This window comes from Notechis scutatus, unplaced genomic scaffold (genome assembly GCF_049901735.1).
Source record: "Notechis scutatus isolate UNSWTSFEM ecotype Mainland unplaced genomic scaffold, rNotScu1.2 NSCUCTG87, whole genome shotgun sequence".
Lineage (NCBI taxonomy): Eukaryota > Metazoa > Chordata > Lepidosauria > Squamata > Elapidae > Notechis > Notechis scutatus.
In genome coordinates, this window is record NW_028263131.1 from 1 (window position 1) to 72,089 (window position 72,089).

At 40.2% G+C, this 72,089-nt stretch overlaps 2 protein-coding genes and 1 pseudogene across 2 annotated transcripts; all 3 read left to right on the forward strand.

Moving 5' to 3' along the window:
- Positions 1–9,191: 9,191 nt before the first annotated feature.
- On the forward strand, positions 9,192–18,714 carry LOC113428876 (vomeronasal type-2 receptor 26-like; annotated as a pseudogene).
- A 27,498-nt stretch (positions 18,715–46,212) lies between these two features.
- Positions 46,213–51,754, forward strand: LOC113428124 (extracellular calcium-sensing receptor-like). The gene is made up of 4 exons (XM_026690680.2): positions 46,213–46,427; positions 48,146–48,437; positions 48,565–49,377; positions 51,488–51,754. Exons 1-4 carry the CDS (start codon positions 46,213–46,215, stop codon positions 51,752–51,754), a joined length of 1,587 nt encoding a protein of 528 aa, XP_026546465.2.
- A 6,147-nt stretch (positions 51,755–57,901) lies between these two features.
- On the forward strand, positions 57,902–65,125 carry LOC148128622 (vomeronasal type-2 receptor 26-like). Its single transcript, XM_087948709.1, has 3 exons — positions 57,902–57,985; positions 60,015–60,141; positions 64,230–65,125. The coding sequence occupies exons 1-3, from the start codon at positions 57,902–57,904 to the stop codon at positions 65,123–65,125; spliced, it is 1,107 nt and encodes a 368-aa protein (XP_087804835.1).
- The last annotated feature ends 6,964 nt before the right edge of the window (positions 65,126–72,089 follow it).

Genomic DNA, 72,089 nt, shown 5'->3' on the forward strand with positions numbered 1-72,089 from the left:
CAAGTATTTGTAAGAGTTTCTCCAAAGTCAAGCAATGGATCATGGCCAAGATCATTTAACAGTATTTCCTTATTTGGTTTTGCTCTTCGTACCACAGATAACAACATTTTGATCTAATGGATCAGGTTTTATAGAAAGAGTGCATATTGTTGTAAAAGCAATGGATCATGCCCAATATTTCTAAAACCATCTACTATCTATTGGACCAGATGGAATATGTGCACCAATCTAAAACCATCTGTATCTATTGGACCGGATGGAAAAAGCTATCCACTGCCATAGCCAAACCTCTAAGCATAATCTTTGAAAAATCTTTCAGGACCAGCTCCTTGCCTAACCTATGGTAACAAGCCACAGTCATCCCCATCTTCAAAAAGGGAGACACCAAGCCTAGTTGAAAATTACAGACCAATCTCCTTATGCTGTCGTCACCTGTAAAGTCATGGAATCAATTATTAACCAATCCATCATCCTCCACTTAGAGACAAACAACCTACTCTCAATAAACAATTTGGTTTCAGAAAAACTATCCTGTAATCTGCAACTCTTACACTGTAAAAACATATGGACTGACACAACTTGACCAGGGCAAAGCAATAGACGCAATCTACATAGACTTCTGTAAAGCCTTTGATTCAGTGGTACACGACAAACTACTCCTAAAAATAAAATCCTATGGTATCTCTGGACAACTGAATAACTGGATAGAAGCATTCCTGGCAAACAGACAACAAATGGTCAAAATCGGGAGCGTCCTATCAAATTCTGTACCTGTCAATAGTGGTGTCCCCCAAGGCAGTGTTCTAGGACCAACTCTCTTCATACTCTACATAAATGACCTCTGTGATCATATTAAGAGCAATTGCGTTCTTTTAGCTGATGATGTAAAGCTGTTCAATACCACAGACAATACTGCTACTCTACAAAAAGATCTTGACTATGTATCAGAATGGTCAAACAAATGGCAACTACAAATCTCAACAAATAAATGCTCTGTCTTACATATTGGCAAAAAAAAATCAGAAAATAAAATACAAGCTGAATAGTCAAGATCTTGTTGATGACCCAAGCTCTATAAAGGACCTTGGAATACTCACCTCTAATGATCTAAGTGCTAGAGCCCACTGCAACTACATAGCCAAAAAGGCATTAAGAGTTGTTAACCTAATCCTACGTAGCTTTTTCTCTGGTAATATCACACTACTAACCAGAGCATACAAAACATTTGCTAGACCAATACTCGAATACAGTTCATCAGTCTGGAACCCACATTACGTATCTGATATTAGCACAATTGAGAAAGTCCAGAAATATTTCACAAGAAGAGTTCTCCACTCCTCTACTCGTTGTAGAATACCTTATGCCACCAGACTTGAAATTCTAGAACTAGAAAACCTTGAATTACGCCGTCTTCGGTCTGATTTAAGCATGGTATATAAAATCATACATTGCAATGTCCTACCTGTCAATGAATACTTCAGCTTCAACCATAACAACACAAGAGCACACAATAGATACAAACTCAAAGTTAACCGCACCAAACTTGATTGCAGGAAATACGACTTCAGCAATAGAGTGGTCAATGTCTGGAATACTCTACCCGACTCTGTAGTTTCTTCCCCAAACTCCAAAAACTTTAGACTGTCTACTATTGACCTCACCCCTTTCCTAAGGGGTCTGTAGGGGGCGTGCATAAGCGCACCAACGTGCCTACCGTCCCTGTCCTATTGTTTCTCTTATTCTTCTTTTATTTTTCTTATATGTACCCATTTCATGTATTCACAACTATGTATACACTTATACTTATTATCTTGTAAACAATTGGCAAATCAAATAAATAAATAAATAAATAAATAAATAAAATAAATATGGAGAGACTGGATGAAAATTGTCCAGGATGGTAGGTCAAGTAATGGATTCTTGATGAGTGCCCCTTTAAAACAGGATGGGGACATCCCCTTCAGCAAGGATAAAGTTATCAACGCTTGGACACACCACTTGCCACCTTCTGGGTGGCCTTTAGCAACCAGGATGGACATGGATCTCACTCACAAATGGTGGCATCTGTTATGCCTCACTCGTATCCACAGGTGAGCAATCACAATTCTGAAGTTCCAAAAACATAAGCAGGCAAAAAACAAACCCCAAACAAGATAACTGTTGAAGTTTTTTCAGTCCTCAGCAGTAAATCCATTATCTGTTTGGCAAACCTGAAGTGCCTATAAATCACAATGCCTCAGAGAATCTTCACAAGACTTTCGCTCTAAAAAGACACTTTGCTTCTGGCAAATTTCTCAAACCAATCCGTTTCCTTTTATCCCCTAAGGGGGCGTGTTAGTCTCATCAATTAATCATCGGCTCGACACCTCCTTCCCAATTGAGATTGACGTCTCAATCTCCGTCTATTTTTCACATCAAGCCAGGATCTCTCAAATCCCTCCTCCTCTCCTGAAACCTCTCGCCCATTTTCCCTATTATCTGCCATCGGTTGCTGCATAATTAGAGAGGGAGAATTGGAGGAGATAGAAGACTCTGAGAGCTCTAATAAATTAGGTTCGTCTCTCATAGCCAAGTCCACTTCCTCATCCTGGTTATCCTCAAAGTCACTCAGCAATGCAGGCTCAAATTCCACTGCCAGATTCTCTTCACTCGAGCTCACATCTGCCAACGGAACAGATTCAAATCCCGGAGTCACAACAGGCATCTATATTCCAGAATACCATTCATTTGCAATGAACACACTGCAAAGTCTCTATATTGTCCTGTTATAGGGTGTCCTGTAAATACTACCCAAGAATGAAGAAAACCAACAGTCCAGTCCTACTTCACACTCCTCATATTAGAGGAGCATTGATTGATTAATTAATTGATTGATATGATCCCTTATAGACCAGTGGTGGTATTCAAACATTTTTATTACCAGTTCTGTGGGCGTAGCTTGGTGGGCGTGACAGGGGAAGGATACTGTAAAATCTCCATTCCCTCTAACTCCATTCCCTCTAACACCCCACTAACCTGCTTTCCAGCTCCGTTCTCCTCTGCGGGGCAACAAAAGAAGACTCAGCTGATCAGCTGGGATTCTGATCAGCTGGGACTCGGGAGGCAACGAATAGATGGAGGCAGGGCCAACTAGAGGTGGTATTGACCAGTTCTCCAAACTACTCAAAATTTTCGCTACCGGTTCCCCAGAACCTGTCAGAACTGGTTGAATACCACCTCTATGTCAACTCATAAAATATTTATATGGTCTTTTTAGAGTTGCCAACAGAAAGGGAGGGTGGAGCAGTGCATCCATTTACAAACCAAAACTGCATTCCATAAATGTTGTCGAAGATAGTAACTAGGTGACCAAAGTTTCTGCCGTGCAAAATTCTAACTGGAGAGCATGATTGGTGATTCTGGGCTCTGGATATGTTCCATTGGAGAATATGAATTATGATACACCCAGGGGTGGGGTGGAAACCAGGGTCAAGGGCAACAATGAATTTGTCAGCTATGGAATTCATCGCTGCCACATAATTGGAGAAAGTGGGAGGGTGGTGATGTTAATTGAGTAGCTATTAGTAGACAAAATATATTATTTTGATAGTTCAAGGTTACAGAATGTGGTGCAGAAAGAATTAGAACTTACTTTGGGATTGGTTCATGTGATGTGGTGATGAGGAAAAAGGGGTGGTTTGTAGGTTGGGACTTTGTGGAGAAGCCGGGAAGATTTAATTCTGGATTTCCACAGTATGTGCCAGGTGCTATTCTAATAAAAGTACTTTGAGATGACGTGTGTCTTGGAGTTACTGATAGGAATGGATTTTCCCTGGAACGCTGACAGAATTGTGTGTCTCAGAGTCAGCTACACCCAGACAGTGCCGGACATTTTAACTCCCAATAAATCCTTTTGAACTGTTGTGAGTTTGGCTGAAGACTCATGATTTAAATGGGGGTAGCTGCTGGAATCCTGACACTCTGTTATAGACTACTCAGTTTCATGGTCCCATGGTGATTTTCATTAAAAAAAGAAAGAAAGAAGTGGAGAATAAATCCTTCATAACCTTTTGTCCAAAATTTGCAAGTTACACAACTATGAGAAAGGTTGGAGTATGTTTAAAAATCCTTTAAACCACCCAAGGATGCAAAAACAAAAGGTAACAGTAAAAGGAAAAAGGGACTTGAAAAGTATGTTGAAAAGGAGGTATAACTTGGATATACAGTCAGGAGGAAACCTTAAAAACAAAATGGCTGCAACAACACAGAGAGAACTAAAGATAAAGGACTCAGCAGCCACTGAGATGGTGCAATGCAAGAAGTTTTATGTGGCCTCAGAGGTGGGGAGGGGCTTTGCATTCCATCTCTCCCACATTTTTTTGGGGGGGGGGGAATAAAAAATATGTCAAGAAAAGATAGTCTGGAAATTCCTGGGCTTCAGGCTATATATCATATTAAACAGTGGTTTGTTAAACCATGTTTGTTCAATATGGCCACAATCAATCAAATTTAGATCTCCCATTTAGTCACAAGGCAAGGCTGAGTTCAAATAATGCTTTCAACTGAAATCAATTTGCCCTTCTTCAAATCATAGTGATTTACGTGTCCTCTTGCGCCAAAAATCTCCAGAGATTTTTCTGTACCCTTTTAGAAGATTTGAGAGCAAGATGTCAACAATATGTATTCATCTCAATAACAATACACTAAAAAGCTTTGTTGACTGCGCTTGTGGCATTGGAAAGACACGGTGCATAAATGGGTCTGGAGAAAGAGAGAGCTGGCGGGGTGGCTCTTTTAGAGCACTCAGGAGCTGCAGTTAGTCCCTTCTCTTTGAGATGTAAAACATGGCTGGACTACGTTTGTGTTAAAAGTTCTGTCTCGGAAAAAGCCTTTGTTTTCTTCCACCTCTTCCTCTAGACTGTCATTCAAGGCGAGCACAGTGGAGGAAGCTCAGTCAGGAATACAAATCATGTTACTGCTTTTGCTCCTCCTTGTGCTGCTTTTTTGGCCCCAGGTCGTCTGTGGGACACTCAAAATCCAATGTCTCCCAACTCAGTTTGTCGGCCGCCGCGAGCGGCAGGATTTGCGAACTGCGCGCGATCCCGCCCGCTAGCTGCGTTTTGGGGCTCCACCCACACGGGTACGGGAGCTAAAGCTGCCCTGCAGGGGCAGCTGAAGGTAGGTGGGGGATCCGGAGAAGGGACTGGGGTGTTGCAGACCCTCCCTGGCCGGCAGAACCCCTTTTCCCAGGAGCGGTGCAGCGGCGGTCCGTAATGGCCGCCACAAAGAAGCTGGCAGCCGGGTAAGAATGCGCAGGAGGAAGTGGAGAAAGTGATTGAGAGGAGAAAGTTTTTCTTGGCTCCTAGGACTCTAAGACATATTTAATAAAATTCTGAAAAGTATGACTTTCTGAATAATACCTGCTGCTTGAAGGTGCTGAAAGGATAGCTTTCCTCTTTTCCTACGGAATAAATAACTGGATATTAAGAAACCTATTTTTTAGGTGGAAATTGGTTTTAAGCGATGAGTGGAAGAGAGAGGATTAAAAAGAAAATATTTGTATGCTAAGATTTTGTTGGAGCAGATGCCTTAAGGATTTGAAGACTAGAATATATTGTAATAAGATTTTAAACAGATTTGGACTTTCTTTCTCTTTGATTGATATTACCCCAGAAGGAGAAAGTGAGAACTCTGCCTTGGTTTGGACTGATTGATAACTTTGGGACTGTTTTATCTTTTTTTATTTTCTTTTGAATATTCTGGTTGTTGTAAGAAGAAAGAAGGAGAAAAGAAAAGAAAAGATTTATAATGGCTCTTTCTGTTGAGGAACTAAGAAAAGAATATGAACAAGCAAAAAAAATGGTAAAGATGGTGTGGAAGAAGCTTTCCTTTTCTTAGAAATGGCGCTTACTAATTATCAACAAAAATTACAACAGATGAAGACAGCAGAGGAACAAGAAAGAAAGGAAGGAGCCATCTTTAATGAATCTCAGAATTTGATCCAGAAAAAGGAAGAGAGAAAGAAAAGAAAAGAAGAGAAAAGAAGAAAACTAAAGGACTTAAGGACTTAAGATCTAAAAAAACATTTAAGAAAGGGAAAAATAAAGTGCAAAACCAATATGATGATTGTAAACAAAGGGGAAAAGAAATACGACAGAGAAGGGAAGCCGGTAAGGCAGAGGCTAGAAGAAGGGGGTAGAAAGGTTTGTTGGGGGAAGAAAGAAAGGGAAAAGGTGGAGAAAAGCTACAATGTTTTGAAATTAAATGGAAAAAAGGAATTTTTATGGATAATGGATAAAGTATAATTTTTTTTAAAAAAAAAGATTTTGCAAGGTACATAAGATGAGATGGTAGTATTGCAATGGTTTAAGAGTTGATAAGAGATTAAAATGTTAAAATGTTTAAAAATGATTGGCTTTAAACTTAATAATAGGAGAGGTTTAGAATATTGTTTTAATTAAAGAGTTTAATAAAATTATGGTATTGATGTTATTATAAAATTTTTATTATAGTATTTCTTTTAATATTTGGATTTATTGTCTAATTATGCACTTAATTGTGTTGGATGTATTAGTTAGATAGAATGTACCAAGCAAAATCTGATTGGGTATTAGATATTATTTTAAAGATTAATTTGATTAACTTAGGGGGAGATAGAAAGGCATCATACTCTGATTAATGATTTCAGGAGAAACTGATTTTCTTTTTTTTCATAAGGGATGAGACAAAGGGATGATAAAAAATGGACAAAAGATACAAATATAATGATTTAAACTAAGATGATTAATTAAGGTAGAATTAAGAAGTGTGAAATATGTGGAGAAGTTAATATAGAAGGCTTAGAATGGTAAATAAAATAAGTAATGATATGTAAGATGAGCATGAATATAATTGAAGTCCATGAAGAGAGAGACACCTGGGTCCAAGTTACTTTCCAAAAGATTTTTTTATGTTTTGTGTGTTGTGTGTATATGTCTTTTGGGGGAGAATTGGTAAAAACTTGTAGAAATATAGAATGAGAATAATGGTAACTAAGTCAGAAAGAATCAGATGAAATAATAATAATGATATTGAATAAGAGTAAAGAGAAGTAAAGAGAAATTGAATAAGAGGTTTTGGTATATTATATGGAAATGGTTTAAAACAGAATCATAATTTATCTGACTTGTTAAATTTACAATGGAAAAAGGTTTAAACATGTAATGAATAATGATAATTTGTGTGTTTTAAAAATTAATAAAACTTGTTTTAAAAAAAAATAAAAAAAAAAAAATCCAATGTCTCCCAACTCAGTATCAGGATGGGATGAACCCACCCAACCATAACAGTCCAGGAGAGTTTTTTATCGGCAGCATAATCTCTGCAACCAGGGCTAAGTTTCCACCATTAAGCTTCAACACGACTCCTTCAACTCAGCCATTCCAGTGAGTGAGGTTTTCAGCACTGCATTTCAGCTGCTGACATTGGCTATATTTTGTTTGCATCTCAATTTCCTTAACATTCTGGAATCCACACTGTATAACTGACATTAATACAATTGAACGAGCCCAGAGGTATTTCATGAGAAGAGCACTCCACTCCTCTGCTTGCAATAGAATATCTTATGCTACCAGACTTGAAATTTTGGACCTAGATAACTTAGAACCATGCTGCCTATGGATTGATCTAAGCATAGTACATAAAATTGTCTGCTACAACATCCTACCTGTCAACAACTTCTTCAACTTCAACCACAATAACACACAGGCAAACAATAGATACAAACTCAACATAAACCGCTCCAAACTCAACTGCAGAAAATACGACTTCAGCAACAGAGTGGGGGCATGCATAAGCACACCAGCGTGCCTACCGCCCCTGTCCTACTGTTCCCATTTATTCATACTCATTTATTATGTATGTACTTATACCTGTTTATACTTTATACTTATCCTCTGAACAGAGCTAGATTGTGGATGAGAAAAAGAAGGAGGTAGCTCTTTCCTGCTCCTGCAGGACTGATGCATTTTTCCTCTATATTGAAAATAATTCTTTTTCAGGACCCAAATCCACTATAATATGAAGGGATTGCACAGAGGAATTTGTTTAGTCACTGAATTTCTATATGTTTCTCAGTCCCATTTTGAATTGATGGCAGTTATCATAATCTTGAGAGCCAGTTTGCAATAGTGGTAAGCAAGGCATCAGATAGAAGTCAGGAGACAGTGATTCTACCCTATCTTACCACTAGCAATAGCACCTTAGGCTTATATACCATTTCACATTGCTTTACAGCCCTCTGTAAGCAGTTTACAGAGTCAGCCTATTGTCCCCAACAATCTGGGTCCTCATTTTACCAACCTCGGAAAGATAGAAGGCTGATTCCACCTTGAGTCAGTCTGGGTTGAACTCTTGACAATGGGCAGAGTTAGCCTGAAATACTGCATTCTAACCACTGTGCTACCAACTCCTCTAGGTAGAAAGCTAGCTAGATGACATTGGGCAAATCACTTTCACTTAACCTAACGAAGGAGATAAGGGGAAATAACTCTTGAAAAACTGGACACAATTGAACAGAAGAGAAAAACTCTTATAATGATTTTAATGTAAGCTAAATCTCCACTCAGGAGACTTCAAATGTAAATACAACAGACACGGATAATATACTGTATGGGGTTTGCTACAGTGGTGGGATTCAATTTTTTTTACTACCGGTTCTGTGGGCATGGCTTGGTGGATGTGGCAGGGGAAGAATACTGAAAAATCTCCAGTCTCAGAGGTGGTATTTGCTGGTTCTCCAGAACTACTCAAATGTCCACTACCAGTTCTCCAGAACTGATCAGAACCTGCTGAATACTACCTCTGGTTTGTTCATTGTATGTTACATTTGTATATACAGCATGTTAGTGAACTTGGTGGTATGAGTGACTCTTTCCAACTTTATGATTTAATGATTTTGTCTTTAATATAAAATAATAGTCAAATCTCTAAATATTAAGAACTTCAGAAAGTAGTTTTTGCCATAAACTGGAGCTATGTGCCTTGAAACTGATCTAAAAATATTTACTGGTGTAGTCTATTGTTTTTGCTTTGTTTTATTTTAATATTTTTAAATGTGACAATCCATTCAGAAGATCACTTGAGCCTAGCTGGATTAGAAGTATTTTTGTAAATAAGAGGTTAAATAAAATATTATTTAAATTGATTGCATTCTAATATATTTATATTTCTAGGAAAGCAAACCCAGAATACTGGGAAGTGTTGTCATATCTTTTGCCATCCAGGAGATCAACCAGGATTCTCACCTCTTACCCAACATCACTCTGGGTTACAATGTTTATGAAAATTATTTCACTCCACGAATGACTTTAGATGCTTTGCTGGACCTGCTTTCAGATGGGGAGGCCAATGTCCCCAACTACAGCTGTGGGAGTCGGAGAAACACAGTGGCTGTTCTGGAAGGATCTGAGACTGGCGTCTCCATCCAGATATCTACCATGTTGAGTGCATACAAAATCCCACAGGTCTGCCAGTGAGAAAAGTTGTAGTTATGCACATTTCAGAGGTCTTCTAAATGAAGAACGAAGTTTGATCATGCACATGCTAGTCCTTAAAAATGAAAATTCAGTAGTAGCAATTTATTGTCACTGCACCTCATACAACAATTTTTTCAAAGACAGGAACTGGGTGACTGAAGTTTCTATCATGCAAATATCTAACTAAAGAACATGACTGACGACTCTTGGCTATGGATTTGTCCCATTGGAGAATATGAATTACGATACACCCAGGGGATGTGAGGGAAACCAGGGTCAAGGGTGACAATGAATGATGTGTCTCAGAGTTGGCTACACCCAGGCAGTGCCGGACATGTTAACTCCCAATAAATCCTTTTGAAGCTTTGGAAGTTTGGCTCGAGACTCATGATTTACCACTCAGTATCAGGATGGGATGAACCCACCCAACCATAACAGTCCAGGAGAGTTTTTTATCGGCAGCATAATCTCTGCAACCAGGGCTAAGTTTCCACCATTAAGCTTCAACACGACTCCTTCAACTCAGCCATTCCAGTGAGTGAGGTTTTCAGCACTGCATTTCAGCTGCTGACATTGGCTATATTTTGTTTGCATCTCAATTTCCTTAACATTCTGGAATCCACACTGTATAACGGACATTAATACAATTGAACGAGCCCAGAGGTATTTCATGAGAAGAGTACTCCACTCCTCTGCTTGCAATAGAATATCTTATGCTACCAGACTTGAAATTTTGGACCTAGATAACTTAGAACCATGCTGCCTATGGATTGATCTAAGCATAGTACATAAAATTGTCTGCTACAACATCCTACCTGTCAACAACTTCTTCAACTTCAACCACAATAACACACAGGCAAACAATAGATACAAACTCAACATAAACCGCTCCAAACTCAACTGCAGAAAATACGACTTCAGCAACAGAGTGGGGGCATGCATAAGCACACCAGCGTGCCTACCGCCCCTGTCCTACTGTTCCCATTTATTCATACTCATTTATTATGTATGTACTTATACCTGTTTATACTTTATACTTATCCTCTGAACAGAGCTAGATTGTGGATGAGAAAAAAGAAGGAGGTAGCTCTTTCCTGCTCCTGCAGGACTGATGCATTTTTCCTCTATATTGAAAATAATTCTTTTTTTCAGGACCCAAATCCACTATAATATGAAGGGATTGCACAGAGGAATTTGTTTAGTCACTGAATTTCTATATGTTTCTCAGTCCCATTTTGAATTGATGGCAGTTATCATAATCTTGAGAGCCAGTTTGCAATAGTGGTAAGCAAGGCATCAGATAGAAGTCAGGAGACAGTGATTCTACTCCTATCTTACCACTAGCAATAGCACCTTAGGCTTATATACCATTTCACATTGCTTTACAGCCCTCTGTAAGCAGTTTACAGAGTCAGCCTATTGTCCCCAACAATCTGGGTCCTCATTTTACCAACCTCGGAAAGATAGAAGGCTGATTCCACCTTGAGTCAGTCTGGGTTGAACTCTTGACAATGGGCAGAGTTAGCCTGAAATACTGCATTCTAACCACTGTGCTACCACACCTCTAGGTAGAAAGCTAGCTAGATGACATTGGGCAAATCACTTTCACTTAGCCTAACGAAGGAGATAAGGGGAAATAACTCTTGAAAAACTGGACACAATTGAACAGAAGAGAAAAACTCTTATAATGATTTTAATGTAAGCTAAATCTCCACTCAGGAGACTTCAAATGTAAATACAACAGACACGGATAATATACTGTATGGGGTTTGCTACAGTGGTGGGATTCAATTTTTTTTTACTACCGGTTCTGTGGGCATGGCTTGGTGGATGTGGCAGGGGAAGAATACTGAAAAATCTCCAGTCTCAGAGGTGGTATTTGCTGGTTCTCCAGAACTACTCAAAATGTCCACTACCGGTTCTCCAGAACTGATCGGAACCTGCTGAATACTACCTCTGGTTTGTTCATTGTATGTTACATTTGTATATACAGCATGTTAGTGAACTTGGTGGTATGAGTGACTCTTTCCAACTTTATGATTTAATGATTTTGTCTTTAATATAAAATAATAGTCAAATCTCTAAATATTAAGAACTTCAGAAAGTAGTTTTTGCCATAAACTGGAGCTATGTGCCTTTGAAACTGATCTAAAAATATTTACTGGTGTAGTCTATTGTTTTTGCTTTGTTTTATTTTAATATTTTTTAAATGTGACAATCCATTCAGAAGATCACTTGAGCCTAGCTGGATTAGAAGTATTTTTGTAAATAAGAGGTTAAATAAAATATTATTTAAATTGATTGCATTCTAATATATTTATATTTCTAGGAAAGCAAACCCAGAATACTGGGAAGTGTTGTCATATCTTTTTGCCATCCAGGAGATCAACCAGGATTCTCACCTCTTACCCAACATCACTCTGGGTTACAATGTTTATGAAAATTATTTCACTCCACGAATGACTTTAGATGCTTTGCTGGACCTGCTTTCAGATGGGGAGGCCAATGTCCCCAACTACAGCTGTGGGAGTCGGAGAAACACAGTGGCTGTTCTGGAAGGATCTGAGACTGGCGTCTCCATCCAGATATCTACCATGTTGAGTGCATACAAAATCCCACAGGTCTGCCAGTGAGAAAAGTTGTAGTTATGCACATTTCAGAGGTCTTCTCTTCTAAATGAAGAACGAAGTTTGATCATGCACATGCTAGTCCTTAAAAATGAAAATTCAGTAGTAGCAATTTATTGTCACTGCACCTCATACAACAATTTTTATAATTAAAATAAAAAAAAAAATTTTTTTTTTTTTTTTTTAATTTTTATTTTTTTTTTTTTTTTTTTTTTTTTTTTTTTTTTTTTTTTTTTTTTTTTTTTATGAGGGGGGGGGGGGGAGGGGGTTTGGGGGGGGGGGGGGTGGTTGGTTGGGGAAGGATTAATATTTTTCAAAGACAGGAACTGGGTGACTGAAGTTTCTATCATGCAAATATCTAACTAAAGAACATGACTGACGACTCTTGGCTATGGATTTGTCCCATTGGAGAATATGAATTACGATACACCCAGGGGATGTGAGGGAAACCAGGGTCAAGGGTGACAATGAATGATGTGTCTCAGAGTTGGCTACACCCAGGCAGTGCCGGACATGTTAACTCCCAATAAATCCTTTTGAAGCTTTGGAAGTTTGGCTCGAGACTCATGATTTAATTGGGGTAACTGCCAGAATCCTGACTACATTAATATCACACTGTATAGTAGAATTCAATATAGTTACTGCTCTGGGATAGAAACTATTTTTCAGCCTATTTGTCCTTGTCTTTAATGTCCTACTGTATCACCTGCCAGATGCTAATAGATCAAAAAAATAGTTCAAAAAATAGTTCAGAATATCCAATGGGAGAAAGGGATTAGAGCAAAGATTCTACCATAGGTCCCTCCCATCAAAGTTCTAACCCAGAGTATGAGAAGTTCTAATTTTGGAGATTGGTAGATTCTCACACTAAAGAAGCAGATGGAGAAATGATGTGTGAAATGAGCCTTCATTTTAGAGAGTGGACAAAGTCTTTATTAAAGCCAGCATTCTTACTTTCCATTTTGAATCTTTGGATTGTCAACTAAAATGTCATCTTTTTTTTCTCTCTTTTTTTTCCAGATCAGTTACAATTTTGTTTCTCAGGTTCTGAATGATAAAAGCTATTTTCCTTTCTTCTACCCAATGCTCCCCTCTGAAGGATTCCAGTATTCAGGGATGGTCAAGCTTCTTCTCCATTTCAGGTGGATTTTGGTTGGGCTGTTTGCTCCGGACACCGACCAGGGGCAGAAATTCATGAGGACGATGACCTCCATGCTGATAAAATATGGCATCTGTCCAGTTTTATCACAAACCTTTTCCAGAGCTAAACACTTCAGTCTTTCTGATGCCTACAGCAATTGGAGACAAGTTAATGTCTTCCTCTATGGTGCAGACATAGGCATTAGGATGATAATTATACACAAAGCTGTTGAGCGTTTTAAGAAACCTGTTACAGGCAAGGTGCTGATGACAAGTGTACTATGGGACTTACACCTATATTTGATGGAGGTTACAACTCTCACTGAACTAAATCAGGACAAGACTGAAAGCCTCCATAGCACTTTTTCCTTTCTTATGAAAACAAAGCAAACAGCAAACTATGCGATGTCTCATCATTTTTATTCCACAATGCAAGACTTCTCAGAAAGATCCTTTCTGTGTTCTTACCCCAAGGATCCTTTTTCAGTGAAACTCTGGAGATGGTGCAGGGAAAGAGAAGAACTGGAGTCTCTGCCCCAAGAGGCGATGGATCGTATCTTATCAATAGACAACTACTTCACTTACAACACAATCTGGGCTGTGGCACAGGCTTTACATACAGTCATTATATCCAGCTCTAAGAGGACAAGGAATAAAGATGGTAAGAACAGGGAAACTCCAAGGCTGAAGGCTTGGCAGGTATATTTTTTATTATTATTTCTTTTGTGCATGTCTGTCTTGCAGATATGAATCCATTTTATAATTGTCAGAGCTGAAAAGCTATTTTGAAAAGTTAGTTGAGTCTTGGTACAAAAGGAATATTGACTTTAAACATTCTGTTCTTTTCCACCTTTGCATTACCACCATTCATTCCACTTGACTGGCAACTTGTTTTCTGTTTAAAGTACTTTTCAAATATAATATTTTAATATCTTTACACTTGATTTTGTTTTAATATAAGTTAAGGGAGAACAAAACTTGGAGAGGCTTTCAATATTGCAGCCCGTCCCTTTGAAGGAAGACAGGCAAAAATCAGCATCGATTCCAGAAATGCTACTTTATAAGGCATATGAACAGAATCTTGAAAGCTTGATCAAATGAGTCTCCTTAGTGTTGGGGACGCAGTGGCTCAATGGCGAAGAAGCTGAGCTTATCGATCAGAAAGGTCGGCAGTTTGGCAGTTTGAATCTCTAGTGACGCATAATGGAGTGGGCTCCCGTTACTTGTCTCAGCTTCTGCCAACCTAGCAGTTCAAAAGCATGTAAAAATGCAAGTAGAAAAATAGGGACCACTTTGGTGGGAAGGTAACAGTGTTCCATGTGCTTTCGACATTTAATCATGCTGGCCACATGACCACGGAGACATCTTCAGACAGTGCTGGCTCTTTGGTTTTGTAACGGAGATGAGCACCGCCCCCTTGAGCTGGAAACGACTAGCACATATGTGTGAGGTGAACCTTGATCTTTATTGTGATGACCCAGAGTGTAATACAAACATAACAAAAACCAAAACGTAAATAAACTTCTTTTAATGCCTTCAACTTGGCTTCACTGTTCAATTGTTCACAGTTGGAGATTAAACTCTTTCCAAAATAACATTCCAAAAGAAAGAAATACAGTCCAAACTCTGAGACCAGATAACAAAGCAATAAAAAACCAAAAACAAATCGCACTGAAGAAAGTTCCACGACAGACCAGGATAATTAATTACAAACTTCAAGAAGACAATAGAGTGGTCAATGTCTGGAATACTCTACCCGACTCTGTAGTCTCTTCCCCAAACCCCAAAAACTTTAACCTTAGACTGTCTACTATTGACCTCACCCCTTTCCTAAGAGGTCTGTAGGGGGCGTGCATAAGCGCACCAACGTGCCTACCGTCCCTGTCCTATTGTTTCTCTTATTCTTTTATTTTTCTTATATGTACCCATTTCATGTATTCACAACTATGTATACACTTATACTTATTATCTTGTAAACAATTGGCAAATCAAATAAATAAAAAATAAATAAATAAATAAATAAATAATAACCAGGTACAGTCCGTTGGAAGAATGCCAACCAAGATAAGCCTCATCCAGGAATAAAACACTCTTTGTTTCCAGTGTTTGCTAGCATGCAGGTCTGAACTCTTATGCATTCCACGAAGAAAATCAAGGCCCTCTCCTCCTGAGTAGACCATGTCTTTCCCTTATCCTCTCCTCCCTGTGTGCCCTAGGATGGAGAGGGGATGGGCCTGGGTCCTCCTTTGACTGCTCAGCCGGCCTCTGCCCTTCCCCAGCCTCCTCCACAACCTCTGGAACCACACTTCCACTCCCTGTTGGCTGTTCCTCCTCTCCCTCAGAGTCAGTCTCCACCAGGGGCATGACATTTATCTTAGTGTTTGTTCAATTTATATATAACTATGCTTGACATTGCTAAATATTAGAATGTAAATGTTTATAGATTGTCTACAAACAACTTGGGAAATAGCAATAACCGTAGCACTTAGACTTATATACCAGTCCATAGTGCTTTACAGTACTCTCTGATCAGTTTACAATGTCAGCATATCACTCCCAACAATTTGGGTCCTCATTTTACTGACCTAAGAAAGATGGAATAACAGAAGAACAGAATTCAGAATAACATAATTGGAAGGGACATTGGAGGTCTTATAGTCTAACCCCCTTCTCAAGCAGAAAAACCCATAACATTTCAGACAAATAATTGTCCAATCTCTTCTTAAAAGGAAGGCTGAGTCAACTTTGAGCCCCATCAGGATTGAACTCTGGGCTGTAGGCAGAGTTTGCTTGCAATACTGCATTCAAACCCCTGTGCCATCAGGGCACCTTCAGAAATAAATCTGAAACTTTCACTTTGTATGTCAGTTCACCCACAGCACAAACTATCTTACTGTAGTTTTTTTTTAATCCTGTTTAAATGTACTTATTTTGTTTTCCATCCAGCTTCATTCTTCCTTTCGAAACTCTCAGTTCTACAATAATTCCATAGAAGGGGTGTACCTGAATGAAAATGGAGAACTGATAGCAGACCTGGATATTGTGAATTGGGCAATTTTATCCAATATATCTGTAAGCAGAGTGAAATGTGGACATCTAGAAAAACGGATACCTGGATTTCAATTTTATAATCAACCAGAAATCTATGGAAGAGATGGAAGTGCTGAACAAGGTAGGAAAAGGACAACATTTCACTCTTTCTGAAGCTCTTACCAAGAGAATTGCAGTGTTGGGGCAGGGATAGGTTTGAGATGTCACTTCAGTTCTCTAAGAGAGGCAGTAGCTTATTTGGTTTGATATTCAGATGTCAAAAAAGAACTGTGTCCTTCATTATTCAAGGAAAATACAACTGATCTCCCCCATTCCCTAATATTGGTTGTTTTTAATTGTTGCTTGTTTTTACTGTTGTTGTGAGCCACCCAAAGCTGTGGATAATAAGGTGAAAGGTTGGATAAGTCAGAAGGAAAGAAGGAAGGAAGGAAGGAAGGAAGGAAGGAAGGAAGGAAGGAAGGAAGGAAGGAAGGAAGGAAAGAAGAAAGGAAGGAAGGAAAGGGAAAGGGAAAGGGAAAGGGAAAGGGAAAGGGAAAGAGAAAACTTTACTCCCATAGAAAGTGATGTAGATGTGATCCATCCATAATTCATTTCACAAATTAGAGAGTCCATCTGACCTTCTTTTAAATAGTTTAGTAATTAAATTTAGATCTTAAACCCAAAAAATAGTGCATAAATATCAAAGAGGGAGATAAAGTTGGAAGCAACATTCAGCCAAATCAATTTGATGAGCCCCCCCCCCCCCCAAAAAAAATTTTTTTAAAAAAAATAAGTAGCAAAATTAAAACTACACATTTCAAACCCTTTGCTCTTTTGCCTCCATTCTTGAGGTTAATTCATGACTCGTTTTCTGGATGTTGTCTCTGTTCAGCCCCTGCCTCCTTCCAAGTGTGTGGAAAGCTGCCATCCTGGATTCATGAAGGTGGCTCAAGAAGGGAAGCCCATTTGCTGCTACAACTGTCATCCTTGTGCAGTAGGAACCATCTCCACCATGGAAGGTGGGTGGCATTGGAGAAAGAAGCTGACATTTGAGAACAGCATTTTTCCATAAAAGGGCATATTGATAGGCTATTTATTAATTTATTTATTAATTTATTGTGTACATTTATTTCATATTAAAGTATAAGAAGTTATCTTTGATTTATTTGGCACCCATCTCGCAGATCAAGGCAGCTATGAGTGGCTTACAGTAAGATTATTTATTTACTTTCAAAAGATTCAGCAGTGGAATGATAAAATGATTACTTCCTTCCTTCCCTCCCTCCCTCCTTCCTTCCTACAAGTTCATTAATGAAAGGGTGATATTAAAACATAAGAAGAAAGAAAAGAAAAATTAAATTAAGAAAGGAAGAGGAAATTAATTTTTCTCTTCTAACTGGAGTGAAATGAAGTATATTAATTTCATCCACACACAATCAGCAACATCAATAATTTGACTCAATCAATGGATCTGATTACAGTACATAATGGGAAATCTTACTCTTTTTCTTTTCAGATGCACAAAAATCCACCAAATGTCAAGGAGATCAATATCCAAACATCAGATGAGTTCACTGTATTCCCAAGACTAGTAGCCATTTTTCTGATAAAGAAACTCTGGCAATCATCCTGGCTTCTATTGCCTTATTCATGTTTTTAATCACTGGCTTTGTTTTGATAATCTTCATTAAATTTCTGGAAACTCCAATTGTCAAAGCCAACAATCGGGACCTCTCCTACATCCTTCTCCTCTCCCTTCTGCTTTCCTTTTTGATCTCCCTCCTCTTCATTGGTCGGCCAAACAAACAAACCTGCTTTCTCCGACAAACAGCCTTCGGCATCATCTTCTCAGTTGCCATTTCTTCAGTCTTGGCCAAAACAATCACAGTAGTGTTAGCCTTCTTGGCCACTAAACCAGGGAATAATATTCAGAGGTGGCTGGGTAAAAGCTTGGCCAATTCTATCATCTTTTGTTGCTCTGCTGTCCAAGTTGTCATTTGTAGCATCTGGTTGGGTACTTCTCCCCCATTCCCTGACTCTGACATGTATTCCCAGTATGGAGAAATTATGTTGCAATGCAATGAAGGGTCTGTCACCCTGTTTTACTCTGCCCTTGACTACATGGGTTTTCTGGCTGTCATCTGCTTCACTGTGGCTTTCCTGGCCAGGAATCTGCCTGGGGCCTTCAATGAAGCCAAGCTTCATTGAAGGTGACCACCTTCAGCATGCTGGTCTTCTGCAGTGTCTGGATATCCTTTGTGCCCACCTACCTGAGCACTAGGGGAAAATACATGGTGGCTGTGCAGGTCTTCTCCATTTTAGTCTCCAGTACTGGGTTGCTGGGCTGCATCTTCATTCTGAAGGGCTACATTATTTTTTTGAGACCTGATCTGAACACCAAAGAACATGTGATGTCAAAATAAAATAGAAATTAACTTTTGGTATATCTATTCCCCAAAGGCCAGGATGATAATTTGTTATCTTAAAGTTCCTTAAAAAATGCACACACAAAAAGTGTTACATCATTGTATCGAGGCCACCTCTGAATAAAAAGGAGCAACTGGATTTGAAAAGTGAAGTAGAAAAGTTATTCTGATAGATGTTCTGGAGTTATCCCATCTTTTTATCTTTGTACATCTGATAACTATTACTCAGATTTTAGGATTCATTATTAGCCTTTAAGTAAGGATATTTTAGCAATTTAGCACAGCAGTATAGGTCTCTTTTCTAATTTAAGAAAGGATTTTTTTTCCTGAGTCGAGACCATTTCTTTTCATATGTGAGAACTAATCTTTTCAGCCTCTAAACCAAAGACAGAGTATTTTAAAAGTTCTTCAGTAAAATTGCAAATTTTAAGTAAGATGGTTACTCAGCTAGGAAAGGGTGAGGTGTGACCCATAAATTTCCCCCTGTTGAATATTTTCTATTGTTCAATTCTTATGTGTAATCAATGTATTTTATTCTTTCTCTGGTTGCTTTTTGATGTATAATATATACCAAATTTTTATATCGTTTGTTCTGTACCTTATCAAATAATTAACACCCCCTGTCATGCCCCTATTGGAGACTGACTCTGAGGGAGAGGAGGAACAGGTGACAGGAAGTGGAAGTGTGGCTCCAGAGGTTGTGGAGGAGGCTGAGGAAGGGCAGAGGCTGGCTGACCAGTCAGAGGAAGACCCAGGCCCTTCCCCTCTCCATCCTAGGGCACGCAGGGAGGAGAGAATAAGGAAGAGATGTGGATGGCGTGGTCTACAGGGGAGGAAAGGACCTTGAACCTCTTCATGGGCTGCAGCTGTGAGAACTGGTTAAAAGGATGGACATGTGTATGGGCCAGTGCTGGAAACAAAGCGTGGAAATATCTCTAGTCTATCGTTCCTCTCTGAGTTTGGTGTCCTTCCCAATGTGTGTTCCGATATCTGTGGACATCTTCAAGCCTTATCTTGCCTGATTCCCTTAACTGCTTCAGTGTGGTTTGTGTTGTTTTTACTCTTTATAATTTATAGGCATTTTTAGTTTAAACGGCATTTCCTCCTTTTTGTAACTGCTTGTGGGGGAGTTTTTTGTCTCCAGTCAAGGATATTTGGAGCTTTGAAGCAAAGTGAAGGAATAAAAGGGGCGTCACCTGTTTTCATGACTGTGTTTATTTTGTATCCCACCCTGGGTCATCACAACCCTCCTCAAAAATACTTTTCACCTTGTTTATGGTTCTTCTTGTTGGATAGAGTAAAAATATGATCAGCTGGGACTCAGAAGGCAAAGAATAGATGGTGGCAGGGCCAGTCAGAGGTGGTATTTGCTGGTTCTCCAAACTACTGAAAATTTCTGCTTCCAGTTCTCCAGAACTGGCCAGAACCAGCTGAATACCACTTCTACCACTAGCCCATTCACAGTTGGGTTGGATTCCCCAGAAAGGAACCCTTTCAGACAGTAGGAAATAGAGTTAGGATTTCCTGTTGTCTGAGCAGTACACACACAAACACTCAGGGTTTTTCTTTAAAGAAAAAGAAAGACATAAGAATTTAAGAAAGTTTTATGCAGTATCACAGGAAAAACCTCTATTTGAAATTTCAGCTTTATGTAATTTCATTTTTCAAAATTATGATGCTGAACTATGGATTGGTAGGAACAATATAATGATTTCTTCAAGAAACTGGAAGGCATGTCTGAAGAATATCTGGTGTTTCCTAGAGGAAGAGGGAGATAAGCTTCCCATAAAATACTGAATCATCTTCTTTCAGACAGAAGTGCTGAGCTGAAGAAACTGAATTATTCAGAGTACTTCCAATCTAGAATAATATCTATAAAAAATAAAATAAAACCAAGGCTCAAATTGTAATGTGAAAGCTGCATATAGTGTTCTATGTATTTGCAGCTTCACTGGTTCATGAGAAATTTCCAGCTTCAAAATCTTTCCAGGGATGGAGTTTATTTGGATGGAAATGGGGTTCCCTTTGCTGACTTTGATAGCCTGCACTGGAGAATGTTTTCCAACAAGTCCGCTGCTGGGTTGAAAATTGGGAGTGCAGAAAGAGAGTTTCTCCAAAGTCAAGGTCTCCATCAACCAAAGTACCATCATATGGCCAAGATCATTTAACAAGGTAATTGATGCTTATTTGGTTTTGCTCTTCTATTTAGCTCCACTTATGCAAACTTCTCTGCTCAGAAATAATTTTCATTTTGAGTTTAGGCTTTGCGGATCAGGTAAGATTGCTCTTATAGAAATGGCTAGTGCATATTAGTATATATTTGTAAACAGCAATGGATCATGCCCAATATTTCCTAGTCGAACCACAGACAACTACAATGATCTAATACATATTGATTTTACAGAAGACAATGTTGAAAAAGCACTACACAATCTAAAACCATCTGTATCTATTGGACCGGATGGAGTTTGCGCCTACTTCTTTAAAAAGCTATCCACTTCCATAGCTGAACCTCTAAGCATAATCTTTGAAAAATCTTTCAGGACCAGCTCCTTGCCAAATCTATGGTAACTAGCCACAGTCATTCCCATCTTCAAAAAGGGAGACACCAGCCTCCTTGAAAATTACAGACCAATCTCTTTATGCTGTGTTACCTGTAAAGTCATGGAATCAATTATTAACCAATCCATCATCCTCCACTTAGAGACAAACAACCTACTCTCTAATAAACAGTTTGGTTTCAGAAGGAAACTGTCCTGTAATCTGTAACTCTTGCACTGTAAAAATATATGGACTACACAACTTGATCAGGGCAAAGCAATTGACACAATTTACATAGACTTCTGTAAAGCCTTTGATTCAGTGGTACATGACAAACAACTACTAAAACTAAGGTCTTATGGTATCTCTGGATACCTGCATAACTGGATAGAAGCATTCCTGTCAAACAGGCAACAAATGGTCAAAATTGGGAGTGTCCTGTCAAATCCTGTACCCATCAACAGTGGTGTCCCCCAAGGCAGTGTTCTAGGACCAACTCTCTTCACACTCTACATAAATGACCTCTGTGATTATATTAAGAGCAACTGTGTTCTTTTCGCTGATGATGTAAAGCTATTCAACACCACTGACAATGCTGCTACCCTTCAAAAAGACCTCAACTATGTGTCAGAATGTTCAAACAAATGGCAACTTCAAATCTCAACAAATAAATGTTCTATCTTACATATTGGCAAAAAATAAAAAAATAAAATACAAGCTGAATAGTCAAGACCTTGTTGATGACAAAAACTTTGTCGAGGACCTTGGAGTACTCATCTCAAATGATCTAAGTGCTAGAACCCACTGTAACTACATAGCCAAAAAGGCATTAAGAGTTGTTAACCTAATCCTACATAGTTTTTTCTCTGGTAATATCACACTATGAACTAGAGCATACAATACATCGGTCTGATCTAAGTATAGTGTATAAAATCATCCATTGTAATGTCCTACCTGTCAATGAATACTTCAGCTTCAACCATAACAATACAAGAGCGCACAAGAGATACAAACTCAAAGTAAACCTCATCAAACTTGATTGCAAAAAATACGACTTCAGCAACAAAGTGGTCAACCTATATCACTATTAAATTCAGATTATAAAATCTTTGCTTCAATTCTAGCAGAAAGACTGAAAAGATACTTAAACAGTTTTAATCATCCTGATCAAAATGGATTTCTCCCAAAGAAACAGATTAAAGATAATATGAGAATAATTTTAGATACACTGGAATACTATGAGGCACATCCTGAAAAACAAATGGCTCTGATGTTTATAGATGCACAAAAAGCCTGTGACAATGTGAATTGGTGTTTTATGCTGTTACAATTGGACCAAATGGGCTTTGGTAAAAAATTTACTCAAGCCATGGAAACGATATATCATAAACAAACTGTAAATGGAGAGTTAACAGATTCTATAGATATAAGAAAAGGGACCAGACAAGGCTGTCCACTGTCACCTCTGTTGTTTGTGTTAACACTGGAAGTGCTGAATAGGAACATCAGAGAAGAAAAAGAAATAAAAGGAATGAAAATTAAAAAAGAAGAGTATAAATTACAAGCTTTTGCAGATGACCTGGTATTTATATTAGAGGATCCATTGGAGTCTGCACCTAAACTGATAGAAAAGATAGAAGAGTATGGGAAAGTAGCAGGTTTGAAAATAAATAAAGATAAAACAAAGATTTTAGCAAAGAACATGTTAGTAAGACGAAAGAAAGAATTGGAGGAAGTTTTGGGGATCCAGGTCACAAACAAGGTTAAGTATTTAGGGATACATATAACACCAAGATGTAGCACACTTAAGGAGGACAATTATTTCAAACTTAAACAACAGATTGCGACAGATTTGATAAAATGGGAAAATTTACAATTATCACTGATTGGGAGAATATCTACAATTAAGATGAATGTATTGCCTAGAATCTTATACTTATTCCAGACAATTCCAATCAGATTAGGGAAAGAATTTTTTGAAGATTTAAACAAAATAGTGCTAAAATACATTTGGCAGGGGAAGAAAGCGAGAATAAAACTTAAATTGCTACAAGATGCAAGAATAAGAGGAGGATTTGCTTTGCCCAATTGGGAATTATACTACCAAGCAACGAGTCTAATATGGGTAAAGGAGTGGATAACACTAAGGAATACTAGACTTTTGAATTTAGAAGGACATGACATGCTGTTAAGGTGGCATGCCTTCCTCTGGTATAAGGGAACTAAAACGCAGGGGTATTTTAGAAGACATTATATTCCAGAAGCATTGTTTCTAAACTGGGAGAAGATAAAAAAGCAATATTATTTAAAAATTCCGCTATGGTTATCTACTATTGAAGCTTTTTCCTATCCAATAATATATAAAAAGGAACAAACAGTTTGATATGGTGAGATATTGAATGAAAAGGGTGAACTTAAATCTATGCAAGCATTGGAAGAACAAGGTGTAAAAAAGAATTGGTTTTCATATTTGCAAATACAATCTAGATTTGATAAAAATGTTAAAACAGAAGGTATCTATGATAAGTTGACTGATTTAGATAAAATTTTGACAGGTACTGATGAAAAAGTAATAAAAAAACTTTATGGATATTTGCTAGAGTTTAAATTAGAGGAAGAACAAGTAAAAGAAATGATTGCGTGGGGGAAAAATTTCAAATATGGGATTGACTTAGATAAATGGCAAAAATTGTAGTCTCAAAATTTTAAAATGACAATGTCAACTGCATATAAAGAAAAATTGTACAAGATGTTTTACAGGTGGCACTTAGCCCGACGAGAATTGCAAGGATGTTCAAGAATAAATTGGATAAATGTTGGAAATGTCATCAGATACCTGGTTCATATTACCACATGTGGTGACATGCTCGGATGCAAAAAGATATTGGACTATAATTCACACATGGTTGGAAAAAATGATAAAACAACACATAGACCTTAAACCTGGGATATTTTAATTGGGGATTATACCGGAAATATATTGTAAAGAATTGAAATATTTGATTGTAAATGTTTTAACGGCGGCTAGAATTGTATTTGCTAAGAATTGGAAAAATGAAAAAATACCTATGCAGGAGGAAATTATTAAGAAAATCATGGACTGTGCCAAAATGAGTAAATTGACATTTGAAATTAGAGAACAAGAGGATAAACAATTTTATATGATATGGGATTTATTTTATCAATGGTTAGATAAAAAGACATGGTAAAGAAATAGATTAGTAAGCCTTACAATAAAAGTTAATAGATTGATAAAGAATACAATATAAAATATATAACCATTGGATGACTGTATAAGATTAAATCATATTGAAAATTAGAATATCTCATATAAAATGATGGAAAAATAGTTAAATGAATGTTTAATAATTGATATTATATAAGCACAAGCTAGACCAATAAGGTGAGAATTTATATAACTTGTGAGTAATGGTAAAAAAAGGATAGCACTTTCAAAAATACATTTTCCATCTTATTTTATCAAACTTATAGCAATACATCCTCATAACCTTTAATTAACATTTCTAAGGAGAAAACCTCCTTGAATTGCTTTGGAATAAACTTGTAACCATTCCCTTGCTCTATACCTGTGGGATTTTGTATATGCCCAATATGGCAGCCATGAGGATGGATATATCAGAATTGGTCTCTTCCAGGAGAACCAGCATGTTTCTCTTCCTTGGCCTCTCCAGTCGAAAGCAAATTCAACAGACCATCCAATGTCAATCTTCTGTCTCAAAAGTTGTCATGGAAGTTATAACCCAGGGTGATGTTGGGTAAGAGAAGAGGATCTTTGTTGATTTCCTGAATGGCAAAAAGGAAGGACAGAATTTTCCAGTACATCACATTTGCTTTCCTGAAAAGATAACATGGATTTTGCCATGATGTTACTGTCAGGATTCCGGCCGTTGCCCTAATTAAATCATGAGCCTTGACCCAAGCTTCAAAAAGTTCAAATGATTTATTAAGAGTGAACATGTCAGTATGACTTGTATGAAGCCGATTCTGAGACACATAATTCACTATCACCTATGACCCTGCCATGATTCTGGGTGCATCATAATTCATATTCTCTAACAAAACATGTTCATAGTAAGAGTCATCAATCACATTCTCCAATTAGGGATTTTTGCGGCAGAAATTCCGTTAGCTTAGTTACAATATTTGCAAGATAAGAAGGGAATGCACTTTTGGTTTTAAACTGCTGCACTGCTCCTTCAAATTTCTCCTCCCCTCTTTTCATGGCAACTCTAAAACAGGCATAGAAATGTTTTATGAGTTGACAGTTAAATTCAGCGAAATTATCAATCTAAAACTAAGGAGACATTTCCTGACAGTGGAAGCAATTAACCAGTGGAATGGCTTGCCTTCAGAAGTTATGGATGCTGCATCACTGGAGGTTTTTAAGAAAAGATTGGACAGCCATTTGTTTGGTATGGTGTAGGGTCTCCTGTAGGGGATTAGACTGGATCACCTCCAAGGTCCCATCAAACTCTGTTATTCTGTTAATGCATTTCATATGTGCTATTGTGAATGCACAAGTTTTTGTCCCCAAAGTTCCTCTTCTCTACTTAGATTATTTGAAAGTCGAAACGAAAAAATGAGAAGTTAAAGGGGAGAAAGCCACATAGAAAACATAAATATATGGGAGAAGGCGGAGCTACGTCGCTGCGATACAGCTTCAATCTCGGGGCTCCGAGATCGCAGCTGATATCTTCGCCCCTGGTTGGTCCCAACGGACCTAAACCGTCCCGTAGAGACGGTGATAGCAAGGGGTGCATTCTGTTGATCCCAGGGACATCGCAAAGTCCCTGGTTGATCCAGGAGAAGCCTCTTTACCATCGGCGGAGAGGCAGCCATTAAGCTGCTGAAGCTGGGACAGCTCCGGAAGGAAGAGACAGAAAGAGAAAGTGTATCGGCTGGTGAGGACTTTTTAAAAAAAAATATTTGGGACTTAAGGACACTCTCGAATAAGAAGAAAGCTGTAAGATTTCTGACAAAACTTGACAAAATTGATTTAGCGGCGATTTTTAAAGAGGAATGTCAAAGTGAGGCTTGGCTTTTTACTTTTACTTTTTTTTTCTTTACTGAACTTCTATTGCAATCTAGTAATTGTAACTAGACTGGTTTTTTCTCTTATATTTACTTATTCTTTTTTTCTCCTTTTTGACTGTTTATATTTTTTAGAACAGAGGCTTCCGTATTAATTATATATATATATATATATATATATATATATTATATATATATATATATATATATATATATATATATATATATATATATACATGTATATGTGTGTGTGTGTGTGTGTATATTCTATTAGGGTTTCTATGGGAAGGAAGGGGGAGTGGATCAAAGAAACTTTGTAACACTGCCAACTAGAGGCTTGAAAATACTTTATTGAAACTGAGAGGACTGTGAAAAATTCTTTCTCAAGGACACTGGAATTTGATAAGATAGAGGGAAGAATACTGGAGAATGTTTTCACAGGTGTCCTTTGGGACTTCTACTATCAATTGAACATTTGAAGCTTGGCTTTGAAATTTGTGGAGAAGCCATAATAAGAGCCTTGGATAACTAAATAAAATGCAGTGTGCTCCTCTTTTTTTATTCTTTCTTAACTGTCTTATCCCTCCCCTGCAATCCCACAGTATCTTGTAATATTTGTATATTTATTTTTTATTTCATCTTATTCTTATTTTTTATTTTTAAAGGGAAAGCCTTAGAATATTTTTTTCCTTTTTTTAATGGGACTTTTGCCTTTTCCATTTCAATTTTTGATTCACTTTTATGGCTATTTTTTATTTTTTGAGACCTTTCAATTGGATTAAGGTGTGAAGAACCTGAAGAATTCTTTTTTCTTTTTTTTTCTTATTATTTTTTAATATTATTGGGTTTTATTCTTTTTCTCTCTATTTTTAATTTTTATTTTTGAATTATAACTGACTATTCCACAACAGGATTAAGGTCTAGAAGAACCTGAAGAATCTCCTCCTTTTTATTTTTAATTTTCTTTTCTTTTTAACTTTGGGCTTTTAATTTTTTACTGGCTTTATTTTTGTGTTTCCCTTTTTACTAATTGGATTATAATTGGCCACTCTACTAATTGGATTAAAAGAGCTTGAAGACCCTGAGCTACCCAAATGAGTAAGAAAATCTTATCTTCTGGCATTTCAACTTCTGCTCCTGCCTCCCCATCAGCCGGAGGACGACTTTTAACAATGGCAAAACAAGACAAAGCACAAGTGGATTTAACGGTGGTTATGCAAGGAATTCAAGAACTTAAAACAAGTATTGAACAAAGAACGGAGAGTATTGAACAAAGAATTGGAAAGATTGATGGAAAAATTGAAAATATTCAACAAATGATGGTGAAATATGATGAGAGACTCAAAAAAATTGAAGAGAAAGATAAACAAAGAGATGAGACAATTGGAAATATTGATAGCAGATTAACAATGGTTGAAAAAGATAAAAGTGGGATGTTGAAGAGGGAGATGGACAGGTCAGAATTTTATCTCAGATTTCAAAATATAGAGGAAGAAAAAGGACAAGATTTGGCTGCAGTAATGATAGAAATTTTGGCTGGAGCTCTGGGAATAACAGAGGAAAAGATGATGGATGGAGTAGATGAGATATACCGAGTCTTTACAAGATACGCGATGAGGAACAATCTACCAAGAGAGGTCCATGTCAGATTTACTAAAAAAAACTATTAAAACACAAATATTACAAGTGGCAAGAGAGATGGCGTTGAAATATAAAGACAAAGAGATTGTGGTCTTAAAACAAGTACCTAGAAAAGTGAGAGAGATGAGAAGAGAATATCGCTTCCTGACCAAAATGCTATTGAAAAAAGGTGAATTACAGATGGCTGATTCCAGAAGGATTAATGTTTACATGGCAAGAACAGAGACACAGAATTGACTCAGTTGAGAAAGCAGAAACATTCTATAATGAATTTTTTGAAAGAAGAGAAATAGAGACAGAGAAAGAGATTATTCCAGCCGAATTTCAAGAGGATCAAATGGGAATGGGAAAAGAAGAAGGTGCAGTAGGTGGACAAATGGAGACTAAAGAACAACGTGAAGTAAGATCTACGAGAGCTGTTAGACCAGGGGTGGGCAAACTTTTTGGCTCGGGGGCCGCATTGACTTTTAAAATTTGCCAGACGGGCCGGGTCAGCACAAGATATGATACATATAAAAAACTGCATTTGTTAACAGTTCCCCTTTTCAAAGCGAGGGGAGGAAAGAGTTTTGTTTTTTAAGTGGGAGAGACACCTGCCGTACTCGGGGTAGGAAAAATAACTATTTTTTTCTCCGAGACACCCTCCAAAACTCAAGTTTGCCGTCATAGTTAAATTCGCACAACATAGATAGATAGATAGATAGATAGATAGATAGATAGATAGATAGATAGATAGATAGATAGATAGATAGATAGATGATAGATAGACAGATTCTTCCCCTACGAATAAACGACTGTGTGTGTGTGTGTGTGTGTGTTTGTATGTGTATGTATGTATGTATGAATGTACCCCCTCAGCTTACACAAGTTGGCCACTTATAAGATAAGAAATAAATAAACGCCCACCCCCCAAAACATAACTCCTCCGGTGCCCACAGATAAACTGTGAACCACCAATTAGTAGCAGGGCTGACCCTCCCTCTTGAACCAACGTCTAATTGGGGGGAGCAGACCGGCCTTCAGTCTCTTGCGAGAAACTGCTGGCTAACCCTGCAAACCGCTTGCCGAGGTGTGTGGGGGGGGGCTTTCGCCTGCCTTTCCCCCCGCCCGCCCAGTGCCCATCCTGCTGCCGCATTTGCCATTAAACCGCGAGTCCTCCTGGGCGCTTGGGAAGCCCGCTTGGCAGGAAACATCTGCGCGCCTCTCCCAGGACCTGCCCGCTCCGCCCAGCCTCCCCTCCCACGGGGAGAGTCTTGTTGCATCTCCAGTGGGAAGGCAGCACCGAGCACAAGAAGTTGGGGCTGTCGGTCCTCACCAGTTCTCCCGGATGATCGGCCAGGATGTCCACCACCGAGCGCGCCTCGGTCCAGCTGCGAGGTCCCGGGACCAGCGCGCTGAGGGCGCCGCTGTTCTCTCCCATTTTACCACAGGGGAAGGCTGTGGAGGGAGGTGTGAAGTGCCTGCTGGTGCTCGGGTCTACAGGAATACGCATCACAACAGCGGGCGTTAGGGGAGGAAGGAGGCAGCGACAGAGCTGCTGCTGCTGCTGCTGCTGGCTGAGAGGCAAGGGAAAGGTGCGCCCAGGGCACAGCGAGCCAGATGCCCAAGAGCGCACGGCAGGCTCTCCGAAGACGGGCATGGAAGAAAACCGCCCCAGCCTCCCCCCGCACAGGTCGGCCCCTCGCCGCCAGTTGCTCCTTGGGATGCAGCTCTTCCCGTGGCCCTGTTGCGCTTCTCGTGCTCCTCGCCACCAGCGGTGCTCGGGACTCAGGTGCCTTGGCGGAGGGGGATTCCCCGGGACCGAGAGATCTGAGCCGGCCACTGCAGCTCCGACGCACCTCCTCCCACCGCTCGGCTTCGCCGTTCCATGGCGCTGGGTTCCGGAGCGCAGCCCCAAGGTCTGCCGGCCACGGTGGGGAGCCCGGAGGCGCTCAGCGGGTGGTTGGCCAAACCCCAGAGTGCTCCTTTGGTGCCGCCTCCCACGCCCCCTTCCAAATCAAACGCGGCTCAGGCGAAATCAAGCTGGGCTCCGTCGGTGGCGGCCGTGAGAGCAGCGCTCAGGGCTCCTTCTCCCACAGTCATGATGGAGGGGCAGGGAGGCGAGCTGGCAGCATCCCGCGCTCCTCCCGGCTCGGCGGCTTCTCTCCCCGCGAAGGGACTGTGGCGAGACCTCAACAGGTTTCAGGTCTCTTCGCTCTGCCGGGCTCCTGCCCCCGTTTCCTGCTCCGCCTGACAAGCCTGCCAGGCGCCCTGCTCGCTCTCTGCCACCCGCCCTCCACCTCAACCGCCTCTTCTCGACGCGTCTGAAAGCAGCCGAAAAGTGGCCGCGGTTACATACGGACCAATCTTCAGCGGGCCGGATAAAAAAGACCAACGGGCCGGATGTGGCCCGCGGGCCATAGTTTGCCCACCCCTGTGTTAGACCTAAATATAAAATGTAATCATGGAGGGGAAAAAACTGATTTCTATGAATATAAACGGACTGAACTCAGCTACTAAAAGAAGGAAAATTCTTCATAAATTAGAGAAGTTAAAATTTGATATAATTTGTTTACAAGAAGTTGTCAGCCTCAAGATATCTTCACCCCTAACTATCAAAATATCTTCACCCCTAACTATTGCTTATTTGTTGCTATGCTCTTTTTCTCTCTTTCGGCTGTCATGAAATGGTGGGAGGGGGGAATCTTGGAGGGAAGAAGGCAGGAGGTGTTTTGCATTCCTTTGCTGGGTTAAGAAAGGGAGGGGGATTCTTTGTTTTAACTTTCCATTTCTTCGCTAGCCTCTGTCCTTTTTCTGCGCAGCTGCGAACTTTATCAAAATATGTCAAGGTCACTGACAGCAGCCTCATCATCACCTGGAGATGACCACATGATCCTATTCAGAAGTTTTAATTGGAAGAATAATTTGATCTTTGGAGGGGGGGAGCAATTCTATCCCTTTGTATATGCATTTTACCCGCCAATATCTCAGTTTCGGAATTGATTCTGTTGCTACCATTCAATTTCCAGTAAAAGAATAATTCTGCTCTACACCATGGAGTCTGAGTATTTCTTTCTTGGGATTTAGAAGGAGCACAGTCTGACATTATTCTGAAACTCAGACATCAACCCACCCGGAGAAAACAGCAACTTTTCTTCCGAGGGGGTTTCATCTCATGTCATCTCCAGCCAGCGATGAAGAGGACCAGGGAGCTGTGGGGGGGCAGCCGTTGTTGCTACCAGAGATGCCGGCTGCTGACTTACTGGCCGACCTGACTCTGGAAGAAACCCCAGCTGAGATGCCCAGATGGTCGTTGGGGGTTGGTTGGAGAGATCGGGATGATCCCCCTCCTCCCAGAATCACTGTAAGACGAAGGGGTGCGAAGGAACGGCTGCGGCAGGAGGGGGAGGAGATGGAATGCAAGCTGGATCAAGGTGGCAGATTCCTTATGGATGTTTCTGAAAAGCCCGGCACGGCTCCAAGGTATGAGGGGGAAGAGGGAGCGAAGTCAGCCCGGGGAAGTCGAGCTACCCCCACCCCCCTAGCCCAGCCTACGCCGGCGCAGCCACCCGCGGCCACCTGGGGAGCCCCAGCAATAGGTGTGCTTCCTGGAAGATGCCCCCTGCCTCCCTTAGATGTGAAATTTGGAGGAAATCCCAGAGACTTGGGGTTTTTCCTAGTACAAGTGGGAAGCTATATGGCAGAATTTGAAAGGGAGTTCAATTCTGAAGCAGCCAAAGTGAGATGTGTTACCAGGACCCTGGAAGGGATGGCAGCAGACTGGGTGGTGACTTTGTTCAATGATAACTCCCCCCAACTGCGAAACCTCGATGTTTTCATGACTGCATTGAGGAGAAGATTTGAGGACCCCCTGGCAGAGAAAAGGGCTAGAATCAAAATGAAAACCTTAACCCAAGGGGGGAGATCGGTTGCAGATTACACCCAGGAGTTCAGGCAGTTGGTCTCCTGTCTCCGAGGCTGGCCCCAAGAGGCCCTGGTGGAAACCTACAAAGACGGCTTAAATGAAGATGTATACCACATGTGCATCTCCCGGAGGGACCCACGTGATTTGCAGTCATGGTACTTGCTGGCGGAAGAGGTGGATATTGATCTGGCTCGAAGCAGACGCAGAGGAGGCCCCGGCTGGAGAAAACTACTCCCCCACATCTCCAAGAGACCTGCACTCCCCAAAGAGGAGGGATGGCGGCAAGGGCCAAGACCACAGCCTGCTTCCGTTGCGGGAATGGGGGCCACCGGATGGCGGAGTGCCGAGTCAAGTTGGTCCCACTGAAGATGCAGGGTCCAGGGAGGAAGCCCGAAAAACCCCCAACCAAGCCCCGCGAGACCGGACTGAAGGCGAGGGAGGTTGTAGAGGTCGCCCTTCCGGCGGGAGAGGAGCTGGGACCTCCAACCCTACTCGACGAGAACGAAACCGATTCGGAGGATGACGCCTCGGTAAGTCCTACCCAGGGGCCCATGACCATCCCAATAAAGTTAAGGGAGCCTACATCGGGGACCGAGGGAGAGATGTTGGCCTTGTTGGACTCGGGGTGCACGAGGTGTGTAATTAACATGAAAGTAGTTAAAAATATGGGCATCGGACTGAGAACTTTAAGAACGCCCATAGCTTTCTGTCAATTGGACGGATCTGTGGCGGGAGGTTGCCCGGCGAGCTTTATAACAGAACCCTTAGAGATGACCATGGGAACTCACCGCAAGATCTTATGCTTTATTGTGGCCCCTGGGATGGAACAGCCTTTAATATTGGGATTACCTTGGCTTCGGAAGTGGAACCCCCAGGTGAACTGGAGAGAGGGGTGGATACGCATCCGCACCAATCGGCCACCGGAAGGGGAGGAGCCCCACCCTCAGGAGGGGGAGGAGAAGTCCCATCCGAAGCCCCAAGTTCCGGCCGAGGCAGCTTCCGCAGGTGTCGAACGAGCGGATTGGGAGGAGAAAATCCCGAAGGAGTACTGGGACTTAAGAGAAGTGTTTAGCGAAGAGGCCTCTGACGAGCTCCCTCCCCATCGATCAACCGATTGCAGCATTGAATTTCTACCGGGGGTAATGCTCCCGAAACCGAAGCTGTATTCGATGACACCGGGGGAGCTGGAAGAACTGAGAGCGTTCATCGACAAGAACTTGAAACGTGGTTTCATCACGCCTGCCAGACCTCGAGTGCCGGCCCCCGTAATGTTCCGCGAGAAGAAAGACGGCTCAAAACGACTGGTGGTGGACTACCGAAATTTAAACGCTGTGTCGGTGGAGAACGTGTACCCCCTCCCCCTTATGAAGGACATGCTAGCCCACCTGGCGAAGGGGAAGATTTTCACAAAGTTGGACTTGAGGGAGGCATACTACAGGATCCGACTTAAGAAAGGCGACGAGTGGAAGACTGCGTTCAACTGCCCGATGGGTTTTTTCGAGTTCAACGTTCGTCCTTTCGGCCTACAGGGGGCGCCCGCTGTTTTCATGCAAATCATAAATCAAGTGCTTCACGAACATCTATACAAGGGGGTTCTGGTCTACCTTGATGATATTCTCATCTACACGGAGAATAAAGATGAACATGTGAAACTGGTACGCTCGTTGTTGCACAAGCTGAGGGCAGCCAAACTGTACGCCAAACTGTCCAAGTGTGAGTTCCATCAAGAAAAAATCGACTACTTGGGATATCGTATCTCTCCCGAGGGCATCGAGATGGATCCAGAGAAAGTGCGAGCTGTATTGGATTGGGCCCCCCCGAGAACCCGGAAGCAACTTCAAAGTTTTCTTGGGTTTGCCAACTTCTATCGGCAATTCATCCCGTCTTTTGCAAAAATAGCCATGCCCATCACCAACCTCCTGAAGACAAAGGGGGAAGCGAAACCAAAACCCAGCCAACCGTTGAACTGGCCCATGGAATGCCAAGCCGCATTCGAAAAGCTTAAAAGACTTTTTGCTGCAGAACCAGTATTGAAACACCCGACATGGACGCCTTTCGTGATCCAAGCTGATGCAAGCGATGTGGCGGTGGGGGCGGTCTTACTTCAATTAAATGAGAAGGGGACACTACAGCCGTGCGCTTATACCTCCCGTAAATTGACTGACACTGAAAGGAGATGGGCCGTCTGGGAGAAGGAAGCGTTTGCAGTCCGTTGGGCTCTACTAGCCTGGAGACATTTTTTGGAAGGAGCGAAACATCCATTTGAGGTATGGACGGACCATAAAAATCTGGAAGCTTTAAAGACTCCTCAAAAGCTATCTCCTAAGCAGGTTAGGTGGGCTCAGTTTTTCAAGCGATTCAATTTCTCGTTGAAGTATATCCCAGGGGGAAAAAATTTTATGGCGGATGCTTTGTCTAGAATGCCTCAATACAACAGTATCCGAAAAGAAGTGGTAAGACCAATCATGTCCACTACACAGTTGGCTGCTCCCGTAGTTACCAGAGCACAAAAAAGGGACCAGAAGAGAGATCTGTCCACTGACCTGATGGAACGATTTAAGGAGGCTTTGAAAACAGATGAGTGGTTCCTAGCAAATGCGAATAATTGCACCGTTCGAGATGGTCTAGCCTGGATAGGTGCAAAATTGTATGTACCTCAAATCCTGAGAAGCCAAGTTTTACAACAAACTCATGATTCTAAAGCGGCTGGTCATTTTGGGTTTGTGAAGACTCTACATTTGGTGAAACGGCAGTTCTGGTGGCCTTCGCTGAAAAAGGACATTGAGACTTATGTGGCGAGCTGTCCAGTTTGTGCTTCAGCAAAAAGGCCTCCTGGTAAACCACCAGGTTTGTTGCAGAATGTGGCCAGGCCAACTGCTCCTTGGAAGGAAATTTCCATGGACTTTATAGTAGATCTACCCGAGAGTGTTGGACACACTGTCATTTGGGTAGTGACTGATTTGTTCGCCAAACAAGCCCATTTCATCCCTTGCTCCAAGATTCCTTCAGCGAAATCATTGGCCAGAATGTTCATTATACATGTCTACAGGTTGCACGGCGTTCCTGAGCGTGTAGTTTCTGATCGGGGGGCCAATTTACCTCGAACTTTTGGAGGGAATTCTTGAAGTTGATAGGCTCCACCCAGAGCTTAAGCTCCGCCCATCACCCCCAAACTAATGGGGCCTGTGAGAGAACAAATGGGGTGTTAGAACAATACCTCAGATGTTATATAAACTATCAGCAAGACAATTGGGTGGACTTACTGCCTTTTGCGGAGGTGGCGTATAATAACTCTGTACACAGTAGTACGGGGTTTACTCCTTTCAAAGTAGCCACGGGACAAGATTTTGTGCCCATACCTGAACTGCCTCGAGAAAAACCCAATGTCCAATCGTTGGACAACTGGATATCTAAACTTCAACTAAATTGGCCGGTCGCTCGCAAAGCTTTGGATGAGGCACACCAATCTCATAAGAAATTTGCTGACAGAAAGCGAGCCCCACAGATGTTGTATAAGGTGGGCGATAAAGTTTTCCTCTCGACCAAATACTTGCAGACTACCCAGAAATCGAAGAAGTTGGGTCCTAAGTATGTGGGACCTTTTCCCATTGAGAGGATTGTAAATCCGGTGACTGTTCAACTGACTTTACCAAAGACTCTTCGTCGTATTCATCCAGTTTTCCACGTCAGTTTGCTGAAACCAGAACATACCAGTACCTTGCGACCGACCCAGTCTGATCCCCCCGTACCCCTGTTGATCGAGGGGGAACAACATTTCGAGATTAAAGAAATTCTAGACTCTAGGAAATGGAGGGGTCGTGTCCAATATCTTGTAGCGTGGAAACATTTTCCTCCTTCCTATGCTGAATGGGTTAATGAGAAAGACATTAGGGCCCCTGAACTGCTTAAGGAATTTTATGCCAAATATCCTGATAAACCATAGAAATGTATGCCAATGTTAATATATGATTGTTTTTTCTTACAGGGACTAATGTCCTTCTTCTAGGGGGTCCGAATGTCAGCCTCAAGATATCTTCACCCCTAACTATCAAGATATCTTCACCCCTAACTATTGCTTATTTGTTGCTATGCTCTTTTTCTCTCTTTCGGCTGTCATGAAACGGTGGGAGGGGGGGAAGCTTGGAGGGGAAGAAGGCAGGAGGTGTTTTGCATTCCTTTGCTGGGTTAAGAAAGGGAGGGGGATTCTTTGTTTTAACTTTCCATTTCTTCGCTAGCCTCTGTCCTTTTTTCTGCGCAGCTGCGAACTTTATCAAAATATGTCAAGGTCACTGACAGCAGCCTCATCATCACCTGGAGATGACCACATGATCCTATTCAGAAGTTTTAATTGGAAGAATAATTTGATCTTTGGAGGGGGGGAGCAATTCTATCCCTTTGTATATGCATTTTACCCGCCAATATCTCAGTTTCGGAATTGATTCTGTTGCTACCATTCAATTTCCAGTAAAAGAATAATTCTGCTCTACACCATGGAGTCTGAGTATTTCTTTCTTGGGATTTAGAAGGAGCACAGTCTGACAGAAGTACACATTAAAAAACAACATGAACAATTACTGGCACGATCAAAATTAGGGAAATATTTACTTCCTTGACTCACTGTAAGAAAAGAGGAGTGGTTTTATATATTAAAGAAACTATCCCAGCAAAACTGATCCATACTGATGAAGATGGAAGAGTATTAATGGTAGAAATAGTGGATAATAATACAAAAACACTCCTGGTTGCAATTTATGCCCCGAATGATAAACAAGAAGAATTCTATAAAAAAAACTACATATGGAAATAATTGAATTGGACTATGTTAATATAGTTATGATGGGAGATTTCAATGGAATTGTAGACAATAAACTGGACTATAAAGCAACAGCAACACAACAAAATAGAAAGACTCTCCCTAAATCCTTTTTCAAAATGACAGATGAATTAAATCTAAAAGATATATGGAGAGAAAGAAATGCTAAAACTCAACAATATACCTTTTACTCAAATAGACATTTATCATGGTCCAGAATAGATATGATTTGGACATCAACAGAATTAAGATCTAATATTCAAGAAATAAATATTGAAACAAGTACATGGGCAGACCATAATCCAACGACAATTAAATGGAGAGGACAAAAAAGAAGATCTAGATGGACATTAAATAATACTATTTTAAAGGAAAAAAAACTTCACACAATGGATGGAAAAAGAACTGGCCTTCTTTAGTGAAAATAAAAAAGAAGACACTTCAATACAGAATGTCTGGGATACAATGAAGGCATATGCGAGAGGATTAATAATAGACTAAACAAAGAAAAAGAATATTAAGAAGAGGCAAACTATCAAAGCTCTAGAAGATGACTACAAAAAATTGGAAAAAGAATTACAGAAAATGCCACAGAAAAAAGATATTAAACTTAAAATGGACATAATTAAACACAAAATGGGTCAGGTTGAGAAAGAAGAACTGGCACAAAAAATTAGAAGTGCTAAACAGAACTATTTTGAAGATGCAAATAGGCCAGGTAGATGGTTAGCATATAAACTGAGAAAAGAGAAAGAATCAAGGAAAATATTACAGTTAATAGACGATCAAGGCCAAATGTGCTATGGTAATAAGGAGAAAAAGGCAATTGTCCGAGACTTTTATGGACAACTATATAAACAGGAGGATCTCGATGAGGAAAAAATTAAAAAGTATTTACAAAATGCTAACCTACCTAAGATACCTGAAGAGACTGAAAAAATGTTAGAAAGTACTATAACAATGATGGAACTAACTGAAGCATTCAACAGACAGAATAATGGAAAAGCACCAGGTCCAGATGGGCTTCCGGCAGAATTTTATAAAACACTACAAGAATCGTTGAGCATCCCACTGCTAGAAGTCATGAATGAAGTTATGTTAAATAAGAAAATACCTAAAACATGGTCAGAAGCTTATATTACACTTATTCCAAAAGAAGGGGCCGATCCATTACAAATTAAAAACTATAGACCTATTTCTTTACTGAATGCAGATTATAAAATATTCGCTTCAATTTTGGCAGAAAGGCTTAAAAAATACTTAAATAATTTTATTCACCCTGATCAGAATGGATTCTTACCAAAGAGACAAATTAAAGACAACATGAGGGTAATTCTGGACACTTTGGAATATTATGAGGCGCATCCTGAAAAACAAATGGTTTTGATATTTTTAGACGCCCAAAAAACATTTGATAATGTGAATTGGAGATTTATGTTATTATTACTGGAACAGATGGGCTTTGCTAGAAAATTTATTCAAGCAATAGAAGCCATATACTATAAGCAAATGGCAAAAGTAATGATAGAGGGAGAATTTACAGACTCTATTAATATAAGAAAAGGCACTAGACAAGGATGCCCACTATCACCTCTGCTATTTGTACTGACTTTGGAAGTGTTGAACAGAAATATTAGAGAGGACCAAAACATAAAAGGAATGAAAGTTAAAAAGGAGGAATTTAAATTGCAAGCCTTTGCGGATGACCTGGTTTTTATTCTGGAAGATCCCCTAGAGACAGCTTTAAAACTATTGGAAAAGATAGAGACGTACGGTGAGATAGCGGGTTTGAAAATAAATAAAGATAAAACAAAGATTCTGACAAAGAACATGTTATTAAGACAAAGAGAAGAACTGGCAGACCTATTGAAAATTCAAGTTATGAACAAGGTTAAATATTTGGGGATACATTTGACCTCAAGATGTATTACATTGAAAGAGAATAATTATATTAAACTTAAACAGCAGATAGCATCTGATTTGAAGAAATGGGAAAACCTACAACTGTCATTGATAGGTAGAATTTCAACAATCAAGATGAATATTCTACCCAGAATTTTATACTTGTTCCAAACAATACCAATTAGGCTTGGCAAAGATTATTTTGAAGAATTAAATAAAATTGTGTTGAAATATATATGGCAAGGCAAGAAAGCGAGAATAAAATTAAAACTTTTACAAGATGCTAGAACTAGAGGAGGATTTGGCCTTCCTAATTGGGAGTTGTACTACCAAGCTGCAAATTTAATGTGGGTTAAAGAATGGATAACATTAAGAAAGACTAGATTGTTGACATTAGAAGGACATGATTTATTACTGGGCTGGCATGCTTTTCTGTGGTATAAGGGAACTAAATTGCAGGGTTATTTTAGAAGGCATTATATACGGGAGTCTTTATGGTTGAATTGGGAGAAAATTAAGAGACAATGTTATTTGAAAATCCCAGTTTGGTTATCAACTATTGAAGCTTTTTCTTATCCTATAACATATAAGAAGGAACAAACAGTTAGATATGGGGAAATATTGGATGAAAAGGGTGAACTTAAAACGATGCAAAATCTAGAAGAGCAAGGTATAAAGATGAATTGGTTTTCATATGCGCAAATACACTCAAGGTATCTTAAAGATTCTAAAACAGAGGGATTTTATGATAAATTGACTGACCTAGATAGGATTTTGACAGGTACTGATGAAAAAGTGATCAAAAAATTATATAGTTATTTGCTGGAAATTAAATTAGAGGAAGAACAAGTTAAAGAAACGATGATTGCTTCGGGGAAGAATTTTGGATATGGGATTGATTTAGAGAAATGGCAAAAATTGTGGACTCAAAATTATAAAATGACAATGTCAACAGCATATAAAGAAAATTTGTATAAGATGTTTTACAGGTGGCATTTCCCCCCAACAAGAATAGCAAGAATGTTCAAGAATAAATCTGAAAAGTGCTGGAAATGTCATCAGATACCTGGCTCATATTACCATATGTGGTGGACTTGTGAGGACGCTAGAAAATATGGACTAGAATTTGCATATGGTTGGAAAAAATGACAAAGAAACATATAGATTTGAAACCAGAATTTTTTTTATTGGGAATCTTACCTGATACATATAATAAAAGTTTGAAGTATTTGATTGTAAATGTATTAACAGCGGCTAGGATTTTATTTGCTAAAAATTGGAAGAGTGAGAAAATACCATTAGAGGAAGAAATTATTAAGAAAATATTGGAATGTGCTGAAATGAGTAGATTGACATTTGAAATTAGAGAACAAGAAGATAAACAATTTTATGAAGTTTGGGACCTTTTCTATCAATGGTTAGATAATAAAATATAATAATAGAATATTTAGAAACTTAGGAAATAATGAATATATACTTCTTCTTTTTTCTTTTTTTGATACTATTTTTATAAAATTTTACTAAGATAGACTTGGTATGACTTTATGATTTGTTATAAAATAAATTAAGTAAATTATAGTTATCTCATTAAAGTATGAATTAATAAAATTATAGTCAAATGATTGTTTAATAATGATATCAGGCTATATAATTGCTGATTGATAATATGAGCTATAATTTAATATAACTATAATGGAGACTATGAAATGGATGCACAAAAAAAAGTGGTAAACCAACCGATACACTGTCTGTAAACTTATGAAGGAGGATGATGCTTTTATGTTTTATGTTTTATGTTCTATATGTTTTTGTTTGTTGTTAAAATCAATAAAACTTTTTTTCAAAAAGAAAACATAAATATATGTAACAGAGGCAAATGTAATAATGGAAAGGGGATTTATTAAGGGATAACCATAAATTAAGATGAAATTTTGAATGATCAGTGAAATGATATGAATAGATTAAACTGTAAACATGTTGAATATATGATTAAGGAAGATAGAGAATGAATAAAAATAAAGAGGCTGATACAAAGCAATTTATGAGAATATAAAGAAGAAAATATGATAATAGATAATGATGTGATGTTAGAAAGTTATATTTGTGATCATGGACATGACTGATTTAAAATATAAAACACCTGGAACCACACTGTTCTCGCAAAGATGTATTTAAATAATTAAAAAATAAAAAACTTTTTGTAAAATAAATAAATAAATTTATATTTGATCAGGAACCCCCCTATATCGAATCTAATGTTTTCCAAGTTCCTAAATACCATTATAAATGTATAAAGCCAACATTTATAATTTGATATAAATTATAATTATACAAATCTAAGAAATAAATTATTGGAATTTTTCTTTAAAAAAAAAAAAGAAATGTTAATTAAGCATGGATTAAGATGAAGAATTAATCTTTATGTCAACTTCCAGTCTCCCAAAGAGACAAGAACAAATATAGATACAACCATAATTAACAATTATAAATTGAATACAAATATTAATTTGTAATGTTTCATATTGCTCAGATCTTGCACTATGCAGGCTCTGCGGAAACATCAACTTTTCAGAAAATGAGATATGGATTTCTTCTTAACATCCATTCTTGACAGTTATATTCTCTACATTTTTTGAATATATATTTTATTGTTTACAAATATAGATATCCAACACAGAGCGACCATCCTGGCATTCCTCCACCATACATACCAGAATAAAGCTAAACAACTAATATACATATTATCTATACAATATTGATTTTGTTGCAATTCTTTTGACCAGCCTGCTCTTTTAGATCCTCTATAGTGTCACATTCTAGGTCAGTTTATCTTAATTATGTTATGTTCCAACTTCCACCTCTCGCTTCCAGCCATTGGTAAAATTTATTCCAAGTATCATGGTATTCTGTTTCCCCTTTGTTTTTCAGTTCTAGAGTTAATCGATTTAATTCTGCACAAACCAGTATTTTTCTTATTATCTCTCTTTCTGATGGAATACTTTCATTCTTCCATAGCTGGGCATAAACCATTCTCGCCACTGTCAGGATGTGGAGTATGAGATATGTTGAGCCTTTGCTATACCCTTCTGCAGGGGTCGGTATTCTACAGGTTCACACCTATTCGCTAGAACCGGTTGTTAACATTCTAAGCAGTTCGGAGAACCGGTTGTTAGAAGAAATTACTGGCCTAATCCTGTAAGGAAGGCAGGAAGGAAACATTCTGGTGTTGCTTACAGAAACTGCCTCTCTATTAACCCTTATTACATTCTTGGCAGGACTAGACTTCCTGTCTCAGGAACTTCTCTGGAGGTTTTTTCCCCTCCTTTGCTGGTACTTTGCTTGTGTGGAGTGACCATTCAAAGTTACAATGGCACTGAAAAAAGTGATTTATGACCCTTTTTCACACTTACGACTGTTGCAGCATCCCCACAGTCATGAGAGGCCAGCGAGGAGATGCGTGTCTCAATGTGAGTGATATTGAGTTGGCCACACCAAACCAGTCACATGACCACCAAGCCATGCCCACCAACTAAGCCACACCCACAGAACCGATTGTTAAAAAATTTGAATCCCACCCCTGCCCTTCTGTTATTACTCCTAATAAAAATGGTCCCTATTAAATCCACCGAGGTAGGCTTCCTGCCACAATCTAAGCTCTGGTGTTATCTTTTCAAGATCTACCTAGGTGGGCTTTGTAAAAATCCTAAATAAAACATAAATCTCCTTTTTTTTCTCCCTCCAGATCAGCTACACTTTTATTTCACCAATCCTGAGTGATAAAACACAGTTACCCTTTTTCTACCAGACCATTCCCAAAGAAGATGCCCAGAACCTGGGGGTTATTAAACTGCTGCTGTATTTTCAATGGACATTCATTGGTGTCTTTGCTGCAGACACCAATAATGGAGAACATTTCATTAGGACCTTCAATCCTTTGCTGGCTCAGAATGACATCTGTGTTGTTTTTTCACAAATCATATTATTAAAAGCTGAAAACCTCAACTATCTGATTTCTGTTTTCAACACGTGGACCCAAATCAATGTATTTGTTTATTATGCAGAGTTTACATTCAAAGAGGGAGCGTTTTTCCTAGAAAACATATTAAATTCCTTGAGAAAGCCTATTGAAGGGAAACTGTGGATCACAATAGCCTTGTGGGATCTCACCATTGAATTATCATATAATACTCTCTCTTTCAGATACACCCATAGCATTTTTTCTTTTCTTATTCAGACCAGCCAAAGGACCAAATCGGATGACTTCAGAGATTTCTATTATTATTTTTTATCAAAGCATTTATGACTAAAAAAATTCACTGTTCATATGGGAAGCTTGCCTTGTCTGTGAAAGGCTGGACAAGGTGTATAGAGGAAAAGAACATAGGGACTCTACCTCAAGAGAAGATTGAAAAGACCTTCTCTCTAGATAGCTCCTTAACTTCCAACGCCATCCAGATTGTGACACATGCCTTAAATGTGGTCAATTCACCCCGATCCCAGAGAACAAGGATGGAGGGGAAAGATAAGGTGGAAATTGAAAAGATCCAACCATGGCAGGTGTTTCCCTATAGGTTCCATATATGTTGCCATCTACGTAGATGGTAAACATAGTGAAACACTCTTTGAGAAATGTCAAATACATTGAGGAAAAAACTACATTTTGTGAATCATTTTCTTTCATAGAATCCCTTGTCTTGCTCTTTCTTTGCAGTAACAAATCTGGGACTAGAACAACTAGTAACCAACAACACTAGACTTAATAACTGCCTCAATCTCATCTTCTGCAATAGCTTGAATTCAATTTACAGAATACAAATTAAAGAACCCTTTTCCAACAGTGACCACAACATGATTGACTTTTGTCTCAACATACGTCCACACAAAAGTCATCACAACGACGGAATCCCCAATTATAACTTAAAAAAAGTCAACTATGATCTTATAGACAACGATCTCTCATTCCTTGATTGGCAATTTCTATTCTCTGGATGCAATATTGTAGAAGATCATTACAACATATTTTACTTGAAGTCAAAAGAGTCATCAAACTATATGTACCATTAACAACTCCCAAAACCAGAAAAAACAAATTACCCAAAACAATAAGGAAGCTTATTGTTATACAAAAAGAAATCACTTTGATGGAAAAACAAATCTGGTCACGTTGCCAACTTCAAAAGCCAATACAAAAATTTATGCCACCAGATAAAAACTGAATGCTCCAATTATCACATTAAACAAGAAAAAAACCTTCTACGCACCAATTCCACCCACACTTTCTACAATTTTATAAACATCCCACCCATGAAAGGACCTAATGGTAAAGACTGCAACGACGACACTATTAAAGCCAACCTCTTTAACACATTCTTTGGCTCATTGTTTGTAAACAGCAATGGACCATGCCCAGTATTTCCTAGTCGAACCACAGACAACTACAATGATCTAATACATATCGATTTTACAGAAGACACTGTTGAAAAAGCACTGTGCAATCTAAAACTATCTCTATCTATTGGACCGGACAGAATATGTGCCTACTTCTTTAAAAATCTACCCAGTGCTATAGCCGAACCTCTAAGCATAATCTTTGAAAAATCTTTCAGGACCAGCTCCTTGCCAAAACTATGGTCACAAGCCACGGTCATCCCCATCTTCAGAAAGGGAGACCCCAGCCTAGTTGAAAATTACAGACCAATCTCTTTATGCTGCGTCACCTGTAAAGTCATGGAATCAATTATTAACCAATCCATCATCCTCCACTTAGAAACAAACAACCTACTCTCTAATAAACAATTTGGTTTTAGGAAAAAACTATCATGTAATCTGCAACTCTTATACTGCAAAAACATATGGACTACACAATTATATCAGGGCAAAGCAATAGACGCAATCTACATAGACTTCTGTAAAGCCTTTGATTCAGTGGTCCACGACAAACTACTTCTAAAACTAAAATCTTATGGTATCTCTGGACACCTGCATAACTGGATAGAAGCATTCCTGTCAAACAGACAACAAATGGCCAAAATTGGGAGCGCCCTATCAAATTCTGTACCTGTCAACAGTGGTGTCCCCCAAGGCAGTGTTCTAGGACCAACTCTTTTCATACTCTACATAAATGACCTCTGTGATCATATCAAGAGCAACTGCATTCTCTTCACTGATGATGTAAAGCTATTCAACACCACAGAGAATACTGCTACCCTTCAAAAAAAACCTTGACTATGTATCAGAATGGTTAAACAATTGGCAACTTCAAATCTCAACAAATAAATGCTCTGTCCTACATATTGGCAAAAAAAATCAGAAAATAAAATACAGGCTGAATACTCAAGACCTTGTTGATGATCCAAACTCTGTCAAGGATCTTGGAGTACTCATCTCAAATGACCTAAGTGCTAGAGCCCACTGTAACTACATAGCCAAAAAGGCATTAAGAGTTGTTATCCTAATCTTATGTAGCTTTTTCTCTGGTAATATTACACTAATAACTAGAGCATACAAAACATTTGCTAGACCAATACTCGAATACAGCTCATCAGTCTGGAACCCATATTACGTATCTGATATTAACACAGTTGAAAAAGTCCAGAAATATTTCACAAGAAGAGTTCTCTACTCCTCTACTCATTGCAGAATACCTTATGACACCAGACTCGAAATTCTAGACCTAGAAAACCTAGAACTACGCCACCTTCGGTCTGATCTAAGTATAGTATTTAAAATCATACATTGCAATGAATGTATTTATTGTCAATGTACACATATACACTGTCAATGAATACTTCAGCTTCAACCATAACAACGCAAGAGCAAACAATAGATACAAAGGTTAATCGCATCAAACTTGATTGCAGGAAATACGACTTCAGCAACAGAGTGGTCAATGTCTGGAATACTCTACCTGACTCTGTGGTTTTTTTCCCCAAACCCCAAAAACTTTAACCTTAGACTGTCTACTATTGACCTCACCCCTTTCCTAAGAGGTCTGTTGGGGGCGTGCATAAGCGCACCAACGTGCCTACTGTCCCTGTGCTATTGTTTCTTTTATACTTTTTCTTTTATTTTTCTTATGTGTATCCATTTATTCATAACTATGTTTCTACTTATACCTATTATCTTGTAAGCAATTGACAAAAATAAATAAATATAAATAAATATCTTTCTGAATCTTGGATTTTTTAAAAGTGTGTTACTGAATACTTGTGGGGCAATTTTTTCCAGTCTCTCCTTCAAAGTTTTAAGCTACATCTGTTAGTTCTCCCTTTGGATACCAGAGTGCAGAGAGGTTACTTTGCTCTTACTTGCAATTATCCAAATCATAGTGATTTCTTTTCGTCCTTCTGTTAGTACCCTAGAGAGTAAACTTTCAGAAAATTTAACAATAACACGTTGGAATATGTTTTGATGAAAATATCAGATTTAGAAACAATGTAAGATGGAATCTTGGTCAAAAGCTGGATGCATACATAGCTTTGGAGACATCTGAGGGTAGTTTCAAGACAAGCAGGACCTGTGTTTCCATTCCTTGACTGGACCCTGCCTGGATCTGAAGCTTCTCTTTTGCAGGATTTGGTTTCTTCCACCTCTTCTTCTCATTCTTTGCTAAAAAGCAGATGCCCCAGAAAAGGCTCACGTCATGTTGCTGGTGCTCCTCCTTCTGCTGCTTCAGTGGCCACAGACAGACAGTGGGATGCGCAAAGCCAAATGCCTCCTGACTCTGGAGCAGGGTAAAGTGAACCCAAATAATCATTACAAGCCAGGAGATTATTCCATTAGTGGCATAATCTCTACCACAAAGGCTACGTTTCATTCATTAAGCTTCAGTGGAAGCCCTTCAAGAAAATTCTCTTCGTAAGTCAATCTTTCCTGCATAGCATTACAGCCACTCCATTAACCCCTTGATCTGTTATTTTTTTCTAACTTACTTTGATTCTACCTTTGGGTCCCAGTTGCAAACTGCAAACGACAAAGCTCACTTTGAGCTGTCAAGTGTCAGAACTCAATCAATGTTTGCCCTCCCTCCATTTTCCTTCCCATCCTATGGCCAGATCTAGAATGTAGACACAGAGGAACCAACTGATGCTGCTATTTTTTTTTCTGCATAGAACATAAGCTATTTTCTAAAGCGCCTGTAGGCCAGACAAGGAACAATGGATGGAAACTGAACAGGGAGAGATTTAACCTGAAAATAAGGAGAAACTTTCTGACAGAGAGAACAATCAACCAATGGAACAGAAGTTGCCCTCGGAAGTTGTGGGAGTGCCATCACTTGAGACTTTCAAGAAGAGATTGGACTGCCATTTGCCAGAAATGGTGTAGGGTCTCCCGCTTGGGCAGGGGGTTGGACTAGATGACCTACAAGGTCCCTTCCAACTCTGATTATCTGCTATCTGCCTTCAAGTTCATGTCAAGGTCCTAAAAATCTTTAAATGAAATTATTATCTCTGTTATATTAATTGGTTGCTTGGTTGTTTCCTTCCTTCCTTTATTTATTTATTTTATTTTGTCAAGCATGTATGAGAAAACAAGTATAAGTATAAAGATAACATATAAACATATAAGTATAAACATATAAGTATATACATAATAAATGATTATGAATAAATGGGAACAGTAGGACAGGGATGGTAGGCACACTGGTGCGCTTATGCACACCCCTTACAGACCTCTTAGGAATAGGGTGAGGTCCATGGTAGACAGTTTGAGGTTAAAAGTTTTGGGGGGTTGAGGATATAACAACAGGTAGGGCATTCCAGGCATGGACCACTCTGTTGCTGAAGTCGTATTTTCTGCAATCAAGTTTGGAGCAATTTACTTTGAGTTTGTATCTATTGTTTGCCCGTTTATTATTGTGGTTGAAGCTGAAGTAGTTATTGACAGGTAGGATGTTAAAGCAGACAATTTTGTGTACTAAGCTTAAATCAGACCATAGGTGGCATAGTTCTAGGCTGTCCAGGTCCAAAATTTCTTCCTGCCTGCCTGCCTGCCTTCTTTCTATTCATAAGCTGTTTGACTCTGGGTGGCTTACAATTAAAAGTATATTAAAAAATAGAAAACAGGGGGAAATCATGCACCGTCCCCAATAAAACATAAACACCAACAAAGTTCCATCCATCTGAGGTTCAAGCTTTACTCTGCCTCAGAGTTAGGAAAAATAACCTGGTCTTTCAAAGCTTCTAAATGTCATTCATGCAGGAATCTTTTTTCAGTGAAACTCCTGGAAAAATTCAAAGAATACTTGTAATATCTAGAATATACAAGAGCTACTAATCAATACTTTCTTTTAGCTATATGGGCATATCATTCACACACGTTAAGATTTAGGCAACCACCCTCAAATATGCAATAAAACCTTGAAGACCAAGGCATGAATTTGAAATAGTAACCAACTGTGAGAGGGCCTGTGAAATAAGGTATGATGCATTTTTTAAAATTATTTTTATTCTTTTTCTATGGTAATAGTTTGGAACATTGCAAACAGTTTGGAGGAATAATGGTGGTTGAATAGGTTAAAAGTATCGTGGAAGGATAGTTAAATGTTACTTTCATCATTATGTTAATACCTGCAGACGTGGAAGAAAACGTTTTTGGAAATTTCTGCCCTTCCTTTTTGCAACCGAGGACATCAACCAGAATGGCCATCTCTTACCCAACATCACCCTGGGTTATAATATCTATGAAAATTTTTTCAAGGTAGAAATGACGCCAAATGCTTTGCTGGATTTGCTTTCAGACGGAGAGGCCAATGTTCCCAACTACAGGTGCGGAAGGCAAAGAAACACAGTGGTTGTGTTGGAAGAAGCTGAGACGGGCATTTCCATCCAGATCTCAACCATGTTGGGCACCTACAAAATTCCACAGGTGTGTCTTTTTGGGAAGACAGTTTTCAGTCATGCCACAAATGGAAAGCAGAGTTGTATAATGGAAATGAGAGAAATTCTGTTTTGCTTGTTAAATTTAAACTACCATCATCTTCCATTCCTTTCAGATCAGCTACAGTTTTGCTTCTAAGATCCTGAGAGATAAAATTCTGTTTCCTTTCTTCAATCCAATGCTACCTGCTGAAGGTGTCCAGTACCCAGGAATGGTCAAGCTGCTCCTCCATTTCAAGTGGACCTTGGTTGGTCTGATTGCTCCAGAAACTGACCAGGGGGAGAGGTTCATGAGGATAATGTCTTCTTTGATGTTAAGGAATGGCATTTGTGCAGTTATACATAAAACCTTTCCATTAAATGTGCTTAATATAATTTTTATACTTGAAGAATATTTCAAGTGGAGACATGTCAACGTCTTTGTTTATGGTTCAGAGACTAGTTCATTCCATGTAGGAATGATGATTGCACAAAAAGCATTTCAAAGAATTCAAGAACCTATTGCAGGAAAAGTCTGGATCACCGCAGCTCACTGGGATCTGAGTCCTGAATTGATGTATAATAACTTCTCCTTAAAATATTTCAGTGCCATTTTTTCCTTTCTGATACGGAAAAGGAAATGGGCAAATTATGATGCTTTACATCTCTTTCATTCATCTCTAAGTAACTTTATGAAGAAGACCTTTACATGTTCATCCATGAAGGATGACATTTCAGTGAACATTTGGAGGCGATGCAGACAGAGAGAAGACCTGATGGCTCTGAGGAAAGAGGAGATTGATCGAGTCCTGGCTCTGGATAGCTATCTCATTTACAACACCATTTGGGCTGTGGGAAGGATCTTAAATTCAGCTTATATATCCTTATTCAAGAGAACAGTAATGAACAGAGATATGAAGGTCAAAGTTCCAAAGCTAAAGGCTTGGCAGGTATTTTTCTTTTCCATCAGACATGTTTCCTCTGCAGGTGGGAATCTGTTTGTTAAGGGGATGCTTTAGTTACGTTTTAAATTAAATTATCCTAAAATTCAAATTTAACCTAAGTCCAACTTTCCATTCACTTCTTCTCATTTTCATTTCCTTTTATCGTTGTTTTTGCAATATTTCTGCTTTTAATTGTTGTCATAATAAATACTTCAACCTCTGAGTTGTTCAGTAATGCTTCAGATAACAGATAATCAGAGTTGGAAGGGACCTTGTAGGTCATCTATTCCAACCCCCTGCCCAAGCAGGAGACTCTACACCATTTCTGGCAAATGGCAATCCAATCTCTTCTTGAAAGTCTCAAGTGATGATGCTCCCACAACTTTCGAGGGCTTCTATTTCATTTGGCCATTTCATTGGCCAAAATATTATACTGTGTTCAGGCCTCTTTTCTTGGCATTTCTCTCTCCTGTATCTCAGAGAACTCCATTCAATCCATCCAATAGGCTGGACAATCCTAATACTTCTGCCCAGCAATTCCTATCAATAGGCTTCCCTGCCATTCAATGACTTCCTTTACCTGGAGCCTCTCTCCTTTCCTTGGCTATCAGCAACTTTATTCTTTTTCCAAAGTTCTCATATTTCAGTAGGGTTGGAGAGAGTAGGATTGGCAGGTCTAAGCAAGTGGCAGCACATGGCCAATCTTCACTGGGCTGGGAAGTTTAGCTGGTTGAAGCATGTTTGTTAACAATTAATTAGAATTTGATGCTAATGATGAACAAAGTGGTCAAATATTGAGCAGTGGCAGTTTGGAGAGCCAGCACAAGGAATATTTGTCATTCCTATGCTGGGCGATGCATTTTTTAAAAAATCCCCTGTCTGTGATAATTTAATCTTTTTCTCAATGTATTGTACAAAAGGAAGGCAAACAATTCACTTTATGCAGTGGTCCATTATAAGGAAGCACAGAAAAAGAAAAACAGCCAAAATGTTAGAGGTTTCCAAAGACTGAGAGCAATTTACAAGAAGAAGCATTCATGTAGAAAGCAGCATACACAACATATATACTGTCATGCTCCTTCTAGTACATATGGCATGATGGTACATGGGAGTTCTTCTCTGCTTTCAGCAGTTTTGATCAGTTAACTGAAGCAGTATTAAAGCTTTTGTCAGAGTTCCAACGGATGCCCTAATTAATTCATGAGCCTTGAGCCAAGTTTCAAAAGAAATCCAATTATTTATTAGGAGCAACATGTCAGCACTTCCCAAGTGCAGTCGGCTCTGCCCCATGTAATTTACTGCCCACCTATGACCCTATTTCCCCCTGCTCCTGGGGTGTTACATTATCCAATGGAGCACTTTTGCGGGCTGTAGAAAACATGCCTCTCCAGGTTGCCTAGTAACCTGGGATAAAATCTGGAGAAAGGTATGTGTGGAATGTGCTTCTGGTCATAACATCTGAGCTTCTCCATCAGTTCTCCCCTCTCCTACCTATGGAAACTCAAGAGCAGACCAGGAATGCTTTACAAGTTGACAGCTATACTAAGAAGGAGCCAACCCGTATTTATACTTTATATCATGGGAGACAATCAGATAATGTTCTCTAATCACTGAAAGGAATGATTTTAGCAAGAAAAGAGATATTGTGGACCTTTAGATCCTCAGTTATACTAAGATAGGATAAGTTAAATATGATCCACCTCACTTGGGCAATTAATGATACAACAAAAAAGAAAAATCACACAATACTCCTAAAGTTAAAGAAAAATCTGAATGGCTGATTTTTTTTTTTAAGGTTAATAATTTTAGCTGAAAAAAAGAAGTAGTTGTTTGCTCTGAAAGGAGTTGTTTATTTATATTACCCATCTCACTGTGCACAAGCACTGCTGTGTTAAAGCAGTGGGAAATGGGACATGACCAGATGTCGAAACTCCTATCTTTTGCAATCACAGTACTAATCTACAGCTGTTGTTCCTGTGCTTATTGATACTCTCCTAACCAAGTGGGAAACTGATAATAGAACCTGGTTTTGAACTGAAAGAGAGAAATATTCAGACCCATGGATCTTTTCAAAGAACTGTCGGTGCCCTTTCTAAATTCTTCCTTTCCTTTCCAGCTTCACTCCTTTCTTCAAAGCTCTCAGTTTCACAATAATTCCATAGAAGGGGTATATTTGGATGAGAAAGGAGATCTTACAGCTGATCTGGACATTGTGAACTGGGTCATTTTTCCCAATACATCTGTCAAGAGAGTGAAATCTGGGAGAGTAGAAAAACAAACATCTCAGAATGTTAAAGTTATCATCGAGCAGAAGAGTATCCCACAGGTGGAAATGTTGAACAAGGTGGGACACCAAGATGGCAGGAATGGCCAACACTCCTGAAGAAAGGTTCAAGCTACAGGGGGATCGTGACACACTTGAACATTGGGGCCTATCGAACAAAATGAAATTTAGTGTAAAGAACGGAAAGGTTTCACATTTAGGCAACAAAAAAATGCACAGGTAGAGAATAGAAGATGGTACCTGGCTCAACAGTAGCAACTGCAAGAGGGATCTTGGAGTCCTAGTAGACAGTCACTTAAATATGAGCCAGAAGTGTGCTGCAGCTTCCAAAAAAGCCAACAAAGTCCTAGGCTGCATTAATAGAGGGAAGGAATCAAGATCACACAAAGTTCTAATACTGCTTTACAAAGCCTTAGTAAGACCACACTTGGAATACTGCATACAATTCTGGTCACCACAATATAAAAAAGATGTTGAGAGTCTGGAAAGAGTACAGAGAAGAGCAACAAGAATGACTAGAGAGCTGTGGGCTATATATACGAAGAACGGTTACAGAAATTCTTTTCTTTTTCTCTTCTTCTCTTGCCTTCTTTCTAATGCCTTGGTAAGACCAAACCTAGAACGTTGCATGCAGTTTTGGTCACCACAATATAAAGAAGAAAGAGTGCAGAGAAAAGCAACAAAGATTATTAGGACTGAAGGCTAACACATACGAAGAACAGTTGTAGGAATTGGGTTCGCCTAGTTTAATGAAAAGAAGGCCTGGGAGGGACATGATAACAGTGTTCCAATATCTCAGGGGTTGCCACGAAGCAGAGGGAGTCAACCCAGAGGTGGTATTCAGCAGGTTCTGACCAGTTCTGGAGAACCAATAGCGGAAATTTTGAGTAGTTCGGAGAACCGGCAAATCCCACCTCTGACTGGCCCCGCCCCATCTATTCTCTGCCTCATGAGTCCCAGCTGATTGGCTGGGTCTTCTTTGGTTGCCATGCACAGGAGAATGGAGCTGGAAAGCAGGTCAGTGGGGTGGGGAGAGAATGGGGATTTTACAGTATCCTTCCCCTGCCACACCCACCAAGCCACACCATGCCCACATAACCAGTAGTAAAAAAAATAGAATCCCACCACTGGATCAACCTATTCTCCAAAGCCCCTGAGGACAGGACAAGAAGCCATGGGTGGAAACTAATCAAGGAGAGAACCAGCTTAGAATAAGGAGAATTTCCTGACAGTTAGAATAATTAATCAGTGGAATAACTTGCCTCCAGAAGTTGTAAATGCTCCAACACTGGACATTTTTAAGAAGAGGTTTGTCTGAAATGGTATAGGGTTTCCTGCCTGTGCAGGGGATTGGACTAACAGACCTCCAAGGTCCCTTCTAACTCTGTTATACTGTTAATATTTATTTTATTCCACAGAAGATGGCCACAAAAGGTTACACTTTGGGGATAGGTGTGGGGATTGTTTTCAATGAATCTTCCTGACAGTTGATCAGGTTTTCTAAAGTGAAAACCTCTGTAGTGGATACCACTTTTTTTGCATTGGCCATGAAAAATATACTCCTCTGATCGATTTTTTATTCCAACATACTAACCTTTTCACAAAATAAAAATAAATGATGAATCATTTCTTAAAGAGACACAAATATTGCTTACACTTAATGAAAGTCACAGAAATTCCCTAGCTTCATTATGCTGAAGTTAAAAATACCTGCATGCATGCAGGTTAATGAAACAAAGTTAAGGGAGTAAAATAGGGTATCAAAATTATTCATGAAGGACTAATTAACTTTTAATTTCTATTTGAATGTGTTCATTTTTAGTTTCTTCAGAGAATTCTTAATTAGAGAAGTGATTATATGTTTCTATAATTTTATACATTACTTTGATTTTAAACAATGTATTGGTTAATAAATTATTTTTGTATCAGTGGTCTTACAATTAATCGGCAAAGCAGAAATTAATATTGTAGTCAATAACACTGAAAAGAAACATTCCTTTGTCTTCAAAGCAGCTGTGTGTTTTAGCTTTGAAATTTACTTCTGTAGATATTTTTGGTCTGTAGGTATTTTTGGATTATATATATATATATATATATATATATATATATATATATATATATATATATATATATATATATATATATATATATATATATATATATATATTTTCTGAGGTTCTCATGGTATTTGTATGTGGATCTTTGGTTATTCGGGTTTTCTCCTGCGTAAGATTCAAAGTATCTAGGCAATGTTTCGATGAAGTCTCATTCATCATCTTCAGGCTTGCTTCTTCGGCTCTGTGCTTCTCAGAGTGATGTGAGCTTTCAGCTGCTTCTTCCTTCTAACTGCCAGTGGGTGTGTGACTTGACTGGGTGGGGGCTTGGCTGCGTTCCGATTGGGTGGGGGTGTGTTCTCATTGGTTGGAGGCTTGGCTGTGTTCTGATTGGTTGGGGGCTGGCCGTGTTCTGATTGGCTGGAGGCGTGCTCTGTTCAGGTGGGGGCTTGGCCGTGCTCAGGCTAGTCCCAGCTGCTGGGGGATTTGAGCTGGTGAGCTGGGATCTTGCTGTTTGGCTTTGAGTTCGTGGTCGTGCCACATCTTCATGGTGGGGGTCAGTTCGCTTCATGTATGGCTCAGATGGGTTTGAAGTGGGTAGTGATGCAGCTGCAGTGCGGCTTCTGGTCTGTGGTCGTGTCTCATCTTCTGTGTGGGTGTGAGTCTGATTTTTACGTGGAAGTGTGGTGGTGGCATCTTGTGTGGCCCTCGTGGGTGTGGGTCTGGTGTCATTCATCATGTTGGGTACTCATCTGTTCATGAGGGCGGGTTTCCAAATGGCTGGTAAGCGGGAGGTGTCATCTCTTTTATTCATGCTGTGTGGGCGTTTTTCTATCTCTATGGCTTCTCTGATTATTCTGCTGCTGAAGTGTTCAGTTTTGGCGATAGTTCTGGTATTTTTAAAGTCAATCTCATGTCCTGTGGCTTTGAGGTGTTGGACCAGGGAAGAGGTTGGTTCTTCTTTTTTGATTGAGTTCTTATGTTCTTCAACGCGTGCACTTATTCTTCTGTTAGTTTGTCCAATGTATGTGGTGAGGCAGGCAGTGCAAGGGATTTCATATACTCCTTGGTTTTCTAACTCGATTTTGTCTTTAGGGTTTCTTAGGATGGTGGATATTTTTCTGTTTGTGCAGAATGCTGTTTTAATGTTGTGTTTTTGGAGGATCTTGCTGATTTTGTCTGTAGTGCCTTTTATATGGGAGGAGGGCTTTGCCGTTCTCTTGTTCTCTGTCTTGGATTTTGGTTGGGGTTTCTTTTTGGATTAGGTAGGTGATCTTCTTTCTTTGAAATCCATTGGCTGTTAGTACGTTGGTGAGAGTGTTTAGTTCGGTTTTTAGGTGTTGTTCATCAGCTAAGCATTTTGTTCTGGAGATGAGTGTCTCAGCTACGGAATTGATCTGTGCTGGGTGGTGGTGTGAGAGTGCATGTAGATAGCGGTTTGTATGTGTTTTCTTTTGGTAGATGGTGTGTCCTAGGGAGCCATTGGGTTTTTTGTATACCAAGACATCTAGGAAGGGAAGTTGATTGTTAGCTTCTGTTTCCATGGTGAATTGTATTTTGGGGTGTAGGCTGTTGAGGTGTGTGAGGAAGTTGTTCAGTTTTTCTTTCCTGTGTGGCCAGATTATGAAGGTGTCATCTACGTATCTGAGCCAGAGTTTGGGTTTGTGATCATATTTTTCTAGAGCTTGTGTTTCAAAGTGTTCCATGTAGAGGTTTGCGATGACAGGTGAGAGGGGTGATCCCATGGGTGCTCCAGCTCAAATCCCCCAGCAGCTGGGACTAGCCTGAGCACGGCCAAGCCCCCACCTGAACAGAGCACGCCTCCAGCCAATCAGAACACGGCCAGCCCCCCAACCAATCAGAACACAGCCAAGCCTCCAACCAATGAGAACACACCCCCACCCAATCGGAACGCAGCCAAGCCCCCACCCAGTCAAGTCACACCCCCACTGGCAGTTAGAAGGAAGAAGCAGCTGAAAGCTCACATCACTCTGAGAAGCACAGAGCCAAAGAAGCAAGCCTGAAGATGATGAATGAGACTTCATCGAAACGTTGCCTAGATACTTTGAATCTTAGCGGAGAAAACCCGAATAACCAAAGATCCATATATATATATATATATATATATATATATATATATATATATATATATATATATATATATATATATATATATATATATATTCTTAAGTTTTCGTGGGTACTTACATGTATGGCATTCAGCTTTGTTCGGATATTTTCCCACGTCATTGTAGTTGTGCTTTTAAAGTTGTAGCAACGTTTCGGCAGAATCTCATCTGCCATCATCAGGCTTCTGTATAGTGTTCGTCTGTGAGTCAGACTTTCACAGCCATTTCTGTTTTAAATTTGGGGCTAGCCTACTGCTGTGCCAGAATGGTTTTTTCTTCATCCTGATTGGTTGGGAGTCTTGGTCTGTGTTTATTGGTCTTGGAGTTTGCTGTGTTCTGCTTGATTGGTGTTTCTAATATCTTCTGTCTGTTTTGTAGTGTTTTTTGTCTTGATTGACTGGCAACATTGTATTTCCTGTATTGGAGGCTTTTAGTGCTGCTTCGCTCCGAGTAAACGGATGGCTATCATTTATTAGGAAGCTAGGTTTCATCTGCATGCCTGGTTGGGGTGTGTTTGAGCTGGAGGTATTGGGGGGGGTCTCTTTGTGCCCAGGTGTTTGCTTGGCTTGTGCTGTGGAGATACCCACAAAAACTTAATTATATATATATAATCTCTCTCAGGAGAGATAATAAAAACTCTATTGACGACTGAAAAAAGAAACACTTCTCCAGTTTCGCATAGAGTTTATGCTCACGAAGACGCTGAAGCACTTGATGGACCTGATGAAGGTGGTGATCCCTGGACCGAGAGTATATCAAAATGTCACCCAGATACACCACAACAAACCTATTTAGCATGTCCCAAAAAATGTCGTTCATCAAAGCTGGAATACCGCGGGAGCGTTGGTCAGACCAAATGGCATGATGGTGTACTAGAAATGGCCATAACGAGTACCAAATGCCGTCTTCCACTCGTCCCCCTTGCACATCCGAACCAGGTTGTAGGCCCCACGCAGATCGAGTTTAGTGAAGATAGTAGCCTCCCGCAACCGCTCCATCAATTCCAGAATGAGCAGCAAAGGTAACTATTCCTCACTGTGATGGCGTTCAACCGGCGGTAATCACAACATAAACGGAGCTCTCCCGACTTCTTTTTAACAAAAAGAACGGGAGCCGAAAGAGGGGACGGCGATGGGCGAATAAATCCCCGAGCCAAATTTTTATCTAAAAACTCTCGAAGTGCAACCAACTCGGGCTCCGACATGGAGTATAACTGACCCTTGGGCAGTGGAGCATCCGGTATCAGGTCCATGGGACAATCATAAGCACGATGCGGTGGTAAATGGTCCGCCTCCTTCTCGCTGAATACGTCGGAGAAATCCGATAGCTCCGAAGGTATGGGAACAGCGGAAGCGGCGATATCCTGACCAGCGCAGATATGTTGCAAATGATCCACACATTGGAGACTTGGAAAGGAAATGGCGTTCTGCACCCAAGCCACCAACGGATCATGCAAACGCAACCAGGACACACCGAGTACCAAGGGAAGATGAAGGTCCGAAGTGATGTAGAAGTTTATCGTTTCCTCATGATCCCCAATAACCATGCGCACTGGTTGGGTGGCGAAACGAATGGACCCAGACTTGAGCTCATGCTCATCCACTGTTTCCACCTTAATGGGTGGATCTACAGCAACCAATGGGATCCCAAAGTGCGTAGCAAAAGCCCTGTCCATAAAACTGGTTGTAGCCCCTGAGTCCACCAACGCCACTGCAGGGATTCCCTCCTTCTGGGACTGTAAAAAGATTCGAGTGTCCAAAAGTAAATGCCGAGGAGGGACAGGATTCACTTCAGCAATTTGGGGTTGGGGTGTAGAACGTGCCCGACCTAGGGTTTCCCCGAGGTCAGGCCTACCCCGTTTCCCGACAGTTCAGGAGTGGTTTGAAGCATGGGTCTGCGAGTCCCTCTCCATTGGCAGGAATTAGCAAAATGTCCCTGACCCCCGCAATAAAGGCACAAGCCTTCCTGAAACCTTCTTGAACGTTCTCGCGCCATTTAGCAAGGGCAGAGTGCTCCCAACTCCATCGGCTCCTCCGTCTTAACCGTGGTTTGAAAAACTTTCGATGGTGTGGTTTGTAAACGAGAACGAGAATGTGGTTCCACAACGGGCCGTCTGCTTCCTCGCTGTTGTAAACGGGCTTCAATACGTAAGCACTGTATCACTAGTGCATCCAGAGTTGAAGCCCACTCTGCATGTACTAACTCATCCTTGATGGTATCAGCCAAGCCCTCCTGAAATGCATCCATGTGGGCTGGTTCGTTCCAGTTAGAGTCCATACAAAGTAAACGAAATTCTGCAATGTATTCCTGCAGGGGACGTTTCCCCTGATAAATGTCCCATAACCGTCTAGCCACAGTCTGAGTTTTAATTGGGTTTTCAAACATAACCCTCATTTGCTGAAGAAAACCTTGAAAATTATCCAACAAAGGGCTATCTTGAATTAACAAGGGAGTAGCCCATTTGGCAGCCTGCCCAGATAAAAGGCTAATCATAAATCCTACCTTAGCCCGGTCATTTGGAAAGTCCTCAGGCCTCAAGGTTATAAATAATTGGCACTGCCCCATAAATGCCGGGAACATGTCTGTTTGCCCTGAAAATTTCTCCGGCATGGATACCGGGCTTTTCCTCAAGGGAGGGGCTGAAGGAGCAGCAGCAGGACTTTGCAAGCTTGAAACATGGTTCACTAATTGTGTCACCTGATTTTGGAGTATCTGGTTACTCTGTATCAGTTGATTTATCTGTTGCTGTTGCTGCTCCACCAAACGCTGCAGTTGGGTTTGATCCATCTTGGTTTGAAGATGGTTTGTATGGCCAGAAGCAAAAATGTTATGTCTCCCCTTTAGTTACAGGTGAGCAAAACGAAATTCAGCAGTTCCAAAAATATCACAAACCAAAAAACAAACCCCCACAAGAGAACTATTGAGGTATTCCAATCCTCAATAGTAAATCCACACTCTGTCCAGCAATCATGACGTGGCAATAAATTCTCAAAGTCTCAAGAGTTCTCGTCATGTTTTCGCTCCCATTAATCACTTTGCTTCTGGCGAATTTCACCAGCCCAGCCGTTTCCTTTTATCCTCTTATGGAGTGTGTTAATTTCCCTAATTAGTCACTGGCTCGACGCCTCCTTCCTAACTGAGTTTGATGTCTTAACCTACGTCTATTTCTTACGTCGAGCCATGATCTTTCAAAGTTCTCTTCTTCGCTGGAAAACTCTCGCATGTTTTCCTTGTTAGTTATTCCCGGCTGTTGCTCAGAGGAAGAATTAGAGAAGGTCGAAGGTCCTGACATCTCCACTAACTCAGGTTCATCTCTCCTTGTTAAATCCATTTCCTCATCCTGGCTAACATCCAAGTCACTTAGCAAAGCCAGCTGCCATATCTTCTTCACTCGAACTCCCATCTGCCAAAGGAGCAGATTCCAAACCCGGAGTCACAACATATATATATATATTTTCTTAAGTTTTCGCGGGTACTTACATGTATGGCATTCAGCTTTGTTCGGGTATTTCCCCACATCATTGTAGTTGTGCTTTTAAAGTTGTAGCACTATACACTATACAAAGATGAACACTATACAGAAGCCTGATGATGGCAGATGAGATTCTGCCGAAATGTTGTTACAACTTTAAAAGCACAACTACAATGATGTGGGAAAATACCCGAACAAAGCTGAATGCCATATATATATATATATATACATATATACATATATACACATATACATACATACACACACACGCACACACACACACACACACACACATATATAATATATATATTATAATCACTGTGAAACATATTTAATAACATATATTTCTCAATTTTCATACAAACAATTTAATGGTTTTATGGAAAGGGGAATAGATTGTGCCAGAAATGCAAGTTATATGGTTTACTTAGCCAAAGAAAAGAGCTCATCCAACATTTTCCTGATAAATTCAATATCTAAATTTAAAATGAAAGTGTAAATTTGCATTGCATATGAAACATCAGAATGGAAGAGAATCAGAGAAGGAATATGTAGTTGAATCCATTTGATGGGTTTCGCATTTCTTATTGGCTTCTAATGGGGTCAAAGATAAATCTTGAACTTGTGATCACCAACACTTTCTTCCTTTGCCATTTTTCTGAAAATAAATTAATTTTCTGAACATTTTCCCACTCTCTCCTCAGCCTTTGCCTCCTTCCAAATGTGTGGAAAGTTGTTGTCCTGGATTCATGAAGGTAGTTCAAGAAGGGAATCACATCTGCTGCTATGACTGTCATCCTTGTGCAGAAGGAACCATCTCCACCATAGAAGGTGAGTGACTACAATGAAAAGGTGGGGACCAGAGGTGGTATTCAGCAGGTTCTGACCAGTTCTGAAGAACTGGAAGCGGAAATTTTGGGTAGTTCGGAGAACCGGCAAATACCACCTCTGACTGGCCCTGCCCCCATCTATTCTCTGCCTCCCGAGTCCCTGCTGATTGGCTGGGTCTTCTTTTGTTGCCCTGCACAGGAGAACAGAGCTGGAAAGCAGGTTAGTGAGGTGGGGATTTTGCAGTAACCTTCCCCCAGGAGTGGGGTGGCACTGGATATTTTACAGTATCCTTCCCCTGCCATGCCCACCAAGCCACACCCACAGAACCGGTAGTAAAAAAAATTGAATCCCATCACTCGTGCAGACATTTGGGAGTACGGTAGATCCTAACATTTATCATGAAATTATGATGTAATATGTATTTTAAACCTTGGCTTTAAAAAGATACTTTCTTTTAATATGTATAATTATTTTATAAAGAGTGAGAAGAAATGATATGGGAATTTAAATCATGAGCAGAATATTAAGAAAAAGGGAAACAATGGGGGCTTGACATTAAAAGGAAGATAGAATGTCTTGAACTTCTCTTATTTAGTGGTGATACTGCCATGTTTTCTTGGAGTCTCTCTTAGGAAATTGAGAACTCCTTATTCTCCTCTTCCCTTCCTCCACTAATGCAAGTATAAAAGGCTGAGCTTAACAAGTTGAGAAACAGGACCAGTACTCTTTCCTTCCTTCCTTCCTTCCTTCCTTCCTTCCTTCCTTCCTTCCTTCCTTCCTTCCTTCCTTCCTTCCCTCCTTCCTTCCTTCCTTCCTTCCTTCCTTCCTTCCTTCCTTCCTTCCTTCCTTCCTTCCTTCCTTCCTTCCTCAACATCCTTAATGGGAAGTAAAGGAGTCTCTCTTTTTTTTTAAGTGGGTAAAACTGACAAGAGTTTCCCCTTCTACATGGAGTTACAGGAAGGACAGTAAAACTGAACTTTTGTTTTTCATCCATCCATCACTGGTGCTTGATTACCTGGTGTGGATGTAAAGAAAAATAAATGGTGGAATCCAGCAGCCCAGAGAACTGCTGTCAAGGAGGAAGATATGGCTATCTCCTTGGCCCAAGCTGTCATGCTCCAAAAACTAAGGCATACACAGAGAGTTATTTCTAAGTTCTTGCATCATTAAAGGTATACCCTGAGAACGGCTAGAGAGTAGGTATCTTGAATCGCTTTCTCCCAACCAAAGTACCTCTTTCTTGGTCCTGTTGAATGCAGCTTCTCCCTCCTGGGAAACCAGATTACATTCCACCACAAATTGGAGGAAAGCATTACATTTATAAAGGAGAACTAAGTAATACACCTTCACTAACAGGCAGTTTTCCTATGAAGGTCAGGAGAAATATCTTCACTTTCATTCGTGGGAAATATCTTCCTTCTTAAAGGAATAAGAGATGGTGGTGTCCACTGAAGCTTTGAGTCCAACTGTCAGTTAAAACAATTAATCAGTTGAATAACTTGCCTCCAGAAGTTGTAAATGCTCTAACACTGGGAGTTTTTTAAAAAGATGTTGGATAACCCTTTGTCTGAAATGGTGTAGGATTTCCTGCCTAAGCAGGGGGTTGGACTAGAAGACCTCCAAGGTCCCTTCCAACACTGTTATTGTAATCTATTCTTGTCAGGTTCCCATTAACGTACCCATCACAAACCAAACTCCGAGGCATTCCATTTCCTCAAAGAACAAATTTATTGAGATACATCATCTTGGCACAAACTAGTGGAAAGCCAGTATTAAAGGCTCCGGTGCTTTCCACCCCACTTAAAGTAAAAGTTTCTCATTTTTCCAAAACAATATGTCACACTGTTCAATCGGGATAAGGGCTGGTTGCTTGGTGACTTCTCTCCTCTTCCTCTGGCCAGCCAGCTGTTTGGAATGGCATGATAGCAGTCTTCCAATATCTGAGGGGCTGCCACAGAGAGGAGTCAAGGGGGTCAAGCTATTTTCTAAAGCACCCAAAGGCCAGACAAGGAACAATGGATGGAAATTGATCAAGGAGAGATTCAACCTGGAAATAAGGAGAAATTTTCTGACAGTGAGAACAATCAACCAATGGAACAGAAGTTGCCCTCAGAAGTTGTGGGAGCTTCATCACTTGAGCCTTTCAAGAAGAGATTGGACTGCCATTTGTCAGAAATGGTGCAGGGTCTCTCGCTTGGGTGAGGGGGTGGACTAGATGACCTACAAGGTCCCTTCCAACTCTGATTATCTGTTATCTGTTATCTGTATCTGATTTATCAGCTAATTATGTTGTTTTGGTTGAAGACTCCATCCACCTCTGCTCTCCGCCTTCAGCTCCAAACTTTGTCAACCTGAATTCATGTGAGAATAGCCCATAGTCGAAACAAATCCCCCACCGGAGAGGAACCAGCCATTGCCCAGTCAGATTCAGGCTTGACACAACCTCCTTCTACTGTCAGTGCATGACCTAGTCCTGCACAGGGGTATCAATGATCATCTCTGTGGATCATTGGTGGGAGGGCTGTGGAATGCTTTGAAGTTCTTCTCCAGAAAGTGATTCACTGAGTCTGGGATGCAAACAATGCAACCTCTAAAAGGAGACACAGCTCTTCCTGCAAAGGAGTGCAGAGATCCTCATTGGTCTTTGGCTCTTACCCTTCTACATTATGTCACATTATTTTCCTAATCATTGCTGTGTGCTACCTTACTCCGTACAGATTCATTTATACCATCACCTGTTTTCATTCCAAATGGAGATCTCAACTTACAACCATTTGTGTAGCAACCAATCAAAGTTACAGTGGCACTCACAACACCATAAACCCTTGAAGTTGTGACTATTTCAGCATCCTGATCATCATGTGAAAAGTAACTGGCATGTATTTAGAATGGCTGCAGCATCCTAGTGGTTCTTATTTGTGTCCTCCCCACTTGGCTTCCAACAAGAAAGTCAATAAGGAAAACCCCATTAGCCTAAAACCGTGATGGCGAACCTACAGCATGCGTGCTGGAAGTGGCACACAGAGCCACTTCTGCCGGCACAAGAGAGGTTGCCCAGAAGAGCCTCATGGTGCATGCGCATGCACCCCCCCCCCCCACTAGAGAGCTGACTGTTGGATATCTGCTGCACATGAGTGGAGGAGGAGCGCACACATGCTCGGAGGCATGTGGCATGCAGGGGGGTTGCATGTGCATGCTCAGAGGTGTACGGTGCAGGGGGGTCATATGTGCATGTGCAGAGGCACATGGTGCGTGCACAGGGGATTGCGCACGCATGCGGAGGGGGAGGAGCAGGGGTGGGATTCTACCAGTTTGCACCTATTTGCTAGAACCGGTTGTTAACATTCTAAGCAGTTCAGAGAATTGGTTCAGAGAGCAGTTCAGAGAAGAAATTACTGGCCTAATCCTGTAAGGAAGGGAGGAAGGAAACATTCTGGTGTTGCTTACAGAAACTGCCTCTCTGTTAACCTTTATTACATTCTTGGCAGGACTAGACTTCCTGTCTCAGAAACCTCTCTGGAGTCATTTTTCCCTCCTTTGCTGGTACTTTGCTTGTGTGGAGTGACCATTCAAAGTTACAATGGCACTGAAAAAAGTGACTTATGACCGTTTTTCACACTTACGACTATTGCAGCATCCCCACAATCATGAGAGGCCAGGCGAGGAGATGCGTGCCTCAATGTGAGTGATATTGAGTTGGCCACACCCAGCCAATAACATGACCACCAAGCCACGCCCAGCACCTAAGCCACACCAACAGAACCAGTTGTTAAAAATGTGAATCCCACCCCTGGGTGGGGGAGTCATGCATGCATTGAATCATGGGTGCAGGCACCCAAGCGTGCACACCCATGCACTTTTGGCATGCAATGTGGAAAAGCTTAGCCATCACTGGCCTAAAGTCACAAGAGTCACTTAACAACTGTGGCTTGGTTGACATCTGTGGCAAAATGTGTACTATAATGAGGTGTGATTCATTAACTGCCATGCTTAATTCTAGTCCCGACTGTGATCTAAATTGAGGAGTCCCTGTATGCCTTTGAAGGAAGAACATGTTTGATAGTAGATGTTAATCTCACTCTTTTCAGATGCTGAAAAATGTACCAAATGTCCAGCAGAACAGTATCCAAACACCAATCAAGATGACTGTATTCCTAAGACTGAAACTTTCCTATCTTATCAAGAAAATCTGGGGATCATCCTGGCTTCCCTTGCCTTGTTCCTGTCTTTGGTAACAGGTTTTGTCTTTGGAATTTTCATTAAATTCCAAGAAACTCCCATAGTCAAAGCCAACAATCGAGATCTCTCCTACATCCTCCTCATCTCCCTCTTGCTCTCCTTCTTGACCTCATTCCTTTTCATTGGCCAGCCAAGGAGAGCTACTTGCCTTCTTCGACAAACAGCCTTCAGCAACATCTTCTCAGTTGCCATTTCTATCATCTTGGCCAAAACAGTCATGGTGGTGCTAGCCTTCTTGGCCACAAAACCAGGGAATAAAGTGCAGAGATGGCTAGGGAAGAGCCTGGCTAATTCTATCATATTTTCGTGTTCTGGTGTCCAAATTATCCTCTGCAGCATCTGGTTGGGCACTTCTTCCCCATTCTTTGAGTCAGACATGGACTCGGAACCTGCAGAGATTGTCCTGCAATGTAATGAAGGCTCTGTTGCCATGTTCTATGGTGCCCTTGGCTACATGGCCTTCCTTGCTCTGGTTTGCTTCACAGTGGCTTTCCTAGCCAGAAATCTACCTGGGGCCTTCAATGAAGCCAAACTCATCACCTTCAGCATGCTGGTCTTCTGCAATGTCTGGGTAACCTTTGTACCCACCTACCTGAGCACCAAAGGGAAATATATGGTGGCTGTGCAGGTTTTCTCCATCTTGGCCTCGAGTGCTGGACTTCTGGGCTGCATCTTCATACCCAAGTGTTATATTATTTTTTTAAGACCAGACCTGAATACAAAACAATATTTGTTTTCAAAATAACATATACATTTATTTGGCACATCTTTCCCAAAAATGCCAGTTAATTTCTTCCAAAATATTATTGGATAGTGCAATGTTTCTTTAAAAACCACAAATGTACCCAAACACAAACTTGTTTTTTTCTTTTATTTTGCATCACAATAGAAATTTTAACCACTTTCAATAAATACATGTCCCCCTTATACTTTCAATTTATGTATGTACTTAAACTGTGTTAGGACTCAATCTCTCTCTCTCTCATTCTCTTTCTCTCTCTCTCTCTCTCATTCATTCTCTTTCTCTCATTCTCTCTCATTCATTCTCTCTCTTTCATTCTCTCTCTCTCATTCTCTCTCTCATTTTTTCTCTCTCTCTCTCTTTTCTCTCGCTCTCTCATATGTGTGCCATCCATTTGATTTAGAGATTGGACAACCACTTGTATAGAATGATATAGGACAGAGTGTCAAACTCGTGGCCCACGGACTAGATGCATCACATGCTGGGCACGCCCACCCCATTTAGTGAAGGGAGAAAAGTCATGATACATCATGTGACAACAACATGATGTCACAAGTTTGACACCCCTGATATAGGATGTCCTGCTTGAGTAGGGGGTTGGCCTCAGTGATGTGTTTCAAATATTTTTACCACCAGTTCAGTGGGCGTAGCTTGGTGAGCATTCTTTGCACATGCGCACACACTTTGTACATGTGTGCATGCCAAATGCACACTTTGCACAGGTGCAGAGGCATTTTGACTCACCTCCTGCAATCCTGCACTCTCCCTGATGCTTCAGCAGCTGCCAGGCAGCAATTGCTGTGCCGCGCAAAGCTGCTGCACTTCAAAAGCAGGACATAAAGATTAGAATGGGAGCCCGGGTGGGTGGGTGGGCCCAACACAGAGCATTGGAGAGAACCAGTTGAACTGGGGAAACCAGGCTCAATGGCAGTAGCTGTGAGAGGGATCTTGGAGTCTTAGTGGACAACGAGCTAAATATGAACCAGCAGTGTGCAGCAGCAGCCAAAAAGCCAATGCAATCCTAAATTGCATTAACAGAGAGATACAATCAAGATCAAGTGAGGTACTAATACCAGTCTATAAAGCCTTAGCAAGACCACACTTAGAGTACTGCATCCACTTTTGTTCACCACATTATAAAAAAGATGTTGAAACTATACAAAAAGTACAGAGAAGAACAACCAGGATGATTAGGGGACTGGAGACTAAGGCATATGAAGAACAGTTACAGGAACTGGGCTTGGCTAGTCTAATGAAGAGAAGGACCAGAGGAGAGATGATAGCAGTCTTCCAATATTTGAGGGGCTGCCACAGAGAGGAAGGAGTGAAGCTATTTTCTAAAGCACCTGTAGGCCAGACAAGGAATAATGGATGGAAACTGAACAAGGAGAGATTCAACCTGGAAATAAGGAGAAACTTTCTGACAGTGACAACAATCAACCAATGGAACAGAAGTTGCCCTTGGAAGTTGTGGGAGCTTCATCACTGGAGCCTTTCAAGAAGAGATTGGACTGCCATTTGTCAGAAATGGTGTAGGGTCTCCCACTTGGTCCCTTCCAACTCTGATTATCTGTTATCTTTATCTGGTTCAGTCTCCACTGCTCATCGCTGCTACCGGCTCAGCAGAACCAGGCCGAACCTGTAGAATACCACCACTGGTTGACCTAGAAGATCTGCAAGGTCCCTTCCAGTTCTATTATTCTCATTTGTATTGTTGAATCTGCAGTCTTAGTTTGAACTTTTTGGCTGCCGCTTCTTCCTCCACCACTGACTTCTCCTATAGGCAAATCCTTGCTTCCATCATCTTATCTAAAACCACATTCTCCAATCTAGAACTGCATGCATCATGTTGGTACCTACTACATTAGCAACCTTATTTCAAATAGGCCTTCAAATAAGGATCCAGTTGAGCCTTGAGCCTTTTGTGTAGCACTGGACTATCTTGTCTCAGATCTTGGAGAGGCCAAGCATCCCAGTGATTGTAGGCCCTAGCTTTGGTCTATCAATCAATCAATCAGAGTACAATAAAATAAAGCAGCATTCTGTGCATATGTTACCCAAGAAGACAATATATATGCATACCAGTAATCAGTGGTGAGATTCAAATATTTTTACCATCGGTTCAGTGGGCGTGGTTTGGTGCACACGCTTTGCGCACGTGCACACCCTTTGCATGTGCACGCATGCCAAACACGCACTTTGTGCAGGTGCAGAGGTGTTTGCACAGGCTCAGAGGTGTTCTAACTCACCTCCTGCAAGCCTGCATGATCCTGGTCGCTTCAGCAGCTGCTGCGCAGCATTCTTTTGTGCCGCGCAAAGTAGCTGCATTTCAAATTCAGTGGATAAAGCTGAGTATGAGAGCCCAGGCGAGTGGGTGGGCCCAACAGCAGAGCGGTGAAGAGAACTGGTTTGGTCTCCGCTGCTCATCATTCTGTGCCTACGTTACCCAAGAAGACCATATATATGTGGTCTTCCCTGTAGCACTGGACTATCTTGTCTCAGATCTTGGTGAGGCCAAGACATTATGAAGTTGTGCTAGCTTCTGACAAAATGTTTGGTCTGGGAATATTTAACTCCAATTCATCATAATTTCCTGAAATTCATGGTCTATGTGAAACTGTTGGGAGACATCTCTTCAGGAATGGACATTCTCTTAATAAAAAAAATTGTCAGGTTTTATTTTTATATAATTTATAAATATTATATAGCCATCCACATAACATTTCTAACTCTGGGTGGCTTATAGTTAAAATGTAAACTGTATGAAGAAAATAAAACTGCCATACAAACAATATAAACATTAAAAACATTTAGAAGCTATACAATAAAGTAACTGGGAGAGCAGAAGCATTCAAGAAGAGTACACACATTTTATGGGCTCCATACCACTTTCTGATCCCCAAGCCAGATGGCTTCCTGAGGATTAAAACTATCAAGCAAATTTCTAAAGAGGAAGAGAAGAAGAAGTTGTCCATCCAGTAGTGACAAATTGTCCCAACTATTTGAAACATTCCCTTTACTGTGGAGAAGATTCTGCTCTTATAGTTACAGATTCACTTTGCTTTTTTCTCAAAGTTTTCTCTCTTCAGCCCAGAGGTGCTACTCAGCAGGTTCTGACCAGTTCTGGAGAACCAGTAGCAGAAATTTTGACTAGTTTGGAGAACAGCAAACACCACCTCTGACTAGCCCCACCCCATCTATTTTCTGACTCCCAAGCCCCAGCTGATTGGCTGGGTCTTCTTTTGTTGCCCTGCACAGGAGAACAGATCTGGAAAGCAGGTTAGTGGGGTGAGAGGGAATGGAATTTTGCAGTAACCTTTCTCCAGGTGTGTGGGGGGGGAATGGAGATTTTGTAATATCCTTCCCCTGGAGTGGAGAGGGAATGGAGATTTTCCAGTATCCTTCACCTGCCATGTCCAGCAAGCCACACCATGCCCACCAAGCTACGCCAACAGAACCAGTAGTAAAAAAAATTGAATCCCACCACTGCTTCAGCCCAACAGAGATGTTTGCCTAACGTTATAAATACATGTACATAGGCATACACAAATACTATATTGCTGAAAGTCAAGTGACACATCCATTTTCCTCAAATAATCCCAACAATTTCATCATTTTCTCCTTCAAATGACTTCCATGTTGAAAATAAATACAGTAAGAAAAATATAATCACGTATGTAAACTTTGTCCTCTCACATTTGATGAACAGATTAAAGATACAGCAAGAACCACTCAGAAAGTCCAGAAGATATCATGGCTGATGCATGTGCCAATTTCTTAAGAAAGAAGGAGGAACATTAAGAAGAAAGAAAGAATTTATAACACACAAAACCACTTATATTAGATATTCAAAGCTTTATTCAGAAAGAATAAAGAATTAGAACAAATAAAAACCATATGATAAAATGGATACAAAATTTCAAAGAAAAAGTCATAATACATCAATGGGAAGAATTATAGATCAAATCCATAACATTTACTATGAGCTACAATTTTAACAGAAATACTCATACAATAGAAATGTAACAATACTCAAAAATACTAGGATATATATAGACATCCTTATATTTATTAACACTGACATTGATAAACATTGATATAAATTTCTTCTTTTTCTCTATCTTTAAATGTTTAAGTTATCTAAACAGAGTATTAATTTAGTATAGAATAAATCCTCTGTATAAATACCAATGTATCAAAAAAAATATCATCTATTTTGTCTTAATTTTTTTAAAGCGAAAAAAGAAAGGGAAAAAGACCAACAATATAGAAAAGATGTTGTTGAAATTAGCTTTCTAAAGTGTCAAATGTTGGAATGTTGACATTTTGGGGAACCTCCTACCCAACATCCATTTTACTGCATTATTTTGATATTACATGTGCATTACATTACATGTGTTCAGATCTGGTCTTAGATAAATAATATAGCACTTAGGGAAAAATATAAAGCTCAGCAAGCCAGCATTGGAGGCCAAGTTGGAGAAGACCTGCACAGCCACCATATACTTGCCTTTTGTACTCAAATAGGTAGGCAGGAAGGATATCCAGACACTGCAGAAGACCAGCATGCTGAAGGTGATCAACTTGGCTTCGTTGAAGGCCCCAGGCAAATTCCTAGCCAGAAAAGCCACTGTGAAGAAGATGGCAGCCAGGAAGCCCGTGTAACCGAGGGCACTGTAGAACATGGCAACAGAACCTTCATTGCATTGCAGAATGATCTCTCCGGGCTGGAAATGCATGTCAGTGTCTGGGAATGGGGGAGAAATGCCCAACCAAATGCTGCAGATGACAACTTGGATACCAGAGTAAGAATCAATGATAGAGTTGGCCAAGGTTTTCCCCAGCCATCTCTGCACCTTATTCCCTGGTTTAGTGGCCAAGAAGGCTAACACCACTGTTATTGTTTTGGCCAAGATTGAAGAAATGGCTATAGAGAAGATAACACTAAAAATGGTTTGAGGGGGAGAAGGCAGGTCTGTTTTGTTGGTCGCCCAATGAACAGAAAAGAAGTCAAGATGGAAAGCAGGAGGGACACCAGAAGGATGTAAGAGAGGTCCCGATTATTGGCTTTAATGATAGGAGTTTCCAGGAATTTAATGAATATTCCCAAAACAAAGCCTGTGATTAAAAACATGAACAGGGTAATGGAAGCTAAGATGATTCCCAGAGTTTCTTTATAAGAAAGGTAATTCTTATTCTTGGGGATACAGTGAGTGTATTTGATGTTTGGATGCTGATCTTTTAGACATTTGGTGCATTTTTGTGCATCTGAAAAGAGCAAGGGTAGGATCTCCTGTTAAGCCTGTATTTAAATAAAATGCAATGTTCATGTGGAATTTGTGTGAATGACTGAGTGTGGATGAAATTAAAATGTATCTTTATTTTGCTCTTGATAGAAGAGAACTTTTCATTAATTAATTTGCCACCCTTCTCATTCAGTGGTTTCAAAATTATCTACCACCGGTTCTGTGGACATGGCTTGGTGGGTGCGCATGCGCCAAACACACACTTTGCACAGGCACAGAGGCATTTTGACTCACCTCCTGCAAGCCTGCACTCTCCCTGACATTTCAGCAGCTGCCACGCGGCACTTTGCTGTGCCACGCAAAGCAGCTGTGCTCCAAAAGCAGGGAATAAAGGGGAGTATGGGAGCCCAGGCAGGTGGGTGGGCCCAACAGCAGATTGGTGGAGAGAACTGATTCAGTCTCTGCTGCTCATTGGTGCTACTGGATTGGCAGAACCAGGCAGAACCGGTAGAATACCACCACTATTCTCATTTCAAAGTGATTCTGGAAGGCTTACAACAGAACAGTTAATTTCATCCTTGTTTCATTTTTCTTTTCTTTCTTTTTCTTTTTTAATATTTCCATTTCACTTTTTGTAGAGGAGGGAGGGAGGGAGGGAGGGAGGGAGGGAGGGAGGGAGGAAGGAAGGAAGGAAGGAAGGAAGGAAGGAAGGAAGGAAGGAAGGAAGGAAGGAAGGAAGGAAGGAAGGAAGGAAGGAAGGAAGGAAGGAAGATGCACCATTTTATCATTCCATTGCTAAACTTTTGAAAATAAAAGTCCAGCTTTTTATGAGTGCTTTAGGGATCAATCAAATCCTGTCTAGAATGAAATGAAGGTCTGCTTAGTACAGCTTCTGTCAGCTCTTCTGTGCTCTGCTCTTCCCCAATTAGGATCTAATCCAGGAATTGAAATGGGAATTTTATTCATTAAGTCTAATCTCTGTTCAGTATCAGGACCACAATCTGAGATTCCTCTAATTGGATTGTGAATGCAGAAAGGAGGATTAGAAAATGAGACAGGCACACAGAGAGGTTTCGGTGTTCTGGAAACATCAAAAGACAATTCCCTGCCTCTTAGCAACTGTGGAAATTTAAGAACAGGACTAATGGCTGTTCAAAGAAATGGTTCCATCCAAACATGGGTGCAAGAATCTGATCAATGACTCAGTCAAGATTTCCAATAGGGATTTGAAACATGAAAGATGTCTTGTAAAATTGAAAAAGAAAAAGATTCTATCTCTTTCTTAAGACTTATCCTATATCTTTTAATATCTTATCACAGTTTAGTCTCCAATATAATTTCTTACAATTCACTAGGAAATTAATAGCAATAGCACTTATATACTGCTTCCCAGTGCTTTTACAGCCCTCTCTAAGCAGTTTACAGAGTCAGCATCTTGCCCCCACCAACCTGGATCCTCATTTTACAAACCTCAGAAGGATGGAAGGCTGAGTCAACCTTGAGCTGGTGGGACTTGAACTGCCAAATTGCTGGCAATCAGCAATCAGCAGTCAGCAGAAGTAGCCTGCAGTACTGCACTCTAACCAATGTGCCATCACGGCTCTAATATGTGTATTATAAAGAACTATGGTTTTAAAAGCCAAGCCTATCAAAATGGCTTGCTATGGGAAAATGTTGGTGTATATGCTTTTTTCAAATTATTTGTTCTGGTGTTACCCACC

What these genes read in the sequence shown, in the direction of transcription:
- LOC113428124 (XM_026690680.2), top strand. Translation starts at nt 46,213, where the DNA reads ATGTTGCTGGTGCTCCTCCTTCTGCTGCTTCAGTGGCCACAGACAGAC. An exon ending in CCTTCAAGAAAATTCTCTTC is followed by an intron (nt 46,428 to 48,145) that starts GTAAGTCAATCT and finishes TAATACCTGCAG; the next exon opens with ACGTGGAAGAAAACGTTTTT. An exon ending in CAAAGCTAAAGGCTTGGCAG is followed by an intron (nt 49,378 to 51,487) that starts GTATTTTTCTTT and finishes TTTCCTTTCCAG; the next exon opens with CTTCACTCCTTTCTTCAAAG.
- LOC148128622 (XM_087948709.1), top strand. Translation starts at nt 57,902, where the DNA reads ATGGTGTGGTTTGTAAACGAGAACGAGAATGTGGTTCCACAACGGGCC. An exon ending in TTGTAAACGGGCTTCAATAC is followed by an intron (nt 57,986 to 60,014) that starts GTAAGCACTGTA and finishes CTCTCTCCTCAG; the next exon opens with CCTTTGCCTCCTTCCAAATG. An exon ending in AACCATCTCCACCATAGAAG is followed by an intron (nt 60,142 to 64,229) that starts GTGAGTGACTAC and finishes CACTCTTTTCAG; the next exon opens with ATGCTGAAAAATGTACCAAA.